The sequence below is a fragment of the Artemia franciscana genome, chromosome 9 (genome assembly GCF_032884065.1).
Source record: "Artemia franciscana chromosome 9, ASM3288406v1, whole genome shotgun sequence".
NCBI lineage: Eukaryota > Metazoa > Arthropoda > Branchiopoda > Anostraca > Artemiidae > Artemia > Artemia franciscana.
Window position 1 is genome coordinate 26687600 of NC_088871.1, and position 71134 is coordinate 26758733.

Sequence of the window (71134 nt, forward strand, 5' to 3'; positions counted from 1 at the left end):
TGTCTGTGTGTCTGTCTGTCTGTCAGGTGACGTCATGTTTCTGTGTTGACTGACGTCATGAAGTTAGTTGTCGTCATTTTTGCTTTGACGGTGATACAACATTAACAGCTTTTTTTCCGCTTTGCAAAAATGATTCTTTTGCAAAAAAACTGCTGTATACTGAAGTGCCTTCGTATTACACGTGGAATACTAAAAATAAAGTATTTGAACGTCGAAAACAGGGTAAGTCAGTCGACGGCCAACCTACCATCTTCAAAGATACCACGATAGGAAGACTCTACACCGTTCACCCCAATCAACATGAATGCTTCTTTCTACGCCTGCTTTGGTGAATGTACCCGGTCCGACATCCTTTGAGTATTTGAGAACTGTAAACGGTACTATACATGACACTTACCGTAGTGCATGCCAAGCTCTGAATTTATTGGAGAATGACCAACACTGGGATAACTGCATCAATGACGCGTGCGAAACGTCAACCCCAAGTCAAATTCGTGCATTGTTTGGCATAATTTTAACAACTTGCTCTCCATCAGCTCCTACAGAGTTATGGGAAAAATATAAGTCAAAAATGTCCGAAGATATACTCCATCGAAAACAGTTAGAGACGTCAGATATGACTTTTGATTTTATATCAGAAATTTATAACTACACTTTAGTTATTATAGAAGATTTGTGCGTACGTATGGCAAACAAACTCTTCAGGATTTGGGAATGCCTTCACCTAACCGTATCGCTGCTGTTTCGACATGTGTAGAATTGGATCGTGAACAAAGTTACAGTACGAGTGATCTATTGTCGTATGTACAAAATAACATTTCCAAGTTATCATTCCGCTTTGAAATTGCCTCTGAATTTGCATTCTACAGAAACTCCCACGTGCAATATTTCCAAATCTTCTGGGATGGACAAAGTATTGCAGCAATGCAAACTTATTATTTGGGATGAGTGACAATGGCACACAAAAAATCGCCCGAGGCTCTGGATCAATGCTTGAAAGATTTGAGGGGGAAGTCGAAACCCTTTGGCAGCACATTAATATTTCTTGCGGGAGATTTCAGGCAAACATACCTATAATACCTAGATCAACTCCTGCAGACGAAATGAATGCTTGCCTGAATAATTCTAATTTATGGGCACACGTAAAAATATTAAAATGAACTACAAATATGCGTGACCGATTGCAAAACGATGACTCTGGTCAAACATTTTCAGATCAATTGCTGACAATTGGAAACAGAAAGCTCCCAGTAGACTCAATTTCAGGACGTATACAACTACCTGCTGATTTCTGTAATTTAGTGACGTCCAAAAATGAATTGATTGAAAAAGTATTTCCGAATATTCTAAAAAATTATAAAAAAATAAATGGCTAAGTGAAAGAGCGATTCTCGCACCCAAAAATATAGACGTTCACGAAATCAACAATATTGTTTTGACCAAGATTCGAGACCAGGCAGTCCTTTACAAGTCAGTCGACACAGTTTTGAACCATATGAAGCGGTTAATTATCCATCTGAATTTTTAAATTCCATAGATCTTTCAGGGTTTCCACCACACGTGCTACAAATAAAAATAGGCGTACCAATAATACTTTTAAGAAATATAAACTCACCAAAGCTTTGCAATGGCACTCGACTTGCCGTAAAAAAAACAATGGAAAACCTAATAGAGGCCACAATCTTGACAGGGCCTTATGAGGGTGAGGCTGTTCTTATTCCTCACATTCCCATGATTCCAACGGATCTGCTTTTTCAATTTAAAAGATTGCAATTTCCAATTCGATTAGTATTTGCAATCACCATTAACAAAGCTCAAGGTCAATCATTAGAAAAATGTGGTATAGATCTTAATACTGATTGTTTTTCCCATGGACAATTGTACGTTGCATGTTCGAGGGTCGGTAAACCTGACAATGTATTTATATGCAGCGACAATTGGACAGCGAAGAATGTTGTATATTCACAAGTTTTACGCAGTTAATTTGTATTGTATCTATCTATCTATCTATCTATATAAAAACGAGTTGTGTGGATGCATGTTTGTTTGTTTGTAAAAAGAGCGTTTGCATATGACGTCATTATTAGTACATACGGCTTTGTATATGCACAGACAATGGGAAAGCCAAGAATGTTGTTTATTCGCAATTTTTACGTAGTTTGAAACACATATATAAATCTATCTATATTCACAGGTGGGACACAGGGACACAACTACAATGGCGCATAATTAATATGGCGCGTAACGACTTACGCGCGCGGGGGGGGCTTGGGGGGCGCGAAGCGCCCCACCAACTAGGTGTTGGGGTGGCGCGAAGCGCCACCCCAACAGCTAGTATATATATATATATATATATATATATAATTATATATATATATATATATATATATATATATATATATATATATATATATATATATATATATATATATATATATATATATATATATATATATATATATATATATATACATATACTGATATATATATATATATATATATATATATATATATATATATATATTATATATATATATATATATATATATATATATATATATATTATATATATATATATATATATATATATATAGATGTTTCGAAATGACCTTGTTTGGTGCCCAAATCGAAAATCAAGATCAATTTATGCCTGCTTTCAAAGTAACAGGGCAAATTTATCATAGAGCAGGGTTCCTTCTACCATTCTCAGGCAAAAATAATAAATTTTTACAACTGTACTTCATCCGTAATAGAAATTCTGAATTGAATACGTTGAAAGGACTATCGTTTCCCAATTGCAACATCTTTTCCACGAAAATAATAATTTAGCGCGTCTGTTCAAAACAGCAATCGATGACGCTACAGACCGAGACACTAATGACGACGGGGACACAGGGAATATAAAACGATGACCGGGACACTCAAAGAGAAATTACAGACCGGGAAACTGGGACACAAATGACGACCGGGACACCGGGACACATGGAATATAAATGATGATCGGGACGCTCGAAGAGAAATTACAGACCGGGACATAAATGACGACCGGGACACAGGGAATATAGATGACGACCGGGACACAGGGACACAACTACAACGGGGACGCCGGGGGCACAGGGGAGATATATAAATAAGGCCGGGACACAGGGAATGCTCGATTAGCAATCACCATCAACAAAGCTCAAGGGCAATTGTTAGAAAATGCGGTATAGATCTGAATACGGATTGTTTTTTCCATGGAAAATTATATGTTGCATGTTCAAGAGTCGGTAAACCTGACAATCTATTTATATGCACAGACAATTGGACCAATGCGCCCCCACCAACTAGGTGTTGGTGTGGCGCGAAGCGCCACACCCACAGCTAGTATATAATATAGATGTATATTGGTCAAAGAATATAATAAAATATGACTCTTACATGATTTACAGACAAACACATAAATAAGCAATACTTGAAATCTGGTCCTTACTAAAAGTACTTTGCCAAAGTGAATTTCAAGAAGCAAGGTAGAGTTTATCTCTTATTTTCCCCAGTCAAACATCTGCGCTATTTCGCTAATTTGTTATCCCGCATCCAATAAAATGTCTGGGAAGTGGGGATTTCAAAATGTCTTGATCTTGCTTTATTTTCCTTATCTGATCTGCATGTTCTGTTTCTCTGTTTCTGAATATCTTAATTTCAAAAGAAAATCTAGCACTTGAACAACTCTTCTTCACCTCAGTCTTGATGTGCAGGGTACCAATTTGCTTGTTGTTATTAGGAGATTTTAACGCCCAGGTCAACAGAAATAGTTATACATGGTATCCTAGTCAAGGTGAATTTGGTGTAAGAAACGAAAACAGTAGTGGCTAAGACTGCTGCAATTTCGTAGGTATAACAATCTAGTTATAATATATACAATACTTGGTCATAAAATGGCCCATAAGTGAAGATTGTATTCACATAATGGTTAGACAGGTAGACAGCTAACCTTATTTATTACGTTATCCGACGACTGACAAGACCAATACAAGATACTAGGGTATAAAAGAGTGCTGTTATAGATGTCACATGTTAAGATCACCATCTATTAGTTTCTAGGGTTAATTTGAAACTGAAACTTCGGAAGGGTAACTATTTCCCAGGAAATTATGACTTTGGTAGACTCCCCAGAATAAAATTTTTAGAGAAACTTTCTAGGAACAGTTGAATACTAAGCTCGAGAGTTTAAGGTTTGGCAATAAAAAAGATGGATGGAATATGATTTTAGGAAAAGGATTTGTGAAGTTGCTTAGATAACTTTTAAATAATTAACAATTATAGATTTTTGTCGTTCTTCTCCGGTCACGCTCGCCAAGTAAAAATAGGTATAATCATATCCTTAACTGACCGCATTTTTACAATTTGCTCTCCAAAATTCATTGAGGAGGAATTACTGTTGTTAAAAGAAATTTTAATAAGTAACCATTATCCAGGTTGGTTAATTGACCAGACTTTTTCGAAAAGAATAAAAAAATTTCTAGAATTTTCTAACGATATCCTGGAAACAACAGAAAAGAAAGATGTTTTTTGTTCTTTACCATATGTTCCAGGGCTGAGTGAAAGACTTAAAAGAATTTTACAAAATAATGGACTAAAGGTAGCTTTAAGAGGTAGTAATACTTTGGCTAGCTTTTAATATTCTGGAAAGGATCAAACTTCCGTAGAGCAACAAAGTGTGGTTTATAACATCCTATGTACTCGTGGAAGCTCTTATGTGGGACGTACTAACGAGAATTTAAAAATGAGGTTACTACAACATCATAATTCTATTTCATCGTCCTTAACCTGAAAATTTCACGGCTCTATCGGAACATATCCAAATCATTTTATTTTGTTCGAGAATGTGTCTTTGATTTCTAGGGACCAAGGTTAAAAGCAAATTTTCAGGGAAACAATCGAAATTTAAGAAAAAATTATTCAAGAACAATGCCATAAATAGAGATACAGATGAATTTGGATTGAATTCAATTTATGATAATTTACTGAGGTCAAATAAAGTAAATTTCATTTCATCCCTCTGTCAGCTTTGACCTCTGTCTACCTGATATTTCAGATAAATCTAATGAAACGGAGCCGAAAAGGTCAAGAAGATTTGCTTCCACTGCTTCACTGAAAAAAATGAGAGCAATGAACTACATGTAATTAGTTTATTGGGTATAAATTTTGTTGTTTTTATTGATGTGTTTTAGTTTTACAGCTGATGATGGACACTGTATATGTGTCCGAAACATTCAGTTAAAATTTTATATTTGTTTCACTGTCTATTAAAAGGCTTCATCCCTGTTTTGAACTGTTATTTTCGTGAAGTTGCTTATGGTGTCTTAGGAAAGAAAGGTAGGAACGCAGCTAGTAATATTAGTGAAAAGACTTTATGTTTAAAAGATAGGAGAATGGACTTGTATAAAAATTATCTGAGTGATAGATCATATGAAAATAAGAGGAATGTAAAGAAAGTGGAGGAAACATTAAAATATGAACTAAGGAGGTGTGAAGTAAGGGCTATTGATTGAGTTGCCAAGGATCTAGAAGGTGCAGGTAAACGGCATAATAGTAAAATATTGTACTGACATGTTAATAAATTGAGAGGGAGCGGTCAACCTGGACTTGTCCCAGTCATAGGCAATGCAATAGCGCTGTTTAATTAAGGAACGATGTTGTCACAACGTACTATTTATTTTTTGGTTTGTTTTAGACCAGGGCACTTCGTATCGAAGGAGTCACAGCAGAAACTTTGAAAGGGACTCATTCAATTGAAAAGAACACGTTCTAGTGCCTTTTTTAAAAGTCGAATTTATTGGAGGACAACAAGCGCCCCCACACCCGTTATTTCCCTGACTACATCCAATCCAAATTCTGAGATAGCCATTTTGTTCAGCGTATTCGAAAAGTCCATTAGTTATGTCTGAGGATGACGACTCCCCCACAACCCTCAGGGCAAGGGCTATAAGTCATATTAGTTGCCCATTGTTAACACATTTATCGTTTTTTATTGAAGGAGTGGTCCTATAAGCATCAGAGATAGCTCATTCAAATGGAAACCAGAAGTCCCAGTATCCTTTGAGGACCCACGCCCTCTTTTTCCCAAATGCATCCGATAGAAATTTCGATAAAGCCATTCTAATCAGAGCAGTTTAAATATCATATAACAAGGCCTTTGTGGTTGAAAAAACCGCTCAGAACCTTGGGGCGAGGGTGGTAAGTTGTGTCTTGAAGACATACAAGGTCTTTAATGAAGGGGTGGTCGTACAAACTTTAGAGGGGGCTCATTTGATTAGAAATAGAATTTCTAGCTCTCCTTCCAGAGTCATAAGTGATGGAGGACAACCAGCCCCCCTCCCCCACGACGCCCTCTTTGCCCTGAACACTTCTGACCGAAATTATGAGACAGTTATTTTGTTAAAAATCGTCCAAAGAACATATAACAAAGCCTCCAGGGTTGACACAACCCAACAGAGCCCTCAGGCAAGGGTTGTAAGTTACGTCCGGAAAAAGTACAAATGAATGTGCATTGTCAGTTTAATATACATATGGTGATATTTATTCCATAAAGTCTTTTATGAACTTATAAACGACTTATAAAAATGTTTTTTTTTTGTAAAGTGCAAATTAAGTTCTAGTCTTGAGAAGGTATGGGGGTCGTCACCCCTGCTCTTGTTAGTTTCGCTAATTCGATTTGAGTTTGACTCGGTTATTTATTTTAGTTTCTGTTCGTCTTAGGTTTCCTTTATTTATTGATGGTAATTTGTGATAGTTTTACGATTGGTGGATTATTCGATTTTATTTCAGCTCACTTTTAGTTTAATGGAATTCTTCACTTTTCTTTGACAAACTTATTTTGTGGAAAAGTTTTTAAATTAATTAAATATAGGGACGGGACCACAATTAGTGATAAGGAAAGACTGAAAGAGAGAGCTAAACCTGGATGGAGTTACAGGAGAAGAAACGGAGGAAAATGAAAAGTTTGTGACTCCTTGGATGCGAAGGAAGATTTTTTTTTGTAGGAAGAATTAGCGACAACACTAAACGGGTTACAAAATAATAAGGCACCGTGTACTGATAGTGTGGTAAATGAGTTTCTTAAATATAGTGGTTATGAGGTAAAAAATAAGCTAGAGGTAGAGAAGATTATGAGTTTGATTTTTTTTAAAGAGGAAGAACCTAACGATTTTAGGAAGGATAAAGGATGTGTCGAACAAATTTCCACTCTTAGGTTAATAATTTAGAAATGCCTGAATCATCCAACAACTTTAGTCCTCGATTTTATAGACTATAATCAGGCGTTGGATTCAGCTGATAAAAAGGCTTTAGCGAAGGTCTTATCCTTGTATGGTATACCAGACAAATACATTAAAGTGACAAGTGTTACATAGCCAAGGCTCAGGGTGTTTTTCACAATTGAAAGAAGTTTTGAAGAATAGGAAGATAAGTCTGCGAACAAAGATTTGAATATTGGAAGCTACAGTGATAACAATGGTTTGCTAGATGTTTTCCATAGAAATTTCCTACGGATTGTTTTGGGTACCCGGCTGACTGACCGTATTTCAAACAGTAGGCTGTACAAAAACTGTGGTTCGATCCGACTTTCTAGGGCTACAATGAGAGAAAAGTTGAGATGGCTAGGGGACATTTTGGGATGAAGGATGACAGATTGGCAAAGATCTTCCGTTCCGGAAAACCGTCTAGGCTAAACGGAAACTCCCTGGGAGGGTGTAAGCAGGAGGCTTGGGATAGATAAGGATGAAGGTGGAGCTTGCGTAGCTGTGTAAATTGTAGCTTACTCTATGCTTGCATTTTTCTTTCTAGTGTGAATTCTGTTTTCAATCGAAATGTTTTTCTTGGGCACCACCGACAGAAATTAATTTAATAGACCATCTAAGAAGAATACACGCCTACTTGTGTCTATGAATGACTCCTACTGAGTTAAGTGGAAACCATATGAGTATAATTCAGTTATGTCTACTGACTTAAGAAAGGGAACAACTGCTGATAGGTGGCACTGTGTCAGAAAGAAGAACATATAGGTTCTGTAATTATTCGATTATGGTATTGTTGGGAGAATAAGAGAAAAACATAGCATCTCTTACGGTAGTGATTTAGATAGCCAAAAGTATACCTGAATATGCTGACACAGCCAATGTCGATGAATTTATATAAAGATTGGAAATTCTTAATGAATTGGCTGAACCATATGGTTTTAAGATAAAAACATAGTGTATAAGGACTAGGCCAAGAGGAAGTACGTTGAAATATTTTGAGTCTTACTTACTTGTACCTGTGGCGGGAATCATGCGTTTCCACCTTGCCCAGAGTCAAGGATCCTCGAGACCTGTTTGAACCACGTAGTGCAGTCTACTGCCAGCTGCTTTGCAAATGGGAGCCATTGAGTTGTCCATCTGTGACCAAACTTTCTGAACCCCCCAACAGGTTCAAAGTCTAATTTAGCCAAGTTGCACCAGCTTTCCCGCTGTCCTCCTTAGGGTCTCTTCCATGAGTTAGGTGCCTCAGCTAGAAGGATTCAGCGAGGCAAGTACTCTGTTGGCCTCTTTAAGACATGGCCCAACCATTTCAGTCAACGCTCCTTGATCGTGATGGCAACACATCTCTTGATACCAGATTCGTCCTATATCCACGTTAAATAAGCGATCATTCAGATTTAACATGAAGATACTACGCACGCAGTTATGCTCTAACACTTCCAGTGCATTTTCATGTAGTCGCTTCACTGACCAAGTTCTGCATCCATAAACAAGGATAGTTCGAACAAAAGCCAGGTAGGCTCGAATTTTAGTTCTTACACTTATTTTACGCCGCCGGTGCTTTCTGTAGTCACTGGTGAATACCGGCATCAAAAAATCCATCAGTACAAAGCTGGGAGCCAAGGTATATGAAGCTGTTGACCTGACCCAACTGTTCTTGATTTACAGTTAACGAAATAGGATCAGTGTGCTTTATTGCCTTAAATTTTGTCGTCCCTGTACTGACTTTCAAGCCAATTCGATCTGCCCAAGTAACTATCTCACCGAGCATAGTTTGAGCTGTCTCTGGGTCCGAGAGGATTGCGATATCATCAGCGTATTCAAGGTCTACAAGTGAAAGGTTCTGTCCAATCTGAACTCCTGGATGAGAAGATAATGCATTTTCAAGCACCCTATCAATACAGTAGTTAAACAGAGTCGGAGACAGGACGCAGCCTTGTTTTACTCCAAACTCAACCTGAAATTCTTCAGTCTCTTCTCCGTAAACTCGAACTCAACTCACAGAACCCTTGTAGTATGTTTTAAGTAGTTCAACAAATTTCAGGGGTATTCCATCATATTCAAGAATTTTCCAAAGTGTTTGGCGAATGATCGAATCGAAGGCGGAGACGAAGTCCAGAAATATCAGAATCAGGGGCAAATTAAACCTTTCAAACTGCTGAATAATGAGGCGGAGTGCCAAAATATTGTCAGTGCAGCATCTACTACAAATATTGTCAGTGCAGGTATTCCGTCATTTTCAAGAATTTTCCCAAGTGTTTGGCGAGTGATTGAATCGAAGGCGGAGACTAAGTCCAGAAATATCAGAATCAGGGGCAAATTAAACCTTTCAAACTGCTGGATAATGAGGCGGAGTGCCAAAATACTGTCAGGACAGCCTCTACCAGGACGGAAACCGGCTTGATTTTCACGAGTTCTTTTCTCCCTTGCCCCCTTGAAGCGGTTAAGGAGGATAGTCTCGAAAAATTTTACTGCAATGTCAATTAGACTTATTCTCCGATAATTTTTGCACTCAGTTTTATCAGCTTTCTTGTAAAAAGGGAGAATAACCACCGTCTTCCAATCATTTGAGAAAGTGTTGGTCCTCCATACTTCCCCAAGGATACCATGGAGCTGCTCTTATGTGATCTCGGGGCACTGTTTGTATATTTCCGGGAGGGGGGTCGTTTTGGCCTGAGGCTTTGTTGTTCTTCAGTGCCTTAATTGCTTTGAGTATTTCCGCTCTTGTTGGGGTGGCCAGCTTGATACTGTAGGGTTCTTTTTAAGACCAAGGAGAAACAACCAGGAATTGATGACGGGGATTGGTTAAGTAGTGTTTGGAAGTGATCTTTCCATGCGATCAAACGTTCCTTTTGACAGCTAATGACTGTTCCTGCTCTGTCTCTGAAAACTTCAGACACAACAGCTTTCTTACCAGTAGATTCCTTAAGAACCTGGTAGAGTTTGTGGGTGTCATGAGCACGCGCTTCTTTTTCTAAAGACAAAGCAGTCTCTTTCCATATTTCACGGCGGTCTAGACGAGCAGAGCGCATGATCTGTCTACGCAAATCTTTCGTGATATATTTAGGGCCACTCATCTTTTTTTCCTACATTCTTCGACTAGTGACAGGGTTCTGGTGGCAATCCAATGCTGTCGTTTCACTTTAATTCAGCCTAGGATCTTTCCAGTGTTCTTTCTCATTATTGTTTTGAAGGTCTCCCATCTTTGGTCAGGGTCGCGGTTTTCCTCTTTATTCAAGTTTAGGTCATCAAAACGGTTTGTTAGCTCCATATTTAGACTTTGCCAAACTTCTTTATCTTGCAGCTTACCAATGTAGATTCGGGTTTTCGGTTTATTTTTTCTTCGAGATGACGGAGGTAGTCTTCGAGAAGACCAGGTAGTATTTTTGCAAGCACTAGCTTTTCATCAGACCCTAATTTTAAGCCTGTGTCTGCACCGTTATAAGAGCGGGAGTCTATTACTGAACTTCTCCAACGTTGGCGGGCGAGAATGAAGTCAATTTGGCCCTTAGTAACACCTCCGTTGATTCATCAAGCATAGTTTACCAGCCTTTGCCCATTTTCGCATCTATGCCCCAATTCAAACTTTCCAAGGACTTGTGTGGCGGTATCAGATAGACCAATTCTCGCGTTGAAGTCTCCTGCAATAATCAGGTAGTCTCGCACAGCAATTGAAGAAGACAGTTGTTGCAATTCCGAATAGAATTCACAACTGTGGCATCACAAGCAGGGGCGTATGCGGAGAGAATGGATACGTTTGCAGTGCTTCCTTTAAACCTAATCCTAGCCAGTCGGGGAGAAACAGGATCCCACTCAAGAAGTGCGTTTCTGGTTCTTTGGTTCATGAAGAAACCAACGCCATAGAATCCAGAATTATCGTTTACTCCAGAGTAGAAAAAGTAGAATTGTTGTAACGTTTCGTGCGCTGCAATTGCTGTAAAGAATGCTGCAAATACTGTACTGCAGCATTCTGTACTTCTCCATCTCGTGGACAAGGAGAGCTTGTGTGGCTTCTTGTTTAACAGATCTGACGTTCCAACAACCAATAGTTATTCTTGGTTTTGCTGGTTTTATGACTGTAGTTGGTTTTCTCAAGGATATGACTTGTAGATTTTTCGATTTTCTCGCCATATTCGAAGTCGGGTCGAATTCCATAAAGGGGAGTAGGCCGTTTTATTCAAGAATTTGTACCAAGAAACCAAGTAGAAAATAATACTAATAGACAAGCTACTGCGACCGTGGAAATGGAAGAACCGAGTAATTTTGGCCTAATAACAAGAAACATTTAAATGGAGAAGGCAGCCAGTGAGGGTCGCTAGAGCTACATCCTCTTCGAGACCTGTATATAGCTTAGAATGTTATGATTCCAAAAATCTTAGCAATTTACTAATTATACGCTGTTTTAAAATACAAAGTTTAGAGAATCTGCCTTGCCTTATTGACACTGGAGCGTCGACTTCACTGATTAAGGAGTGAATTTTCAGGAGATTTCCAAGTAATCTATAAAATTGGTTCAGCAACTGTCGCAATAGCCTCCTTACTTCCGTTACAGACCATAAACTTACCATTTTAGGAGAATACCCAATAAAATTTAGCATAGGGAATACAGATATTGTTGTTAGAACAATTGTATGTAAGCAGCTATCCTTACCGTGTTTTAGGGGTGGTCGCACCCCAAAAATATGGCATTTTATGTAATCGAATAAACAATTAGAATTACCATTGCTAAGCCTAGCTCTGACTCTACATCAGTTTGCGTAGCATCACAATATAGTTATCAAATCCTTGAGTATGATTTACAGTTAAATGATCGAGTAATGCAAGGAACAGGCACTACTGTTCAAGTTTTAGGTGTTTTCAATTCTAGAGATAGTAAATCTAAAACTAGTAAATCTAAATCTAAACTAGTAAAACTAGTTTAGTAAAACTAGTCTTGTTTTAGTAAAAACTAGTCTAGTAAAACTACTAAATCTAAATCTAAAAATAGAGATAGTGATGCTATAATAGAAGGTTATACTCTAAAAGGTCTATCTCTCGGTATTCATAGAAAACCAGATAACAAAATTTTATTTATTTTCTTTATTTCCCTCAAAAAATGAGGAGTACTACAACAATAAAAGAGAGAATAATGAGGACTTTTTTTCCCAAGACAGTGAACCAACAAAACCTATTTGAATATTTCGGCCCTATATCTAAGGGCCGTCTTCAGCAAAGAAAAAATAAAAAACAATAAAACACTTACAATAAAAGTTCTCAGTTAAAAATCCATTTTTTATTTTAAAATAGCCTTGGTATCATTACTTCTTAACGAAAAGTTCAGCCAAGACTGTCTGATAAAAGCTAACATTTTACAAGATAAAAAGGTTCATTCATTTCACTAACTGTATTTATTAAAAATTGGAATGATTTCTTATTGCGATATTTGCCTTCTCTGCAGCTAATCTGATAGTTCTTTTGATATTGGGCTTGTTTTTGTTCGTTCCTATTTTTGTTTTATTTTGAATTAGATTATTTTCTATAATTAATTTTGTGTACATAGGGTTGAGTGTGTATTCACCCAAGTCTCTATTTAGGGATGTATTATTATTTAAGTTTCGTTTGATTTCGATTGTCTCACGGACAGTTTGTTTCATTCCTGGGTCATTGCTAATTAGAATTGTTTCGTCAAATAGAACATAATGGTTTGGATTTTCAAAAATATGATTACTTAAAGCTGAATCGAAAGATATGGAGTTATTTTTAGATTTTAACGCTTTTTCAATACTTTCTTTGTGTTGCTGTAATCTTGTTCCTAAATTTTGGTGGGTTCGAACAATGTAATAATTTCCACAACTACATGGTATTTGATGCACCCCTCGTAGACGAGTAATTGGGGTTTTATCCTTACCAGAATTGACCAGATTCATTATACTTAAATTGCTTGTGAATACAACACGTAAATTGTTCTTTAAACAAACTTTTTTCAGTTTTGAAGTAATTTTCGGAATATATGGCAGGTAAATCGTGTTTGTGGGTTTATTAGAATCATTTACTGGTGTGGGATTTAAGGCTTCAGAAGAATGCATCTTTAATCTTTGAGCAATAACAGTATTTATGAGAGAAATTGGGTACCCGTTGCCAAAAAGTATGTCTGTAATAAAATTTAATTCTTTTTTAACATACGGCTCTGAACAGATATTAAGTACTCTATCCACAAGAGATATTACCACACCTCTTTTAGCCTGTGGAGGATGGTTAGATTTGAAGTGAAGGTATCTATTATTATGCGTAGGTTTTCTGTAAACCGTAAAATCAAGTTTATTCACACTGTGTATTATCAATACATCTAAAAAAAGGTATTCTTCCATCTCTTTCGGTCTCTAGAGTGAATTGCAGGTTTCTATCGTAAGTATTTAAATGTTCTAGAAAACCTTTTAGTTTTCTAGAACATTTCTAGAAACGTACCTAAAACTATCCGGTGAGCAGCGTAAAAATGAAACTGAATAAACTACCATTAAAAACTGCCAAAGCAATTTCAAATACTGATATAAAATCCATATAGTCTGGAATTGAGTATACATTTTGCCAATCAAATATCCCCTGGAAAGAAACAAAAAGTGTATGTAATGACAAAACTTAATTCTAAAGTAATTTGATTTAGCTCATTTGTCAGAAGATATTAGAAATCGAGAGGGAATATTTTGTGGAAGTAAAAATGGATTTTCGTAAGGCATAAAGCTGATTATGGCTTGACTCATCTGATTACGTTCATGGTTTGATGAACAAACAAAAGAAATGGAAGCGCAAGAAGTCATTCAAAAAGGGGCAAGTAAGTGTTGTTTTCCACTATATATAGTAAGAACACATGGAGATGTTATGTGGATTTTAGAGCTTTAAATGCAGTAACGGTAAAAGATGTCATGAAATTACCCACAATAGATTCAATTTTGGAGTCGATAGGAGAGTCAAAAACCCTAATTTTGGTATGACCGCAGGATACTGGAAAATAGCTTTAGATCATGAAACATGCACAAAACAACAGTAATACTGGATGATGATAAAACACTTACTTTTAAACACATAAATTTAGTCCTAAACGATGATAGGCCCAACAAAGGCCGTTCTGCCGGAATGAGAAATAAAACGGACACCTTAAACTACTTAGATGATGTTATTTTATTCATCGAGACTTTACAATACCATTGAGATGGGCTTAAAAGGATATTACGGAAATCTAAAAGAGCAGAGTTGAAATTGAATCCTTAAATGGTTCAAGCAGTTATTCCAAAATTAATATTCCTTAGTGACATAGTAAATCAAGGGATTTTTTGGATTGGTGCACTGGATTTAGGATCCTTTGTTCGAGAGGACGAGGATTCGAATCCTAGTGTACCCAATTATTTGGTTTGGGGTGGGGGCCAATGGCGTGACTCTGTAAGCTCAGCCAGAGTCGACCCAGCTCTGAATGGATACTTGGAGACATCTGGAATAATTCTGTCAATTTCTGCTTGCCAAAAAATTGACTGCATACCAAACAAAATGCTCTGCCTCTAAGTTTTCGACTACCACCCTGTTTATATCAGAGGGCGAAGCAATATTCTACCAGATTTCTTTCAAGAAACTCAGAAGAAAAGGAAAAATAACCCCCTATTGCAAATACGTTTGACAACCATTATGTCCATAGAAACATTTTTTTCGAACGAAAACACATCTTTACAACAGGATAACGATGAGTTCTGCACAGCCATGAAAGCCTTTTTAACAAAGGGGATGGAATTCTTACCAGAGCACTATAAGCTCCATGCAAAGTGCATCGATTATTACGGGATTGACAAAAAACCTTTTTTTTATACTACCTGCCGCCACAGACCTACAGAATAAATGAGCTGAAAATTATACTCGTTATACCAAAAACACTAGACGGAGAAGGATTATACGAGAGGCGGCGTTTACATCCCCCCCCCAGAAAATATCCGGGCCACGACTGGTTGGTGTCTAATCACTTTCGACTTATAAAAAACGGGACCAACTCTTAATTTCTGACGTAAAGGGTACCCTCCAAAGTTTATACAACCATGAGGTAAAGATGGGAATGAGGAAGGGGCAGTCCCCCTCGTACACGGAAAAAGATTACTTATCTTGGAGTTTAATGTTACTCTTTACTTTCAAAATAACAGCGTAGACCACAAATAATATCAGAAATCAGGAGGGATTAAATATCGATTTCACACTTTTGAAGTTTTTTTGTACCCCCCCCCCCCCGAAAAAAATTGCCCCTCCAAACAAAAATCCTGGATACCACCCTGAAGATTATATATCAAACAAAACTACAGAACAATCGAAAAATTCCATTGTAGAGGCTTAAAGCCCTTATATTTAAATATTTGGAATTGTGAAACAATGGGGAATTTACCTAAGACACTGAAATTTATTTAGACCTATAAAATATTTCATCTAGTTAGGGAGCGAGGGAGATAACTCAATGTAGAAATTGATGTATAATCCCCAGGGCTGTATCCAGGACTTTCTGGTCGTATCTAGGGTTATTTTTTTCGGGCGGGAGGAGATAATACAAAAAAACTTTAAAAACACATCAAAAATGTGAAATTGATATTTAATCCCTCTAGATTTTCGGAAGGATATCTGGTCTACGCTGGTCTAGAGGCTGAAAGTTCTGGTCCTTTTTTATAAGTCGAAAGTGATTAGAGACCAACCAGCCATGGAGGGGGGGTATTTTTCGGGAGGGGGCAAACGCCTAGCCCGGTATTAAACAAGTCACATATGATCAATGGATGTCATATAGGAGAAGCAAAACAATAGGTAGTACAAAGGGTGGTTTTTATTTTCCGAACATGTATAGAAAGGTCAAAGCGTTCATTCAAAGCTGCGAAGTATTCGAAACATCAAAACATAAATCACCACCCAAAATTCCAATGGCAGAATTAGGAACTTACATCATCCCTACAAGAGTAGGTGATCTAATATCCGTAGATATTTGGGGATGAGAAGGTGGTTTGCAAGTTTCAGAAACAGGAAATGGTTATGTTCTAAGGACAGTTGACCTTTTCCAACTAAAGATGAAAGAGTATATTGCAAAAACTCTAGTAAATCGTCTATTTTTAAAGCACGAAATTTTCCCCAAAACCATCTTTTCAGATAACTGGTCCTATTTTAGAGCCAAGTTGCTAGGATAAATAACATGCTATCTAAAAAAGAAATAGTATATTTCAGCTTACATGGGTATTTGTAATGGCCAAATTGAAAGCAAATATAGAGAAATTGCATACATGTTACGAATTCACACTAAACAAGAACCCAACAATTGGTGCTATCATTTACCGAATGATGCCTATTCAAACACCCTTAAAGCCACTACAATTGAGGAGGAACGTCCAGAGCTGTGTTGGCCTCAGGCGGCAGGATGTCTTCCTGCAGCATTTTAGAAACCCTAGAATATGTGTTTATAAAATATGGGATGAACTCGCTTACTATAATCTTGAAGAATGCAAACAGGAAACGATTATGAGCATGAAAAAAGCAATGGAGGAAGTAATTTGACAGGAGCTAGTTTAGGCTGCAATTTCCACTCCGTTCTTTGCTTTCTCTCGAAAACCGAACTTGCTCATTTAGAGAGAGAGAGTATTTATACTAAAGTTAAAATTTTTAGATGAAATAAAAAAAAGAATCATCTTTTCAAGCGAAAGTCCAACAGTTTTTCACAGAAAAAAAAAGATAAGTATTCTCGTTAAGTCACATTAGAGTATATTCCAATTGTGCTGATTTCCCTCATCCCCCCTAGCAGGAGTTTCTCTTGAAGACCTCTGGGTTGGATCCTTTACTTTTTAAATTGAGAAATGAACGTCCTTATTATTTCAATACTAAATTAAAACAATAAAATGAATTTTATTTTTTTTAAAGAAAAAAATGACTAGTACCAGAATGTTGGCTTTGGTACTCTTTCTTCCTTTATATTATATTCTTCCATGAGATCCATTTCAAAAGTTGCCAATTTGGGTTTGAAGGTTAGTTTTTCAACTGCACTGGAGGGAGTATCTTTGGGTTGCTCTGAAAAAAAAGGGGTTAATAGTCCATTTAGCGCAATTCTGTAAAATAAAGCCTCTTGGTTACAATGGTTTATCACAGTTTGTTAAGAGTGTCATTTAGTAAATGTATCAATTGTTATGTCTATTCGCAAACACTCGTTCGGTTTCAATGAAGATATCTATATGTCAACTCCGTCGTGCAACCAAATAAAAATTTAAGGACCAGAGAAGCTTCGGCCGCCTAAAATCAAAATAGATTATAGACACTGTAATTTTTTTTTGGCAAGTCGCATAATACCTTATGCTATTGGTCCTGCTGCTTCGAGCGATATAACTTAGGAACTTGGAACCGCGGTAAACCCTTTCCACTAATTTTAATTTTTAACTGAAACTGACGATGATCTTCAAAAAGAAGTATAAATTGATGTAAAAAGAACGTTCTACAAAGAACATAATTTTTGAAGAAAAACGCAGAATTCGCAAGTGCCAAGTTTAAAAGGAACATGCCAGTAATGAAATACGGTTATATACCAAACGTCGTTTTTCTAAGTGTCTTGCCAATCACAAAGCTGAGGTTATTGACTGCAGGATCGAGCGTCTCGCAACTAACCCAAATGAAATCTAGAGATTCATCGGGGAAAAAAAAGTCAAAAGGTTTCGCTTCAGAGCTTCCAAGTGAGAGTGACTGGATCAACTATTTCACCAGCAAATTTTCTCCACCAGACCCAGTGTTAGGATCCCGCTATGAATCACCACTAGTGGATCACCACTGAATCAGATATTGGTTTTGCAGTCTCGGCCTCTAATATTTACAATGCTATCTTTCACCTTCGAAAAAAGTTCTCGCGTGGTTATGATCAATTATGTGGTTTTTCATTTATTACATGTAAGCGATAAGCCGCTGCAACATTTACATTTGTTTTACCAAATCATTTTTAATTCTGGTTTTGTTCCCGATTCTTTTTATGCTGGTACATTGACTCCAGTTCCGAAAAAAGATAAAGCTAACCGCCAATGTTGCTGCTATGGACCTATAACAGTTTCTTCTGTTCTATATAAATGGCTGGTGTTAGTAGTGAATAAGGACGTAAATAAGGCCGGTTCAACTCAGACAAACCAGTTTGGATTTAAGGAAGACTATATAGTCGGGAACACGTGCATTATATACTTGCCAATGTTATGATTGATATAGAGAATAATTGTGAGTTTCTCGTCTTTGCGGCTCATGATGTCTCTCGTCCTTTCGATTCTAGTGTGCTTTCCCATTTGCTGTATAGTGTGCAACAGCGAGGTCTCAATAGTTCAGTTGTGCGGGTGTTTAAAAATATGTATGCAATATTGTGTGTTGTAGTGAAAGTACCTACTCGTCATGGTTACTTAATGAGTAAAGCCGTAATTCAAGTTTGGAAAGGAATCCGTAGGGTGGATATTGGTAGGGTGGTAGATATTGTTTTTGTTATTGTTATTTTATGAAAATAAATAGAACTTGAACTTGAATTACGCTGACAACATACTGAATTTAAGCAGAACTGTATAGTCTGTGGAGGAAAATTTTTCTGTGCTTGGTTGGGAATATACCGAAATTGGTTTCAATTTTATCGCTTCGAAGAGCGAGGTTCTTGGTTTCAGCAAATCTGTCGGTGATGTTGGATGCGTACAGTTAGGAAATCAGAGTGTTCAGTTTATCTGCTTGTATTAAGTATCTCGGTCTCAAGATAGGGGATAGTGTAAAAACGACAAAGGCTCTCCTTATCTCTCATCGAAGTGAGAAACTTAGAAAAGCGTTTGGCTTTCCGTTTATCCCGACCATCTAGGGACAAATGGAAAGCAAGTCGTCCTCGCCTGGGGTGGGATGATGTCATAAAGAAAGATTTAAAGGAAATGGGAACTTCCTGGGAGGATGTGAAGAGACGCTTTGAATAGATAGGGATGGAGGGGGCATGCGTAGCTGTGTTGGTCTCAGGTGGCTTGATGCAGCAGTGAATTATTATTGGTAGTAGTAGTTTGTTTCAAGGAACAAATTAAGACAAACTTTGCTGACAAGAGACTACTACTGCAAAGAGAAAAAGTCAAAGGATCCCCAAAACCTCCCTTTCCGGTGCTGATGTTCCTCTATCTGAGTGGTATTCTTTCAATGAAACCGAATTCTCTCCACTAGACCCCCAACTCGAATACAAATATGCTGAAGAGCTTGATAAATTTTTGCATGTATTCTCTGACTCTGATTTTACAGTATCCGTAACGTCTGTAGCTGATGCTATTATGCACCTTAAGCCAAAGCTGTCACAAGCATATATGGAATTCACGCTCGACATATAAGAAATGATAGTCCTGCGCTTTTAGATAAACTCTCCTACTGTTACAGATGATTTTTGCACAAGACTCAGTTCCGTCAACATTCTGGGTGGGAGATCTTTCTCAATCCAAATGTTTCAGGCCCGTAACTGTACCAACCAGTTTATACAAGCTTTATGAACTACTGTTCATTAAAGAGCTTGAAGTAAAATGTTACACGCCTCCACATCCATTTGGCTTTTAACATGGCACTGGATGTGCAGATGCCTTGCAGTTGTTGCTAATGCTCTGCTTGATGCTTCTTGTACAGACAGTCGCCATGGCGAGTCATGATGTTTTCCAAGCCTCTTACTCTTTGATCCACCATCTTATGCTTTTAAGGGCTGTCAAAAGAGAAGTAAATCCGACTATCATCAAATCTCAAAGGACATGTATGCTAAGCTACGAGTCCGTCTGAAAATTCCTCCTAAGCAAGGCGAAATAGCAAGGCCACTAGATAGAACTGTACCAGTTAAGAAAGGAGCTAGGCAAGGTACAATTGCCTCACCTTGTTATTTCAATGATTTTGTCCTCGAAGATCAGGACCAATGTGAGATGTCTTGCGTTCTTTCTGGTCTCAATATCTCCTTAGTTACTTATGCTGATGACATTTTCAATATCAGCCGAACTTTGGACAAAATTTCTGAAACTTTCCAAAAACTGCAAGCACAATACTAAAAATCTGGTCTTGAATTTAACACTGAAAAAACCGACGTAGTACTTTTTAACTGGAAAGGCCCACTTCCTCATGAAATTGGACTTGAGAATTCAAAGATCTGCCATTCTGACCAAATCGTATATCTTGTTATTCCCATTGGAAATATCATTTCTCACGCTCGTCATCTCCTAACAAAAGGCATCAAACGCCGCATATCAGCTTCACATCTTTCATAGTCTCCAGTAAGCTTCATAGTCTCCATAGTCGCTTCAATCGCCGTTATCTTCAACGCTGTACAACACTGTTGCCTCCCCCACATCCTCTACATTGCACCCTTCTGGAAGATTCTTACAAATGCTGACAAACTGAAAAACCGTTCCACTCTGTTCCGTTTAGTAAAATACCTAATGATATATCCAATTTGAACGCGCAATTCAAACCTCATCCATAGTTTTCCCATAGCAGATCTTACTATAGCCGTAGCTAAACTTATGGAAAAACGCAACCAAAAGATTTCAGGACATGCTTGGAGCAGGCTTCTTCATCTTTAGTTACGTTGTCATAGTTGTTTTGTGATATTTCACTTTTGTTGTTTTTTTTCTATTTGTAGTGCCCCGTCATTTTCTTTTTGTATGAAGACGAGTTTTCAATAAATATAAATAATAAGACATGTTGCAAAAGTTTCCTTCAGGCATGTTTTAAAATATTTAAAAAACAAATTTAAGCTTCCCCCTGTGCTGGTCTATTCAGAATGATCACCTCCTCAAGTTCCCATAGCCACGGTGTTGTTGTGACTGGAAAACAGAAAATGCTCACGTACACAGGATTCGACGGCCTAGGAGCCCAGCCCATTCCTCCAAAATGACATTATCATTACGATTATCCCAATATTCTTCTATAACATTCAAATAATTTGTTTTGCTGTTTTCCCATAGTTTCAAGATATTCTGTTTCGTGTTATTGGTGATTTTTATATCCTTCCCCTCTCCTACCCACGAATTCCTTCACCTGTACCAGAAAGATACCATCAACTGATAAGGTTGATAAATTTGCAGAAAAAGAGATTTATATCAGCTAAAAAATTCTATCAGCTAGAATTTCAGTAGATCATCCGAATATACCATTGTCAAAATTACTATATAATAAAAGTCACAAACTTTTCAAGATTTCACCTCACCTTTATATGTAGCTTTAGTTTTATAGTCGATAGTTTCTTCATTCTGCAAAGGGATAGGGATTTCCCGACCAGTTCTAGTTGATATACGAATTTTACTACCATCTTCTAAGAATCTCCATTCTACATCGGTAGGCTTGCTGGAAATACAGAGATGATAATCGGACAAAAAGTTTTGATATAACATAGTATAACAACTTGAAATAAAAAACCCATACAGGTGCGGTAAGTTTTGTCCATAAAGTTCGAAAATCAGGATTACTTTGTACGATATGCTGCTATTATTGTGGATTAGGTATTATTAGTACGTCAAAAAGGCTGAACTATTGACTATTCTTATGTGCCTGAAAAAAAAAGACGAAGACAATCATATCTAGAGGGATTTGGTATTTCACAGAAGTTGCCAATCGTACCTAATCTAGATAAAAGTTTAGACTAAACATTTATAAATCGGCTATATCGGGTCAGATGACCCTAGGCCCCCTAACAAAAGCATATCTTACTGAGCCCATGAATTAAATAGATAAGGGACTCAAAATTCAGCGACTTTACCGAGTATGTGGGAATCCGGATTGAGGGCTCTTATCCTCTAATAATGTTTCTTTAATAAAGGGAGAAAATTATAGGCATCTTTTTGTGGAATTTCCTATTTTTTGTTTCGTCAAGAAATAAATTTTTATAGTCGCATAAAATAGTTACCTTCGTCAAGGAGCGTGAACAGATATAATGACGCTTTGAATGAATTTGAACAAAACCGGTTTATTCTTGAAGGCCAAGCTCGTGACACACTTGCGGGGGATGATGAATGCATCGATAATTTTTCGTTGAATTGTCGCCCAAGTAATTATGTGAATCCGAATAATCTTTATGAATATTCAAAGCCTGTGAGTGCAGATGAAAGAGCGACCGTTTTCAGGAATTGTCAAGGTCTAAGAACGGCATATTCTTCTTTATGTGAGATTTTAAATTTACCTGATAAGAAGCCGTCATTGTAGGCCTATGTGAGACATTTGTTTCTAGCAAGTCACTACCCTGGGATTTTTCTTTTCCGGGATATTTTTGCGAGCGAAGACAACGGACAACCATGGAGCGGGCGTTCTATGGATTTTGATTATTGAAGGTACCCAGTATTGGGTTAGGGATGACCTCTCCCTGTGGCTGGAAGGTAGGATCGAAACCCTTTTCATCGAAATAAAAAATGAAGGAGAGAAAAAATTTGATTTTTGGATTGATTTACAAAAATCCGTCATATGATATTAGTTTTTTATCGATGAATTTGAATTGTTATTAGATAAAATTAACAATGAAAATAAAAATAAATTTATGATGGGAGACTTCAATATTGATTTACTAAAAAGAGCGAATAGCCATATGATAATGTCACATGATAGTTTTCATCTTGTAACTATTCCAACTTAGATTTCGCATCTTTCGGCGTCCTTACTTGATAATTTTTTCGTTAATGGTGGATTACTTGAAAGATCTCAAGCAGATGTGATTGTGTCCGACGGGTTGGATCTCCTTCTTTTAATAAGTAAAATAAAGCTGAATCAGTCAAAGGAAATAAACGATATGAAAGGGCTCCGTTTTACCGTGAAATGAAAAGTAAAAACCTAAACAGTTTTGCAAATAAGATGGAAGAAACAACTTTGTCGCTTGTAATAGAGGAAAAGTGTCCAAAGTACAGCATGTGACCTCTTCAGTGAGATAGTGACTAATGTAATGAATGAAACATGACCCTTACGAAGAATAAACCCTAATAGAAATTTTCCTAAGAAACCACTGATAACAAAAGCTATTCTAGTTTCAATAAAGCAGAAAAACCAACTTTATGTGAATTATTTAAGGGATCGTTCAGATGATAATTTTATAAAATTCAAAACATTTCGGAATATTTTAAATTCAGTAAAACGGAAAGCTCAGACACTTCCTTTTCAAAATGAATTTCATGAAAATCAGGGGTTAGAAAAAAAAAGGAAAACAATAAATAAATAATTGGGTAATTTTCACAGTGGGGAGGAGGTGAGAGCCATGGAGACGACAGAAGGTCGTCTTACTGATTCTCAACATATGGCTGAATTTCTGTTTGGTTATTTTGTAAATGAAGGAAAAAGACTTTGCGATCAAGCGCGGGGTAACCTACGCACATCTGTGAGTTTTGGATCTGTTTTTGAAAGACAGCCTACAAGTGAGAATTCCATTGAATTTGCAAGATATTTGGAATGGGAAGTGGTACAATTTCTAGTTACGATGAAGTCGAGTTCTAGCGGGATGGATGAGTTTTCGCTGAAAATCATAAAAGCCGCAAAAACGAGTGTCTTACCTATCTTGATGCACCTCATCAACCTTTCTCTGTATCATGGACTCTTCCTAGAAGCACTAAAGATCGCAAGAGTGATTCCTCTTCATAAAGGAGGGAAAAAAGATGACCCATCGAATCGAAGACCTATATATATTCTCCCGTTTTTCTCTAAGTTATATGAGAAAGCTGTACATTCCCAGTTACGTTATTACATTGAAAAGAATAAAATTCTAATGGAGAACCAATTTGGGTTCAGAAAAGGGCTATCTACAGATATGACAGTTCTGAAATTGGTTGACTGGGTTAATGATGCATTTGAAGCTGGTCTTATACCTGCAGCTGTGTTTTTGGATATGAGAAAGCGTTCGATACGGTGGACCACTCAGGGCTTATTCAAGTTCTTGATTCGATTGGGGAGAAGGGTTCAAGCCTTGAGTGGTTTTCATCATATCTACACGATCGGTATCAGATAGTACAGGATAGATCATTTTTATCTTCAAAAAAGAAAATAGAGTGCGGGGTCCCACAAGGCTCAATCCTGGGACCACTCCTTTTCATAATTTTATTGATCGAGTGAAGCATTACTTGTCGAACACTGGTATCATCCTGTTTGCAGATGACGCTTTGCTCTTTCTAGCTGCGCCTTTGCTTGATGTTTTGTATAATAAAATTCATAATGCTGTATCTGAATTTCTAACTTTTTTTCAATAAAATTTGTTATCCCTAAACTTTTCTAAAACTTTTTCATGATAATCTCTAGACTTTCGTCAAGTATTGGAAATGATCAAATCATGGTTCGAGAAAATGTGATAAAAGGAGTAGCAACAACGAAATATTTAGGGTTTTTAATTGATGAAAAACTGTCGTAGAAAAACCATTCAAATGCGATAGCTGAAAAATTAAGCAGAGGTCTTGGGGTGATGCGAAAGAAGCCTCTAAATATATAGCGAAAATCAGTTCTTGGCACAAGTTTTCATCTTTAGTACTTCGAACATCAAAACGTGCCTAAAACAATTGTACGCTCGAAATGAATATCTTGCACGAACTTTTCTCCCCTAAATGACTTGCCAAGTTTTTTATCTTGTACGAACTTGTGTACGCTGGTCGACTTGTTAATTTTTAAAAAATATGGCAATTATACTTCTAAAATATTACTAAAATTTATATTAGTAAAATAATAGTCATTCTTGTAACAAGTTGGTAAACGTAATACAACTCATACCGTATCTTGGAAGTTTCAAGGGATCGAGTTTTAGACCTCACCGACCCAAAAATCAGTTTTCATTATCTCAGGTCCCTGGGAAACCCAGTATTTACGCTAAAGGATCGGTATCGACCGCCTTATGAATCCCTCCTCTAAATAAAAGGAGGCAAAGGAGTGCGTCTATTGGTTCAAAGATACAGCTCTCTAAAAACGTGGACAATTTTGCCCCTAAAAGAGCACCTTTTGAAACTTCAGGCAATACCTGCCCACAAAAACAACACTAACCCCCCTTCCCTTTAAAGTTGGTATACTACTTTTTAAAAGAACACGGGTCATCGTGCGGCAGTAAGGCCTTCCTGCCACACAGTAGTCCTCTCACCTCTGAAGCTGGCAGGCAAGGTAAACAGCTTTTTGATAGTCACATAGTTTCATTTTGATAGTAATTTGATTGTTAAATTAGTTTTGATTAAACTAGTTGGTTACCTCAGAATTATTTACTAGCATTTTGGCAATAGTTCGACTCACTTGTCGTTTTGCAGCAAAAACGACACATCCATGACCTTCCTCCATTAGAACAAAAAAAATTAAAATTTCGTATTTATAAGGTTTTTGGAAAATATCTGATTATGCATTTGAACTCAGCGTAAGAAAGGTACATTAGGAAAACAGCTAGTTTTCCAGCTGCATTTCTGAAAAAAAAAAAAAAAAATCAAAATCTGAAAAAAAAGACAAAGATCCTGAGTCACGGTCTTACATTTTTTTTTCTAGATTAATTTTGATGACGGGTACTATTAGTTTTTCAAGTGCATTATTTTTCCATAATTTGAATACAGCCTTTAGCATCAGTCGTTTTTTATTCGTTTCTTTGTCTTGCTTAGCTACCAATGTAAACATTTAATAGAAAATATGGATGCTTGTTCTTGAAGTTCCCTGTAAAGATTGACATCCATGTATATTCGAAATACAGGGGATACCTACGCGCAGAAAAGATAAAGAGAACTATACCCTTCATCTTGAGACTAGTATGAAGATTTTCATTCTAGTCTACCAAAAAATTGAAAAATAATGGGCTAAATATGCACTTGATGTTTAACCCCCCTCTCCACAAAAGTAAATCTTACCTCTCCTCCCGACAAGGATCAGACCGGTTTGCACCTATAAAGATGCACCAGAAAAGTAGCACCACGAGGGTAGCATGTTCGGGGTAAACAAAAATATATAGTGTATTTAATACCGGACTTGTGGTTACCGTACCTACAGATCAGCAAGCCTTAAGGTTTTAATCACCGAATATGAATAGGTAGACACAATAGAAACTCCTGATCGTATTTTCTCACCCATGTATAAAAAAAAAGTGTTCGAGTTTTGAATCGATATACAACCTACTTGTCGGAAGGATCAACAAGCTTGACTTCATTTGTCACCAGAAGGGGCTTTTCTTCTTTCACCATCATACCAGGGTAATCTTTCTCCTTTCCAACTGTTGAATATTTACAATTTAGTCCTTCAACACAGATCCAATTTCGTTCTTCAACGATGTAATTCACATGACCCTGCTTTCCCTTGTCGGGTCCAACCATTATTTCCACCTTGAATTGGTTTGAAATAATACAAAATTAGAATAAATAGTGAAATGCATGAGAAAGGACAGACTAGTCTTTATGTAGAATTATTGACATATTTATTTACCTCTTTTTACTTAGAAGTAAAATAAATATCCTAATTCAAAACAATTACTGTAAACGTATTTTTCCTACTTTTTACAATCATGAATGGCATTTTAGGTTCAAATATGATGGATCAGACAAATAAATTACATATTTGGTTTCTATATTTTTAGTTGAGTGGCATTACCATTCTGATCAATTAGTTTGATTGATCAGATCATTCTGATCTGATCAGATATTCCATACTCTAGGGAATGTAAGGATACGTCTTGGATTTCTTATAATACTTTTTTCTCCGTCAAACCTTTATGAGCCAAGCAAAGTTTAAAAAGTGACTATAAAAAGTCATAGACTTTTCCAAATTGACAGCTAACTTTTACACTTCTTTTAACATTACTGTTAATACTTGTTACTTTAGATCCAAACTGGACTTGGTGAGTATATTGTTCTAGCCGAAGAAAAGATAGTACTTTATCGACAGTTGCATATCAACATGCCTGCACACATGGGGAATCCTCATTAAATCAGTTTTTAATAGACACTGACTGTTCAAGAAAAAAAAGCCTGAAAATAGATTTTGCACGTCTTTAGCTCCAGGGGAAGTGCTATACATGCGTGCATCTATGACACATGCAAACAGAGAAAGGAGAGGGAGATCCATTGAAGGACACTGGCCATTCAAAAAATATTTGAGGGATTTTTTTTTTTTTAGCAAAATATCTTTTGAAGAAAACAGACCAAAATGAAGGGTGTTTCTGACATTTGAGCTGAGTAAACGACTTTTAATGATTACTCCCTTCTCAAATACAACCTTCGGATAATCTTTTCTAAAAGGTTGGTTGCATGTATTAATGTTGATTATGGTGACAAAGTATACTTTTCGTTTTCCTTAATATGACTGATGACTTTCACCAAAATGTGAGCTTCAAAAAAGGCAAAGAGTTGGTAGATTTTCTTTGATAAACTTTGATCCTGGGATGCCTGAGATATTGCCGCTGTTCGATCTAACTATATTATACTAGCTGTTGGGGTGGCGCTTCGCGCCACCCCAACACCTAGTTGGTGGGGGCGCTTCGCGCCCCCCCCCCAAGCCCCCCCGCGCGCGTAAGTCGTTACGCGCCATATTAGTTACGCGCCATTGTAGTTGTGTCCCTATGTCCCACCTGTGAATATAGATAGATATATTATATATATGTTTTTAACTACGTAAAACTTGCGAATATACAACATTCTTTGCTGTCCCATTGTCTGTGCATATAAATAGATTGTCAGGTTTACCGACTCTTGAACATGCAACATATAATGGTCCATGGGAAAACAATCCGTATTCAGATCTATACCTCATGATTCTAATGATTGCCCTTGAGCTTTGTTGATGGTGATTGCTAATCGACCATTCCCTGTCCCGGTGTCCTGATCGTCATTTATATCCCCCTGTGCCCCCCGGCGTCCCCGTTGTAGTTGTGTCCCTGTGTCCCGGTCGTCATTTATATTTTTTACTTATGTCCTGGTCATTATGGCTTATGTATGGTCATTTATATTCCCTGTGTCCCGGTCGTCATTTGTATCCCGGTGTCTCGGTCTGTATATACATTCGTTTTTTAGTTTTGTTTTTCTCCTTTATTTTTTTCCTTTTTTATTTTTTCTTTTCTTAGTTTTTTTTTTATTTCTTTTTTAGTTTATTTAGATTTTTAGATTTTTAGTTTTTTTATTAGTTTTTGTTTTTTTTTCTTTTTAGTTTTTTCGTAGTTTTTACCTTCTTTTTAGTTTTTTTAGTTTTTTTTTTACTTATGTCCTGTCATTTATACTCCCTGTGTCCCGGTGCTTTGTTGATTGCTAATCGAACATTCCTTTTGTCCCGGTCGCTTTCTCTTTGAGTGTCGTCATTTATTTTTTTCTTTTTTAGTTCTTACCTTTTTTTAGTTTTTTTTAGTTTTTTAGATGAAATTTTTTTTTAGTTTTTTTCCTTTTTTTCTTTTTAGTTTTTTATTGGTTTTTACCTTTTTTTTTAGCTTTTTTAGTTTTTTTTCGTTTTTTCTTTTTACTTTTTTTTTAGTTTTTATCTTTTTTATTTTTTTTTGTTTTTATTCTTAATTTTATTAGTTTTCTTTTTCTCTTCTATTTTTCAGTTTTTTCCTTTTTTTTAGTTTTTTTTTTAGTTTTTATTTTTTTTATTTTTTTACCTTTTTTCAGTTTTTTAGCTTTTTTATTTTTTTTTATTAGTTTTTAGTTTTTTTGTAGTTTTTGCCTTTTTTTAGTTTTTTCAGTTTTTTGTTTAGTTTTTTACCTTTTTTAGCCTAACCAGGATTTGAACCTGGGACCTTCATTCTCCGTTCTGACACCCTCTCTCACCGAGTGACTACTCCAGCATGTTCATTTTGGTGTTTTAAATGGTATATTATTAACCAAATTAATGTGTTTTACAATATACTAAGCATCATCATAACAAAAATGATGGCAACTAATTTCATGACGTCAGCCGAAACATGACGTCACCTGATCCATCCACAGATCCACACACAGACAACTTATTTATATATATATATATATATATATATATATATATATATATATATATATATATATATATATATATATATATATATATATATATATATACTAGCTGTTGGGGTGGCGCTTCGCGCCACCCCAACACCTAGTTGGTGGGGGCGCTTCGCGCCCCCCAAGCCCCCCCGCGCGCGTAAGTCGTTACGCGCCATATTAGTTACGCGCCATTGTAGTTGTGTCCCTATGTCCCACCTGTGAATATAGATAGATAGATATATATATATATATATATATATATATATATATATATATATATATATATATATATATATATATATATATATATATATATATATATATATATATATATATGTTTTTAACTACGTAAAACTTGCGAATATACAACATTCTTTGCTGTCCCATTGTCTGTGCATATAAATAGATTGTCAGGTTTACCGACTCTTGAACATGCAACATATAATGGTCCATGGGAAAACAATCCGTATTCAGATCTATACCTCATGATTCTAATGATTGCCCTTGAGCTTTGTTGATGGTGATTGCTAATCGACCATTCCCTGAGTCGCCATCGTCATTTATATATCCCCCTGTGCACCCCGGCGTCCCCTTTGTAGTTATGTCCCTGTGTCCCGGGCGTCATTTATATTCCTTGTGTCCCGGTGTCCCGGTCGTCATTTATATCCCCCTGTGCCCCCCGGCGTCCCCATTGTAGTTGTGTCCCTGTGTCCCGGTCGTCATTTATATTCCCTGTGTCCCGGTCGTCATTTGTATCCCGGTGTCCCGGTCTGTATATACATTCGTTTTTTAGTTTTGTTTTTCTCCTTTATTTTTTTCCTTCTTTCTTTTTTTTCTTTTTTAGTTTATTTAGATTTTTAGATTTTTTAGTTTTTTTATTAGTTTTTAGTTTTTTTGTAGTTTTTACCATTTTTTTAGTTTTTTTAGTTTTTTTTTTTTACTTATGTCCTGGTCGTCATTTATACTCCCTGTGTCCCGGTCGTCATTTGTGTCTCCGTGCTTTGTTGATTGCTAATTTATATTATATTTATATTTATATTTTTTATATTTATTAATATTTTTTTAGTTTTCTTTTTCTCTTATTTTTCAGTTTTTTCCTTTTTTTTAGTTTTTTCTTTTTTAGTTTTTAGTTTTTTTTGTTTTTTACCTTTTTCTAGTTTTCTTAGTTTTTTTAGTTTTTTAGCTTTTTTAGTTTTTAATTCAGACGTCATATGCGGACAAACACGACGTCACTCGACAGACAGACAGACAGACATAACCCACAAACAACTTATTTTTATATATATTTATTCATATTTTTTTAGTTTTCTTTTTCTCTTTTATTTTTCAGTTTTTTCCTTTTTTTTAGTTTTTTTCTTTTTTAGTTTTTAGTTTTTTTTAGTTTTTTAGCTTTTTTAGTTTTTTTTTCTTTTTAGTTTTTTTTGTAGTTTTTACCTTTTTTAGTTTTTTTCTTCTTTTGTATTAGTGTGAAATAATTCAGACGTCATATGCGAACAAACATGACGTCACCTGATCCATCCACACACAGACAACTTATTTTTATATATATAGAAGATATTAATCTGCAAAGCGAACTTAAACTGACGAAAGGAGGAGAAGCTTAATAACACATAAAACGCAAGATCAACCTGGAGTTTTCACAGCTTATGATGAAAATGGCTTGATTCTTACCATTTTCAAATAAATCAGAAAATTATTGTTTTAAGACAACTATTGAGTTGTATTTTGTTTCACACAAAAAGACAAACACATCTTGGACAAAAAAAAAGAGAAAAAAAGAAAAAAACGAAAACAGAAAAACTCACAAGATCTCCTCTAAAAAATGACCACTCTAATAGAGGCTGAATTGGGATGTCATAGTGAACATTATTGTCTCTCTGAAATTCTTCTGTCCAAGGCCGGTTCATGGTAAACCAGAAGTTTTTTTTCTTGTGATCTATCTCTCTAAATTGTGGGAATCCTCTTGGTGATCTAAAATAGACCTGAAATAATTAAGTAGTTTTAACAAACATGATCTTTCAAACCAAATTAATGTATTTGTTGACACCCCCCCCCACCAAAAACTATGGCTCGGCAAGGTGTAGTACAACAATCCAAGCAGCGCCTGATAAGCAAAAAACGTACCAACACATCATATGACAATACTGGAGAAGAAATGGGGACGGGGAATTTTCCAGGAAATGTTTTAAAGTTTTGAACAAAGTAATGGCAGATTCATACTCCTTGAAAGCAAAAAAGAAGAAAAAAAAACTTCTCACGAATTTAAATTTATAATTTGGTCATAACAGAACATAAAATCACAAGACCCAAACAAAAAAAAGAAAAACGACAAGTGACGGAAATATCTATATTATTCTAATTAAATAAAAAAAAAAAAGTTTTTTTAACTGAAAGTAGAGAGCGACATTAAAACTTAAAAAGAACAGAAATTACTCCTTGTATGAAAGGGGCTGTTCCCTCCTCAACGTCCCGCTCTTTACGCTAAAGTTTGACTCTTTCTCTTAATTCTACTTTATAAAACAGTAAATAACGGAAAAAAACTGGCAAAGATGACATTTTACCAATTAAGAGCTAGCAAATCCAGCTTTTATGCTGATTTTGGCTGCCAAGAGCCATGCTCAGGCCTGAGACAAAAGAGTTCCCCACCCGGCCAATGAAATAATGCAATAGTATAAGGCATCTTCATATTGAAAAAACTGTTGCAAAATTTTTTTGTACTAATATTCATTATTATCTGTTGTATCTTAAAAAAAAAAAAAAAAAACTGCGGTTGATCGTCCCTTCCGAACTAAACTCTACAATAGCAAAATTGTTACTTAATTGCATCAGAAAATTCACTTTTAATGAATAGCTCTTAAAACTCAATTAACAAGAAATTTACAAACGTAACAAAAGTAAATTTTTTATATTTTGGCAACCAAAAATATTCCTTTACCATGGCATTGGGATTGGCATAACTAGTTTACATAATAATCAGTTTTCGGAGAGCAAAATTAGGTTAAATTTCTTACCAAGACATTGTATATAAGGAAGAACATTTTGCCATGCAAAAAACAAGGGGGTACACCTTGTAAGTACGAGGTATGTTTGTAAAGTAAGTTAAGTTTATAGAATTTCAAGCAGCTTTGCTGGGATTGCACATTTGCAGTTCTGTACATAAATAGAGGTGATTTTGTCTCAAGCAGAACGAGATGGAACCCTTTTGAGTTCATTGTTGATTCTGTACATGTCATAGCATTTGTTTGTAGTAACTGAGCTCTTAAAAATCCCACTGCTTTTGAAATTCGATAGTTATCGGTTCTGAATGTAAGAAATGTTCTTCATTGACATTGACCAAATGAAAAACTTTTTTCAACGAAATAAGTTTTTAAAACAAAGTAAAGAGCTACATTAAACCAAATATGAGAAGAAATAAAGTCAGATAGTTTTCCAAGCTTAAAATTACCACATAACAAACATCAATAAATAAATGAAACCCAAAACAAACAGGTATTATAATTAATAACCGAATCAAAATAAAAAAAGAGCAGAAACTAAGATGAAACGAACTGACGCCCCGCGTGCCTTCTGTAGACCAGAAGAGAATTTTTACTTTACTGAAAACGATCCTTATTTCAAGCTGAATGTTTGTATTTCTCATAGTATCAAAAAAATCTTAATCAAGATTATTGAACAAAAAAACAAAGGAATGTGGATTGACAGTTTAATAATCACATCCCCATACTTATTCCTTAAAGCCTTGATAAGTTTGAAACTTTTACGGTTAGAAAAGTGGAAACACTAAAATACATTTTGCTTTAAGTGAAGCGTAAATAACGTTCTGATCTTCAGAGAGCATGGTAGGGGTAGGATAAATACAGTATCTTTTGTTTGGTTTGACATTCCCCTTAACATGCACTGAAAGTTTCAAATTAATACTCTAAGCTGTACGTAAGATATAGCTGTTATGACCTTTTAATAGCCTACATCCACAGAGTGGATTCAAATTAGTTCACTATTCTCTTTAATATTCCCTGAAAGATTCTTTGTCCATAGCTTCAGTAGTACAAATACTAATCGTCATAGTAGCAGTAGTAGCGTTAATAACTCAACACTCTAGACCATTCCTGGGATACTGCTGATATGCCCATTTGATAACCTGGTTATATGTAAAGTATTTTAATTCGTTCAAGATCCCCCTAAAAATTTTCGTGAAAGTTTCAACTTCCTACCCTTAGTCTCAGCAATAGTAGTCATAGCAAGAATAATAGTAGCATAAGAAGTAGCGGCAGTAGTAGTACTAGTAGTAGCAGTATACACAGAGTTTCCCTGAAAGTGTCCTAATAATTTGGAGAGAAAAAAATTATTATATAGTCCATGCCCCTTGACTATCCAGATATTAGCCCCTCTTGCAACCCCAATAAAACAAAGCTAAGAGCTCATATGGCACTTGTGACGAGGTCGGAAGAGCCAAGAGCCAAGAGCTCATATGGTATGAGCTCTAGCAAAAGTCTAAGAATCAATAGATTGCTTTAAAAGGAAAATAAGAGGCTTAATGCTGGTCGGGATTTAAAATAAGAGCTCTGAGTCACGAGGTCCTTCTAAATATCAAAATTCATTAAGATCCGATCACCCACTCGTAAGTTAAAAATACCTAAGTTTTTCCTCACCCTTCAGCCCCAACAGATGGTCGAATGGCGGAAAACAACTTTATCAATTCAATTTGTGCAGCTCCCTCACACGCCTACCAATTTTCATCGTCCTAGTACGTCCAGAAGCACCAAACTCGCCAAAGCACTGAACCCCACCTCCTAACTCCCCCAAAAAGAGCGGATCCCGGTTACGTCAATCACGTATCTACATTTGTAAGCGTTTTCCAAGATATCCGGTTTCCCCCTCCAGCTCTCCCCAATGTCAACAGATCTGGTTGGGATTTGAAATAAGAGCTCTGAGACATGATTTCCTTCTAAATATCAAATTTCATTAAGATCCGGTCACCCGTTCTTAAGTTAAAAATACCTCAATTTTTCTAATTTTTCCAAATTAATAACCACCAGCTCCTCCAAAGAGAACGAATCCGTACCAATTATGTCAATCTCTTATCTATAACTTGTGCTTATTTTTTCGATCAAGTTTCATCCCGATCTCTCCACTCTAAGCGTTTTCCGAGATTTCCGGTTTCCAAGATTTCTGTTTCCCCCCTCCAACCCTCCATGTCCCCGGATCCGATTCGAATTCAAAATGGAGCATCTGAGTTCTGAGACATAATATTCTTCTATAAATCAAGTTTCATTAAGATCCTATCACCCATTCGTAAGATAGTTCGATTTTCAAGTTTCCAAGAATTCTGGTTTCCCCCTCCAGCTCCCTTCAATGTCACCGGATCTGGTTGGGATTTAAAACAAGAGTTCTAAAGCACAAGATCCTTCTAGATATCAAATTTCATTAAGATCTGATCACCCGTTCGTAAGTTACAAATACCACATTTTTCCCATTTTTTCCGAATTACCCCCCCCCCCCAACTCCCCCAAAGAGAGCAGATCCAGTCCGGTTATGTCAGTCACCTATCTTGGACTTGTGCTTATTCTTTCCACCAAGTTCCATCCTGATCTCTCCGCTTTAAGCGTTTTCCAAGATTCCACCCCCCCCCCTAATGACACTGGATCCAGTCGGAATTCAAAAAAAGAGATCTGAGTTGCGAGGTCCTTCTAAATATGAAATTTCATTAAGATACGATCACTCTTTTGTAAGTTAAAAATACCTCATTTTGTCTATTTTTTTAGAATTAACCCCCCCCCACCAACTCCCCAAAAGACAGCAGATCACTTCCGGTTATGTCAATCCCGTATCTAGGACTTGTGCTTATTTTTCCCATCAAGTTTCATCCCGATACCTCCACTCTAAGCGTTTTCCAAGATTTTAGGTTCGGCCCCCCAAATGTCCCTTCACCGGATCCGGTCGGGATTTAAAATTATAGCTCTGAGGCATGATATCCTTCCAAACATCAAATTTCATTAAGATCCGATTACTCCTTCGTAAACTAAAAATACCTGTTTTTCTAGTTTATCAGAATTACCCCTCCCCCCAACTCCCCCAAAGAGAGCGGATCCATTCCAGTTATGTTAATCACGTATCTAGGACTTATGATTATATTTCCCATCAAGTTTCATTCCAATCCCTCCACTCTAAGCGTTTTCCAAGATTTTAGGCCTCCACGACAGCCCCCAATGTCACCGGATCCGGTCGGGATTTAAAATAAGAGCTCTGAGACAGGATATCCTTCCAAATATCGAATTTCATTAATATCCGATCACTCCTTCGTAAGTCAAAAATACCTCATTTTTTTAAATTTTTCAGAATCAACCCTCCTCCTCCCAACTCCCTCGAAGAGAGCAGATCCGTTTCGGTTATGTCAATCACGTATCTAGGACTTATGATTATTTTTACCACCAAGTTTCATCCCGATCCCTCCACTCTAAGCGTTTTCCAAGATTTTAGGTTCTCCCGCAACTCCCCCCAATGTCACCAGATCTTGTCGGGATTTAAAATAAAAGCTCTGAGACATGATAACCTTCCAAACATCAAAATTCATCAAGATCCAATCACTCCTTCGTAAGTTAATAATACCTCATTTTTCAGAAATAACCCCCCCAACTTCCCCAAAGAGAGCGAATCCGTTCCGGTTGTGTCAATCACGTATCAAGGACTTATGATTATTTTTACCACCAAGTTTCATCCCGATCCCTCCACTCTAAGCGTTTTCCAAGATTTTAGGTTCCCCCCAACTCCCCCCAATGTCACCAGATCCGGTCGGGATTTAAAATAAAAGCTCTGAGACACGATAACCTTCCAAACATCAAAATTCATCAAGATCCAATCACTCCTTCGTAAGTTAAAAATACCTCATTTTTCAGAAATAACCTTCCCCCCCCCCAACTTCCCCAAAGAGAGCGAATCCGTTCCGGTTGTGTCAATCACGTATCTATGACTTGTGCTTATTTTTACCACCAAGTTTCATCCCGATCCCTCCACTCTAAGCGTTTTCCAAGATTTTAGGTCCCCCTCAATTCCCCCCCCCAATGTCACCGGATCCAGTCGGGATTTAAATAAGAGCTCTGAGACACAATATCCTTCCAAACTTCAAATTTCATTAAGATCCAATAATTCCTTCGTATATTAAAAATACCTCATTTTTTTAATTTTTCAGAATTAACCCTCCCCCCCCCAACTCCCCAAAACAGAGCAAATCCGTTCCGGTTATGTCAATCACGTATCTAGGACTACTGCTTATTTTTCCCACCAAGTTTCATACCGATCCCTCCACTCTAAGCGTTTTCCGAGATTTTAATATCCCTTCTCCACCACCCCCCCCAATGCCGCCAGATATGGACAGGATTTACAATAAGAGCTCTGAGACACGATATCCTTCCAAACATCAAATTTTATTAAGATCCCATCACCCATTCGTAAGTAAAAAGTACTTCATTTTTCTATTTTTTCCAAATAAACAGGCCCCCCCCCCCAGATGGTCAAATTGGGAAAAAGACTATTTCTAATTTAATCTGGTCCGGTCCCTGATACGCCTGCCAAATTTCATCGTCTTAGCTTACCTGGAAGTGCCTAAAGTAGCAAAACCAGGACAGACCAACAGACCGACAGACCAACAGAATTTGCGACTGCTATATGTCACTTGGTTAATACCAATTGCCATAAACACTGGAGCTACGGCCCTCCAGTCCTTGCTCTAAGGACTTTGTGGGGGGGGGGGAGAATGACATCCAAAACATCCTCAGACATGTAGTAACTGGACCTTTCAAGTATGATGAACAAATTTACTATCTTAAAATTTCAATCGGATGTGTTTAGAGAGTAATGGGCTAGGAAGGGAGAGTGCTTCACCTCCAATTTCTTTTGAGTTTTAAAAAGAGCACTAGAAATGTCCAATTGAATGAGCTCCTTTGAATGATTCTATGATCGCGAGTGCTGCCTATGATATTGCTTATATGACCTTTTACAAACCTGCATGCACATTGTTTTTTTTTTATTAATTGAATCCCCTCTTTCCAAAACGTTCCCTAAAAGTTTCACCTTAATACGCTTCACCTCATTAGTTACAGCAAACCAGTGTCTTCTTTCCAACTCAAGAAACAAATCCTGAAAGAATCATTTGATAGAAAAGAGGATATCCAGTTCCACCATGACTGCTCGAAGCAGGACTATGAACAGCTTGTTGAACTGTTTAAGGAACAAACTGCAGCTGGTGAACAAAACCTTGCCATACGTGATTTCAAGATCATTAAAAAAAACAGGCGACCAAATTTGGATTACTTAAATAGTGTAAATAATAGTGTTGCATCTCTTCAACTAAGTCAGGTGCAGATTTAATTCAATGTGAAACAGAATTGGAAAATTTTGGACTGCAAGCTCCACTATAGATAAACAAACATTCGCCTCACTACAGGACAATGTAGATGAACCCAACTGCCAGACAAACCACCAAAGTAATAAAGACCAAAAACGAGTAAGTATAGATTTGTCTGCTCTTATTACTGACATCGACAAGCTTCCTAATAATCTAAAAGAGTTTAAATCAGTTGCTTACTCAAAAATTATGATCTGGTTCTACAAACTGAAATCTGTCCGAACTCTACATTAGTAACAAGTTGGATGATTCCCATGTTTAAAGTCCCTGGTTATTTTGTCATCTCAAACCAAAATTTGCCGGGATGTAGGCGTTGTACTTTGGCGCTCGTCAAGGCATGCTATAGTATCTGATGGTTTAGTTTGCCCTGTGATTCCTATTATGTTGAGCCAATATGCTTTGACATTCATGATAATGAAAATATGGTTATAACTGGAGTAGGCTGTGTGTACAGAAGTCCATCTGCCCCAGATATTAAAGTCCCGTTTATTAAATGCGTACACAATCTGTCTTTATCCCAGGTAGTTGAAAAGCCTGCTAGACTCCAGAAACCCACCCTCCTTGATTTTGTTTTCTTAGAAATAAAGAGCCTTTATTTCCAATCTAGCCTTTCACAAGGTCACTAACGACTACACAAAAAGCACTTACACTGACTATGTAGCAATCAGAGAAAGGTCGAGCAACATGGACTGGGGACCTCTGGTACAAGGGAGTGTATATCAGCAATGGGTTGATTTCCAGATAAGTTGACTAAGCTTCAGGCAATATACACATCAACAAAAATCATACCAAACCCCAAGACACTCCCTTATTTGACTCCTCAGATACACAAAGAAGGAAACTGGAAAAGCCAATACTGGAGAACCTAGGCTCCAAAAGGGAAAATACGATGATTATAATAAATTTGCAAAGACTCGAAACAAACTTCCCAGTCTTACTAAGCAACCCCTATAATTAATTTGAGTCAAAGCTTGCAGAAGATAGTAAGAAAAATCCGAAGAGGTTCTGGAACTACATATCTAGCAAATACCATGTTGGATGTTCAGTGAAGACCTTTGAAGAAAACTGATGGGACTGAAACTATTGAACTGCAAGAGTTTGCTGAGTCACTCAATGTACAATTCATGTCACTTTTTACTAAAGAGCCAGATACCCCCTCCCTCTCAGTGCAACTTCTGCTATACCCAACCCTATGCTGCCTACTATCATTCTCCTAGAGTCTGTCAAGAAAAGACTTGAGGCACTAGATTCCAATAAGTCAACAGGACCAGACACCATTCACCCAAAACTTCTGAAGGAATTGGCAAATGAAATATGTACACCACTGTCAAATATTTCACTAGTCCCTTGAATCAAAGACAGTAACTACAGATTGGGAGAAGGCACATATCACCAGAATATTTAAAAAAAAGGAGACAGGACCAAGGCAGAAAATTATTGACCTATGAGCTTGACTTCAGCTGCAGCCCAAACAGTACTTGTGTATTATTCAGAATACACTCAATAAGTGAAGTTAGGTTCTTACGATGAAACAAACTACGACGCAGGTACATTTTAATTAAATATTTGGTACTTGTTCATTATTCAATTGATTGAACTAAATTCCAAACACACTCAAGAATTTTGGTGAGAAAATCTGGTTTTCTCTGATGCAGGTAAATCTTAATTAAATATTTTATGCATAGAGGTGGTTAGGTTAGGTATTTGATATAATGCCCCCCCCCCCCTAATGTGCAAATACATAGCCCAAACTTTTAATAAAGCTAATGAAATAAAACAAAATATAATGAAAATATAACACTTTATTAGCAAAATTGTAAAATTACAACTTAGAATTATGTACCCAGAACACAGCAATGTCGTTAAGAATCGCGTTAAAAGGAGGTCTTCCTTCTGCCTTTACTACCACCCGCCATTACTACATACCTTTACATTACATACCTAACTTAACCTATTCTAACCACCTCTATGCATAAAACATTTAATTAAAATGTACCTGCCTCGTAGTTGTTTCACGAAAGAACCTAACTTCACTTAATGAGTGTGTTTTGAATAATACACAAGTACTGCCAAAACATTAGAGTGTATGGTCAAGCATTCTGTCCTCAGACCAGCATGACCTCCTCTTGGGAAAGTCAGTAGAGACTAATTTGCTTACACTTAAAAACATCGGAATTCCTTAGTGATTTCAAATGTACAACAAATAAGTTGTGGATGACAGAAAGAAGGTACATAGATTTTTGAACGTTTTCAATAAACTGTGAGGCAGTTTGAAGCTGCATTTTTGTAGCCAGTTTCCTTGGCAAAAGCAGAAATCTTCCATTTTCCCTTTTAGCACCATCTAATGCAAAAAAAGGTATTTCTGATAGACGGCGCTGTTTTTAAATGACTAAGAGAGAAAAGAAACAAATGAAGTTCTAAATTAATGAAGGGTGATCAGGACAATGATTTATTGTAACGAATGATGTCGGCTGCGACACAAGTAAGTTCTGGTACCTGTACAGAAAGTCTGAATTTAAAGCTGGAATCAATTCCAGTTCCAGTTCCAAAAATTGTAGGGAGGTATATGGACTAACAACAAGTCCTTTCACCTCTTTGACTTCTTCTTCAGAAAAACTAGCTACTGGAAGCGTTATTCTGCTCCAGTCTGCGAACAATGGATATATACGATTATGAACAATAATAAACTGTTATTGATTGTGGGAAGTGCGAGTACCTGAGCTACCTGTCCCCAGCAGTTTAAGGCACTAGGCCGGCCGGTACCAATACGGCTCTTCCTACTCATTCCCGCTCTCTTCTGCACAATCAAAAACTATGGATAAATTGCGTCCCATTAAAAATTGACTTCTTCAAGCTTTAATCCTTATTAAACAATATTTCTCTTCTTTAAGGTATCAATTGCTGCCTTAAATATCTTACGATCAATTTCCCATGGCAGGTTAGAATCCAGGATAGCTGTATAAGTATTTGGAATCTTAGCCAAGGAGCAGAAACGCTTAAGAGCAACAGTCTCCTCACTCTGAGCCTGGCAATCAAATAAAATATGCTGGATTGTTTCCTCTGTTGAAAAGCAGATTCGGCATAAAGGGGAATGATGTAGCTTCCAATTAAATAACAAGCTATTTAGAAGTAGGGCACCTGATTTCAGTCGGTAATATAGCACTGTATTTAATCTTGTATGAAATGGAGATAACATTAATGTACTGTGATTAACTTTGGATCTTTGCCTGATAATATCTCGTGAATTGAGGTCAGAGGAAGGACTAGGAGATAACATGGAAGCCTTTGCTGCTAGAGAATCAGCCATATCATTATATTTTATACCTTTATGACTAGGAACATGTTGAAAATAAACTTCATTTTCCTTGATCTTAAGATTAAGAAGCTGTCTTCTAATATTATATAAATCTTTGTCATTAGCAATTCTATTAATATTTTGGATCAGTAGTAATGCTGATTTAGAGTCAGAGAGACAGAGTATATTTTCAGATTCAATGTTATAATTTATAAGAGCATCCAAGGCCAGGCGGATGGCACATAATTCAGCAGACAGGATAGAAGATCCCAATGGGAGAGGAGAATAAATATTCAAGTTCAGGGATGGGATACATGCTCCTGCTCCAGCTCTTTCCCTCTGGACGGATCCATCAGTATATATTTTTCTATAGTTGGGGTAAGCCTTTGAGATGTGTTCAGCCAAAATAGTCTGGATCTCATAATTAGGAATCAAATCTTTACTAATAGAGATAAGTTCTACTTGACAGCTTGGAGGACTCATTTCCCATGGGGGGGACTCAGTAAAGGGATATGCATGAAGCGAATGTTGATTCCAGTTTGGGACCTCCAGTTGAAACTGATTCCATGATGAATGGGCATTGGGACAGGCTGACTTCTCAGCAAAGGTATGTGCATATACAGCATGCTTGGCTCCATAAGCCTGGATTTGCGAGAAATACTTTATCCTTAGACTAGATGCTCTTTCACTTAGGGACACCAATCCCGACAGTGTTCTTAACTTTGACAGAGGAGTATGCTTATGCACACCCAAAGCTATTCGAATAGCAGAATTTTGTAAAGATTCAAGGATTTTGAATGAGGATGGGGGACGAGCTGAAAATATTTGAATCCCATATTCTATATTTGAACGAATATATAATTTGTAAAAATCCAAAATAATCTTTGGGTGACATCCCCACTTACTTCCAGCAAGTCTTTTTAGAATACAAAGTCTCTGAATAATCAGAGATTTCAAAGAATTAATATGTTCATGCCACTGCATTTTAGAATCCATTAATAAACCAAGTAACTTCACTGAATTGCAATATGGGATCTCCCTTGAGAAAATTGTCAGTGGATTAGGAGGATCTAGAGTACCATTAGTAAATATAATGGCTTTAGTTTTACTGATTGATATTGGAAAGCCAAATGCTAAAGAGAATCTCTGGACTAGACTTATATCATGTTGAATAAGGCTTTGAAGAAGGCTAATATCCCTTCCTGACTTCCAAATGATCAAATCATCTGCATAAAGGCCAAATGATGCATGAGATACTTGAAATTCAGAAACATACAAGTTGAATAGAAGAGGACTCAATATTGCACCTTGAGGAAGTCCTCTCGTAATGGGGCATTGCTCACTTCTAGACTGATTTACTTGAACGTAAAAATATCTATCAGTTAGAAAAGACTTTATAAAACTTATAAAAGGATACGGGAAGTCAAGATTTATTAGGATTTCCAATAATTTATTGTGGACTACATTTCCATAGGCATTCGACCAGTCAAACAGAACAGCCATTGTGACATGTCTTTTTTTGAGGGAGTTACAAACATCAGTTTCTAGCCGGGTAATGTTATCTAAAGAGCTATGTCCTTTTCTGAAACCTGTTTGTTCACTAGGAAAGAGATTGTTGACTTCAGAAAACCACTCAATTCTTGATAAGACAAGCCTTTCCAGAACTTTACTAAAGGAAGGTAATACTGATATAGGACGGTAAGACTTGAGATCATTAGATGAATAAGAAGGTTTTAAAGCTGGGAATAACTGAGCAATCTTCCAGGCATCTGGGAACTTTTGACTTGACCAAATAAGATTATAAAGACTTAAGAGGGCTGTATGAAACACCTTTGGGGACTCAAGAATCCACTTCATATAAATACCGTCATAACCTGGGGAAGACTTGATGTTAAGAGAATTAATTGCTACACAAAATTCATCTTGGGAAAAAGGTTTCATCAGAGTACCCTTATAAGAACAGGTAAGAGGGAGATTACAAAAGGGAGGTCGGCTGGGATGAAAGTCTGAGCAATCATTTTTAAAAACATTGGTAAACAGATCTGCCTTCTTTTTATCTGATACAATTGGATATCCATCCTGAATGATATCATATCTACGGTCATCATTAGGCTGCTTTCCACTATTTAGTTGGCTAATGAAATTATGGACCTTTGAAATTGGGGTTCTAAAACTGATACTTGAGCTGAAATTCAGCCATGTACTCTGTTTAGCTCTCCTACAAATTAGTTTCACCTTAGCACATGACTGCTTATAAAAGATTGCTGTTGACTGAGATGGGTGCTTTTGAAACATTTTACGAGCCTTTCTTTTTGCCAGAACTGCAACCCTACACTCATCATTCCACCAATTCTTGGGTCTTTTGGAGCCATTGTAAAAACGTACCCTAGTCATTGGAATTGCCGATTTAGCTGACTCCAGCAGGATTGATCTCAAATTAGACTCAATGGCATTAATATCATAATTAGGAGAAACAAAGGAAAAATCTACTTCATTTAATATCTCACGAAAAAGGGACCAATTACCTTTGGAGTTGATAAATGTAGGGACGTAGGGTTTGGGAGTGTAGCATAAATCTTGAAATGATGTAAGAATTGCACAATGATCAGATTGGAGAGACGACACCTTTACCATCTGAACTAAATCATAATATGAAGAAGGACCTAGAAGCAAATCTATAGTTGAGAAAGAGTTAGAAGAAATATTATACCTGGTCTGAAAGTCAAATGGAGTGAAAATCAAGGTGTCAGGAAAATTAGACAATATGTACTCTATTCCTCTTCCTGCTTTGTTGCTACCTGCTGATTGTTCCCAGAGAGGACTGTGGGCATTAAAATCACCAAAAATAAAGGTATTATTACCTGATAATTCTGTTTCCAAGATACTTTGGATGTCCTTACTCCCACATGGATTATAAAAGGATTTTATGGCAAGATGGTTACCATTAGCTAAGGTAATTAATATGCCTACAACATCTATTTCATCCCTGTAGATAGTTAAGGGTTGAGGGGAGTGTTGGATTGAATCATGAACAAAAATTGCCACACCCCCTCCCTTTCTGTTAGTTGATCTATCCTTCCTGTAGCACTTGTACCCAGGCATTTTGATTTTCTTGTACTGATGAAGATTAGTCTCTTGTAGACAAATAATTCCTATTCTCTTATCATTTGCACATTGGATAAGATCAGCAAGTTTATTTGAATTTAAAGAGACGCAATTCCATTGTAGGATCTGCAGCTTAGTTAACATAGGAAGGGTTGAATAGGTGACATGCATGATATTTTGAGAGAATGGATGATAATTCTGTTCCTATTTCATTGAAAATAGAATTGGAAAAGTAGTATTCTGCAATTTCTTTTGTTATACTGGCTATTTTATCTTTAGCCATATTTGATTGTAATATTAGGTCCACTGATGCAACATATTTAATTAAATTGGTAATATGAGGTCCAACTCTATCTTGCATAGTTATGGCTTGAGTAGAAATATTAGGAAAAGCTGCCACTCTTTCAGACCAAGATTTAGGCTTAGTTTTAGGATTGTTGAGGGATGGGCTAGCTTCAGCCACCTTGGGATGCTCCTTAGCCAATGGAGGGTAAGAAGTCTCAGTAGGAGGTATGAGTGCCTGATTTGGGTGGTTCTTGTGGACCTGTAGCCAGGGTTTTTGAGGAAGAGCTAAATTCCCTTCTTTGGCCTCATTACCTCTTGGACCTGATGGTACTTTGGACCGCTTGGCCAGCTCCATTGCAGCTATTGAGAAAGGAACATTTTCTTGAAGAGCAATCTTTAAAACTTTAGCTCGTTGAACATATTTAGGACATGAATTGTGATCTGTTGATTGATGTCTACCATCACAGTTTGTACATTTAGGCACTTCAGTGCATCTACTTTCTGTAGACAGGGAGTGATTACCAAGGCAATTAGGGCACCCTGGCACAGAAGAAGAACAATACTTAGATGAGTGACCAAGCTTAAAACATTTTGAGCATTGAAGAGGTTTTTCTTGGTATATTTTATGAGCTTTTTGCTGACCAAAAAGGAATACTGAGTCAAATTGGGAACTAGCAGGTAAGATAAAGAGGACACTCTTACTACTTCTTGTTCCCTTAGAATCTAGTTTGCCCGTACGATGAACATCCAGAACCTCCAGCATTTCCCCCTTATTGTTCATAAGGCCATCTTTCAAGTCGTCATTTGACAGTTCCAATGGTATGTTGTACAGTACTATTTTCTGAGAATTTTTCAGGGTTGGTTTCCACCATTCAGGTGTAACAGGGATATTGCCAATTTTATTTAGGCTAAGGGCTTTGTAGGCTTCATTTCTGTCTAGAAACATAACCATTAGTGAACCATCTCTGTTCACATTCACAGTGAAGCTGCATCTAAAAGTTTTGAAAAGATTCATTCTAATGTTAGTAATATTTTTGATAGAGAAGGATTGATCTTTTACTGTTGGAGCAAAAAGGATAATGGATTTGTCCTTTATCTCCACAGCTGGATTTGGGTTTGAGAGTCCCATTATTTCAGGAGGACTCATAGAAGGTTTTTTTCGTTTCTGTTTTCTGCCTACTGTCTGAAAATCCTCATTTAGCAGGTTGTCAGTTTCAGAGATTGGTGGCTCAGAGACAGTAATCATGGTTTCATTCAGGCTATCATCATTGGATATTGGAGATACAACAATAGGAATATCAGCTTCTGATATCCAATTAGATGCTTGGCCCCCTTCCCTGAGGGGGCTAGAAGTGTTAGGAAACATTGGGTTCAGGAAAGGGAAATTCCAGAAACTCTAACCACGCAATAAATTTATATGAAAAGGCAAAATAATACTTCTCAAACAAAAGGAGTAGCAAGAGCTTTAGTTCCTTTCACTCAGAAAATAAATGAAATCAATAATATAAATTTTTCATCAATTGATTTCTTCTTTTCTTTTATCTTTTTTTTTTTTTTTTTTTTTTTTTTTTTTTTTTTTTTTTTTCTGGTCCCAGTCTGAATTTTCAAAGAAACTTGACTGCATGAATGCTGAGATTACAAAGCTGAAAACTCAACCTTCCTTGCACGACAGTAAAATTGCATCTCTTGAGAAAGATTCTATCTTCAAAAGGCTCACTTGAATGAGCTTGAAAAAAAGTTACTGGACTTTGAAGTAAAAAAGAGACAAATAAATGTAATCATTCATGGTTTACTGTTTGAATGCCGAAGTCAAAACACCAAGTCTAATGTTGAGAATCTTTTTGAAAAAACACTTGGCTTAGCAGCTGATAGTATTCATATGACAAAATGTTACCGTCTACCTGATAAACCCGCAAGCAGGATTGCTTTGAGTAAAAGGTCCAAAGCAATACCTGTCCTAATCTCATTATGTAATGAGCTTGAGATCCAAAGCGTTTTTAAATCTGTTTCTAAAATCAAAAGATCCAGAATATGTATTACGACAGACCTACCATCAGTGCTAAACAACCTTTGCAGCAGTCTTCTAATTAAAGGGAAAGAGTGAGGTGATGTGTTAATGACTCGTGTTAGACAAAGGGGCACTAATATCTGGCTAGAAGTTAAAAAGGACGCCAATCTCAACTGAGAGAAACATGAATAGTGTTTAAATATTCTTTTTGAATCAATTAGTGTGGTGTTTATTTAACTGTTCATATAGGTCTGATATCATGATCTATCTTAGTCCAACAATTAAATAATGTATGTATATTTGCCATGTACGATTCTGTCATCTCTACCGTTTCGTATTGAGTACATGTCACCCTGACCTAATTGTCAGCAAATAGAGTTCAAGACATCAGGTATAAAAAGGTTATTTGACTTTTAATGAGTATTAGTGAGCCATTGGTGGGGAGACTGAGAGACTCAAGTTTGGAATCTATTACCTCGCTTTTACAAGATGATAAACTTGCCATTTTGGGTCTATGTGAAACTTTTCTTATTCTTGGTAGTGAAAAGTTTGTAAAGTGTGTTGGTTATGATTTTACTTACAGCAATGAAATAACATGATCAGGTGGAGGGGGGTCGAATTTTCCGTTGAAAATGGAATTCCATGGATAATTAAGTATGGGTTGTCTAATTTAAATAAGGAAATGATTTTTGAAGTCTATTGATTGAGACTATGGTAAATACGAAAGGATTATTTGTTCCATAATATACCAGCCTCCCTCTGCATCAGTCCTGAAATTTTTCGGACATTTTTTAGATAAGATTGATGAAAATGGAGATCAGGTCGTGATTATGGGAGATTTTAATCTTGATATCCTGTCTAGTGACGATACAAATTACGAGCTGCGTTATCAATACACTCAAAAAAAGTTGCATGATTTTCTGTGTTTAAATTTTGTGAAATTGTAACTCAGTTGAATACAACTACTACAAGAATAGCAGAGCAAACTGCAACATTATTAGATAATATTTTTATTTCAATTAATCCTTACGAGCTCTTCTAAAGGATGAGTGATCATCGTAGTCTAATGCCTGATTTGTGCATAAATTATCGCCCTAAAAATTTGACAAATATTAGAAAGAGAAATTTCAGTAAAGATAATATTTTTAATCTTAAAAATAAGTTGTCAGGAATGGATTGGAATTATATTCTGGAATCAAAAGTGCCAGAAAAGGCTACAGTGATGTTCCTCGAAAAAATTCAAAATGCTTTAAACAAAGTATGTCCATTTGTGTCTTGTAAGTATATAAAAAAAATAATATGATATGCCTACTAAGCCATGGATTTTGCCAGGTATTTTGAGATCCAGATAAAATATTTTCTATTTAAAAAATATGTTTCAGAACCAAATCAGAATAAAAAACCAAATTTTGTAAATTATAAAAAACACACTGTCAAAATTGCTTTGTAATACAAAACAGCTATATTTTGAGGCTTAGTTTTTGCAACCACATAATAATGACATAGAGGTTTATTAATTTTTTAGTTGGGAAACATAAGAAGTCTTCACAACTGAGTGAACTAATTGGCCAAGATGGGATTATGGTATTTGATAAAAATGAAATTGCCAATGTCTTAAATAATCATTTCGTTAGTATAGGTGAGAAAACAGAAAACTTATCATCACCATTGTCGGATTATGATTCCCGCCATAAGTACCTAACACCATCTTTAAATAAATCAATGTTCCTGTCTCCAGTCACTGAATCAGAGGTGATTGACATTGTTACACTTGTGAAACGTGAAAATTCTAAAGCGTTATACGGTTCTTTTTCTAACCTTGTGAAAGTAGTTATGCCTGGTATTACAACTATATTTAAACCAATAACAAATTCAATATTTCAGTCTAGAGCTTTCCCCACTCCTTTTAAGATTTCAAAAGTAATTACTCTACATAAAGAGGATGACTGTAATAATCCATCTAATTATCACCCAATTTCAATACTGTCTGTGTTTTTCTAAAATTGTAGAGACAGCATTAAACAATCAGATGTAGGGCCTATAGTTTTTTTGAAAAATCAGATTTTTTTTTTTAATGCTTCGATTTGGTTTTCAAAAGAGACATGGGACTGAGCATCCTATAATCATTATTAACCAGATTGTGAGTGATAGTCTTGACAAAGGAGAAATTCCTGCAAGCCTGTTCCTGAACATTCAAAATTATTTAACTCAATTTCTCATTTGATTTTGTTTTCTAAGCTTAATAATTTGGGAGTTCATTGAAAGGCATTGGACTTAGTAAAATCTTATCATCCTGAGAGAACACAAGTTACAGGAATTAATAATTATGCTTCTTCTTTCTTTCCAGTATCATCATTGGTTGGTGTCCCATAGGGTTCAATTATGGGCCCTCTTTTCTTTCTTCTTTATATTAACGATCTGTTTTGCTACAGACTCAGCTTCTCTAGATACACAGTTTACTGATGATATAGCTGCTTCTGTGTGTGGTAAATGTTAAATGGGCTTCAAATGAATATTTCCCATACATTCAGTCGTATTTTGAAATGGATTGATGATATTAAACTTGTGCTTAGTAACAAAAAAACTAAACTTACTATTTATTGCAGAGTTGGGTGCATGTTTCCAAAATTAATTAAAATTTGAGTTAAACTGAAGATGGTTTATTGTCTATTGACGGAATGAGAAGTATTTGTTATTTAGCAGTGGTTATCAACAAGAATCTTTCAGGAAAGGATCACATCAATGTTGTTTATGGAAAAGTAGCATGAGGTGTTGGTATAATAAATCCATTAAAACATTGTATTCCTTACTCTGCAAATAGTTCATATTTATTTTCAATAGTTCATATAATAGTTCACTTTATTTTACTTTAGTACTATCTCATTTTTATTATGTAGATTGATTCACCAAAATACGTTTCAGTCTAATCTTATTCCACTTCAAAAGATGCAGAATAAGGCTACTCGTGTCCTCAAAATATTTATACCATCTCCTTCCCTTTTGTCAAATACATAAATTACAGAATTGCTATTTAGTATTGCAAATATTCTCCTGGTGAGTCTTAGTGTCCAGTCTTCTATATGTTTGTTTAAAGTTAAATTTGACCATGGAGATCTTCCTAAATATTTTTACCAAATGAACTTACGTCCCAAAATATCCATTTCTACTCAAGCAGGGCCTTGTCTTTTAATCCCTAAGCCAAAATATGAGAGGTCAAGATTTACAGTGCAGCATATGGTTTCTTTGATTTGGTGTAAATTTGTTGCATCTATAGATGTAACATTGTCACTTAATGCCATTAGATCTTGGCTCCAGACATTGCAAATTCAATGCTTAGAAAATTAAAAACTTATTTTTGGTGTAGGATGGTGTCTTGTATTTATTATTTTGAAATTTTTGGATGATTATTTTGTTATTGCCCACTATAAGCCTGATAATTGGTATTATTAAATTAGTATTGTCTCAAATGAACGTGTGTTTGGCAGCAAGTTGGATTGGCATCTCAATGTTATTTCATTAATAAGAAAAATAAAAGGCAAGAATAGTTGTGTTTATTTCGGTAATATTACATACTGTTTTTGTTTTCCTTGTTGGTATATGAGCTCTGCTCACTGCCAATGGAAAAAATGTGTAAAATTGTGTCTTTTATTGCTATTGTAATAAAGAACCCTGAACCTTGTTGGTATTCATACTGATGTGGTCAAATGGGTTATGAACTCATTGACATATTAGAAGCAGCATGTCCAACTTTTTTTTTTTACAAAAAATGGTGGCAAAGTGAAGTTGTTAGAGGAGTCCCTCAGATTACAGTTTTTACCCTCTTTCTCAATTATATCAATGATACAGCAAAAGAAGTCACAAAAACATCCCACTTTACAATGATGATTCCAAGTTCTTTGGGCCAGCAGTCCAACAAAACCTACAGTCCAATCTCCTGAAAAATCCAAATCTGGGCAAATGATTAGCTGTTGGAGTTTAACACTACAAGGTGCAGCATCCTCCACTTTGGCCACAACAATATATATCATAAATATACATGATGCTCAACAAGATGTCATAGTCTTACATCCAGCTGCAGACTAACTGTGATGAAAGAGATTTGGGTGTTATAGTAGATGATCAACTTAAATTCCATGAACAATGGCTATCAGCTGTATCAAGAGCTACTTCTAATCTTGGTTTGCTCAAAGGGACAATCACCAGTTGAGCTTGGTCTGTCTTCCTTAGATTGTATAGGATTGTTGTTAAACCCATTCTGGATTTTGGGATGTAGCTTACCTATCCCATCCTATAAGAGTGATTCTAGCCTAGTTGAGAGTGTTCAAAAAAGTCCTGTGAAATTCATAAATGGTCTGCAAAATATGCCATACAATAAGAGGCTACAGCACCTACAACTCCTAACACTTGTCTTCAGATGTTGGCATGGTGACATGATGCTGACCTACAAATATAATAGCCAACCAAACAATACTCTCTTCACAAAACATGCAAGTTAGCACCAAACAAGAGGCCATTTGCAAGAAGTTTCTAAATATACTGTGAAGAAACATATATGGCTAAACCATTTTGCTGAATGTGTTATTAATGATTGGAATAGCCTCCAAGACAAAACAGTGATTACAACCACAACTGCATCCTTCAAGTCTATGCTTGATGAAGAATAGAGCAACAACCCAAAAAGAAACAAGTGGGACTGTTTGTCCTATTCAGCTGCCCACTGATTATTCATATGATTTTTTCACAAGAGTGTTTTGCTAGGAGGTTGATGCTGCTTGTCATTCCCAACCATCTTGGATACCAGCCAAAGTTGCTGTTGTGCAGTGGTGTCAACTTTAAGCTACCTGAGAATTGTTCTTATGGATCATACCTACCTTCTGGTCAATGTTACCAAGTGGACTTAAATTGCATCTCTCTCTAACAACATGTCACTGGAGCCTTAACACAGTAACATTACATTATAGTGCCATCATTAGCACAGAGCAAAAAAGATTCCATATGGACTTTAATATTGCTACAAAGTGCATATTCAGGTAATTAAGGTAAGCAAAGGCAGGCTCAAAATCTATAAAAGGAAAGAGATCAGCCCTATTAAAAGTCTCCTGGCTTCAGTAACTACATAACATTCTCTTTGATGTTTTTTTTTTTCTAAATTTGACATAGAAACAAGCTACAGTAGCCAAAGATGATGGTTTGGAACTTTCAGGAGACCATATTACAATACCTTCAATGAAAATAAAAGAGAATAGCACATGTGCTATCATTAAAGGGAAAACAAGTTAAGTAGTGTATTGCCAGAATGGTTCATCTGCTCTATCAAAAAAAAAAAAAAAAAAAGACTAAAATATCCTCCCTTTGAACTTTTAACACCACAGAAGCTTGCAGGCCACAATTTCTGGGGAAAATAGGGTTGCAATGATGAAACATCATGACCATAACAAACAAGAAGCACTTAACCAATCAGCAAAAAATATATCATAAACATCAAGTAACAAGTCAACCTATCAGCAATAAAAGTGATGTCAAAATTAACCAGTCATAGACAACATAAGCTTGACATTAGTGTAAACAAGGTTATGCTAGGTTAGGTTTAAAAAGCCTCTATTCTACTCTTTGAGGCTCCAGGCCAAATAATTATTATAGAATACAGACTTTGCCCTGCTGCCTGCAGGACTAATGGACTAATATGCTTTGCTCTATAGGTAATATTACCTGTAAACAAAACTGGACACTCTACTGCCTACCCTTTGTAATATTTAACTAATCACTCTGATCTGCTGGTTCAAATTTCATCACAGGTCAGTGTCACAACAGTTAGCCTATTATTGCAATTGTTTAGAAGCAGTTGGTTATTTAAACTCAAAAGTGAATGTGAACCATCTTGGATACTAGCATTAATGGTTTCACAAATTTTTAATTATCTTTCAACTTTCTACTATACAGAAATTGGCAGTGGTGACTGGAATTAGTATTTAAAATATAATTTCATTCATGTTGTACAACCCCAACTTTTCCCTTGGCTTCAAAACCCTACCTACTTTATGCATTTTTAGTTTGCCCTATGGAGGAGGAGGGTCAACCAGAAATGGATACACTTCTAGAATTAGCATTTCTAAGTGCTAGGCTATAGTATGGAAACTATGCATAGTTTCCAGTTTAGACAGCTTGTGATGAAAGTAAAGTTTTACTGCAAATAGCCTCTTCAGGAGCTATGCATCCCTTGAAGGGCTCAAAATAAAAATTTTAAAGACAGCAAATAGTATATATAGACAGAGCAAAAAAAAGACACATCAAGTTGTTCATATTCTAAAGAGCTAAGTAATGAAAACAGTGCTCTATTCACCAGAAGGACAAAAGAGAGTATTGAATGGAAAACTGAATGATGTAGCCTATTTCTTTGTTCTCTTCAGATTTCTTCCATACAATTGACCTAAATTCAATTTCATTTAATTTTTAAACTAGCCCTAGGCTATTTTAAAATCACACTTTCATTCAATAAGCCAATTTTGAAGAGATGTCAATTATCAAAATAATTTTGAATTTATACCTTGTCCATGGCTCTTTGAATATACCTTTCGGGTAAATTAGCATATTTGTAGGAATTGGGCTTCAGTCTTCTCAGCAAACAGTAAGTTAACTTCATTTCGAAAATTATGGGTTTAAGGGACAGAGTTGCCTTAAACACATTTTTGTCAAATATTAAGCATGTACGTCAACTGATGTAATATAAATTATATAAGCGGTGATATGAATATAAGTTTTCAAAGATTTTATGATATACTGATCTCTATTTTGTTTAAAACTTGTAAAACAAGTCAGACAAGGTCAAAGAAAAAGATAACCAAAAAGCCGTGGTTGTCACTTAGTCTACTGCGGTGCATAAATAAGAAAGACCAGTTTGCACTAGAATTTACAAAAATTATAGAAATGCTCTTAAAAAACTTTTGAGAAACGAGAAGAAAAAATATTTTGAGTGTAAATTTAAAGATGTTTGTGGTAACCCAGCTAAAACATGAAAAATTATTAAAAGTGTTATATCTTCAAAAGGTCCGGTTCTGCCTTATGAAGTTACTAGAAGTGATGGGTTAAAATCGACTGAGCCTGAAGTAATATGTAATGCCTTTTCAGAACATTTTGCAACTGTTGGGGCTCGATTTTCTTGTCGTACGGTAGCTTCTGATAATGATCCTTCGCTTCAAACTTTTATAGTTACTTCTGTTGATGTGTCAGTGTATCTTCTTGTTTTAAAAACCGCGTTTCCAAGCATTTCACATATATTTACGTCCCTTATATTTGCTTGTTTTCAGCAAGGGAAGTTTCCCAATTGTCCTAAAATCGCAGGAATAAGGCCTGTGTTTAAAAGTGGTAACAAGAATGATTTGGGGATTTACAGACCAGTTTCATTATTACCTGTTGTTTCACGAGTTTTAGAAAAATGTATTAAAATTAGAATTTATGTGCATTTGGAACGTCATAAACTTCTACATCCAAATCAGTGTGGTTTCGGGAAGGGTAGAACAACAGGAATGGCCATTTCATTTATTACTAATATAATTAATAATGCTCTTGATAATAAGCTTAGGGTTGCTGGTATTTTTTTGGACTTAATTAAGGCGTCTGACACTTTTGACCCCCGATTATCATTAAAAATATGAATTTTATGGATTAAGGGGTGCTACATTGGGTTTGCATTGTAGTTATCTTCAAAATAGATAGCAGTGTGTCAATTTACAAGGTTTTTCGTCTAGTGAAAATGTTGTGAAATGGAGGGTTCCCCAAGGATCCGTACTGGGTCTGACTCTGTTTTTAATTTTTGTTAATGATCTGCCGTATGTTGTGAAAGCTCTGCCCAGAATTGACGACTTTGTTGACAACGGTCAGAGTAAGACCCAGGTTACTATGCCCTTATTTGCTGATGATACAAACTTGGTGTGTGTTGCCCCTACGGAACAACTTCTCATGCCAACAATAAATGCAGTAATGAGCAAGATATGTACATGGCTTAAATTAAACCACCTTTACTTGAATATAGATAAGTCAAATTTTGTTATTTTCTCTCGATATCCGAAATTTACCTTTGGTTTACGGAAATGATTTCGGAGCGGCGATTTATTAAACAAACTAGGTTCACCAAATACCTCGGAATTAATGTTGATGAAACCTTATCATTTAAAGATCATGTGAAGTCAGTTTCGAAAATATTGTCACGTAACTTATGCGAGAGGTCTGTAATTTTGCGAGAGGTCTGATGTTCACAACCTCGTTACTCGGATACGACGAAATATTAAGGTTCCTCAGTTAGTTTCAAGTAGGTCTTCTTTTTCTCTTAGTAACAGAGCTTCAAAACTTTGGAATAAAATGAATATAGATATTAAGGAAATAAGTGGCTTTGGCCAGTTTAAGTCTGATTTAGGTATGGAGTTGCTCAGTAGGTATACTTTTTGAAACAAATTAAATAAAATAAATTTTCCATAGGTTATTCATTTGTAGTATTTATGTAATTTTTTGTTTGTTATTTTTGTTGTCTTGGGGTCATGCAAAGTAATGTAGTGTTTATGTTTTTTCATTCTCCACATTCTCCATATTCATTTTATTTTCTCCTTAAGTTTAGCAAAGCCTCGCGAGCTTCGCTTATCTTGTGCCATTGATTAAGAAATTTTTATTTCTAATAAAATTGTTCCACTACTACTACTACTACATGATCATTTGCTGTTTAGTATTTTCAATTCTGATGCAGCTCTTTTCTCGAGCAAACCGGTAGCTGCTACGCCCAAGGGGCACGAGTCTAATCTGCAAATCTTTAGTGTATAATTTATATAAAATAAATGTATTTTTTTTTCAAATCCTCGTCCAAATCATTATCTATTGAAACGATTAGAATAGAAGTAAATGATATTTCACATTCATCATCAATTCTTTTGTTTAATGGCATTAGTTTAAAGGACCCCGTATCTTAAGTTGTCATCAGTTTGAATGTCAATATGATAGGGTGTAGGGTGGCTTTCTCCTCCAAGTAAAACAATCTAATTGAATTGCAACTTCTACAGTCGTGTCTTTAAAACCTACTGAATTATTCCAGGTAGTAGAAAACTTCTCATGAGAAATTTTCTTTAGACTTCTCTGCTCTGCTCTCCTCTCACTTCAGAGCACCGTGCTTGGTGCTAGCCAGAGAGAAAAATCCTTTAGGTATGACTAAACCGGTAATGTTATCATAGGCTGCGCAATAGCGATGATTGAGATGGGCGATGTTAGCAAAATGTATTATAATATACACATAATAATACTGCTAAGACTATAACTACAACATTTCCTAAGGGTATAAAGGTGAAATTTTCAGGGATTTTTAAAAGGGAAAGATGAACTGAATCATACACACCGTCTGTATGGAAGATGTTAAAAAATCATAATAACAAAACCTTAGGGACAATTATATTTGAATATGAAATTAAAAGGGCTTACTGTGGAGAATCTTGAACTAAACAAGTGAAAATGCTTGTATCCTAACGCTACTGTTACTATTATAAGCATTTCTATTACTACAATTGCAACTAAAGCTAAGGCTACTGCTGTTAACTCTACTGTTATTACTATTACTGCTGGTACTGCTGCTGCTAAAACTAAAGGTATTATAGCGATATATCTTGGAAATATTGAAACTGCATGATGAAAATAAAACAAAATACACTTTACCCACACAGGTTGTCAAGAGGACGTATCAGCAATGCTTCAGGAACGGTTGATGGTTCAACGTTCAAATGGTTCAAAGTTCAACGGCTTACATTATTGAGTTAGACCTTTCATGGTAATCTGCTGCGGATTTTGAAATAGCCAGAAGGCACTATATGTATACAATAATAAATAATTAATAAAAGTAACCACTACAGTTGCTGTAATAGTGAAGCTAAGGGTATTGAGGTGAAACTTCTAAGGAGCGTTTAGGGGGATTTCAATCAAACGAAAAAATCATATGCCTGCAGCTTTTTAAAAGAACACTTAAATAATATCATAGGTAGCGCTACTTTGTAATAGCTAAAAGAGATTCCTAGTCCATCAATTATCTAAACACATTCAGTCAAAATTATAATACAGCCATTTTGTTTAGAATGGTATTGTAGTTTTACGCCTGGAAGATTATTGACTTAATTTCTGCTCGTTTTTCGTTTACAGGAGCTCTTTACTTTTCTTTGAAAAACTTTCTTGTGGAAACAGTATTTTGAATTTATCTATAATCAAGATCTGGCTTAATCTTCAGAGCCGCGCTTCTAAATCTTTTCTATCATAGAAGATATCTCAATAATAACACAGCCATTTTGTTTACAATAGTAGAACAGTCCAGTAACCTTGTCTCTAGGGATATTGGGTATGTCAACTCCTCATTATTATGCAATTGAACCATTTTGCTTTAAATTTGAGTTTTGCTTTCAAATTAAACCAAAAGACACTGTGAATGGTCGCAAGTAAAACCCGTCAGCAGTATATCGAGAACAACAGAGGGCATTAAGTTGAAACTGTTAGGGCCACTACTATTACAACTTCCACTCTTATAATTGAAATAGATCAAAAGCGTGTAAGTATATAAGGGTTGTCAACGAGCATAGGTAGAGTTTTTGAGTATGGAATTCAGTTTTATTTTTCTGGTCAACTTGAGGAGGTATGAAATTAAATTAAACAATACCGTTAGTGTCAGAATTAAAAATATTTGAAAAGGTTTCCTCGACATACAAATAGCAAGCCAAACTATCGAATCTTTCATTAAAAAATTAAAAGATGTAAAAAAAAATTCCATGAAAAAGACTATGTCAATAAAAAACGAACAGAAATTAATTTAAAAAACTTTTCCCGCAAAACCAGTGTTTCAAAGAAAAGTAAACAGCTCTGTTTTACCAAAAACGAGCAGAAATTAAGTCAAGTAATCTTCCAAGCGTAAAACTACCACAAATCGCCATCAATAAATAAATAAAACCTAAAACAAACAGAAATCACTATAAAAAAACCAATCAAACACAAAACGAGCAATAATTAATATGAGTAGGGCTGTAAATCCCCATGCCTTCTCAAGACCAGAAGAGAGGAGTAAAACTACCACAAATCACCATCAATAAATAAATAAAACCTAAAACAAACAGAAATCACTATAACAAACCCAATCAAACACAAAACGAGCAATAATTAATATGAGTAGGGCTGTAAATACCCATACCTTCTCAAGACCAGAGCATAATTTGCACTTCAAAAAAAGTGAATGACCGTGGATTGTCAGCGTAATGTACATATACTAATATTTATTCCTTAATATTTGAAAAGTTTTATATTTGTTAAAATAATTAAAGGGAAAAAATCTAAGATGTATTTTGTTTTCAGCATAATGCAAATTATGTTCTGGTCTTGAGAAGGTAGGGGATTGTCAGCCCTACTTATGTTAATTTTGTTGGTTTTGAGTTTGATTCGGCTAATTATTTTAACTTCTATTTGTTTTTGGGTTTCATTTATTAAATCATGGTCATTTTGTGGCAGTACTACGCTTGGAAGATTATATGACATAATTTTTGTTCATTTTTGGCCTAATGAAGCTCTTTACTTTTCTTTTCAATTTTTTTTTTGGCGAAAAAGTTTTTAAATTTATCTACAACCAAGAACTGGCTCAATCTTTAAAACCACGCCTCCAAATGTTTTCTTTCATAGAAGATGTCTCAATAGCAATACAGGGAAGTATCCCTTCTATAATAAAACTGCATAAACTTCCATAAACGTATGGAAAAATATGTAAAAAACGTAAAATAATAAACTATACTTAAAATAGTAAAATAATAATAATATGTATAAATAAATAATAAACGTAAAATATGGAATGAACCTGAAAACGCAAATTTTGAGCAAACATCTATAAATAAGACCGACCTATAATGCTCAGACCAAATGGGGATGCAGATTTTGTACACAAAAATAATCTGCCAATGGAACCAAATATTGTTTGCTATTGTTATCCTACCACATCCAATAGTTGAAATTTATTGTCTAGCCAGCCAGATCACTCATAACCAGCGTGGATTTTTCAGACGCTAGATTAATTGGTCTGCAAAGACGGAAACATTTTCAGAAAAAAAAAGGAAAAATGAGATAAAATGGACTTTAATAAGGAACAAAAAGGGATATTCAACTAATTAATTAAAAAAAAATTTCAAAAAAGAAGTTTTCTCAAGAAAAGTAAAATATTATAATGTCATATTAAACTTAAGATCAGAAGAAATAGATGTTTTGTAGATGTTTTTTTCTTTTCAAACTGGATTTGTGTATTCAATTTAAGTTCACTCGTTTTAAGATTTATATACTCATTTATATTAGTAGCTCTTGTTTGTTTGTTTGCTATGACTGTTTACTTAATCTATGTTTATTTTGGGTTTCATTTATGCTTCAATAGAAAAACATTTGTTTGTTTTAAGCTTGATTTAAATGTTTAACTTAAGGCATACACATTTTGAGATTTACTAATTCATTTACATTAGTACCTGTTGTATGTTTTTTTCTTGCTATGATTGTTTATTTAATGTCTGTTCGTTTTGGGTTTTTATTTATCCCTTAATATTAATATATGTTTTTTTTCTAGTTTGAGTTATTGTAGGTTTCAATTTCTTCTGATCTTAAGTTTATTACGGCCTTTCATCCCTTCCATAATGACCTTATTTGCCCCAAGGGCATACTGTAAGAAACTTGCCCGGGGTTCTGGGGGGGTAGCTGTTTTATCCTTAGGTTCTTTGTTATATTATCTTTAGTCTATTTTGAACAAAATAGCTATATACAAAATTCAATTGGACGCATTTAGGGAAAAGAAGGTTGAGAGGGATTGGATCACTTTTGACTCTGAAAACGTGAATTAGAACTTTCAATTTCTGATCATTTGAGTCCATTCCAAAGTCTATACGACCACATCTTCCATAAGAACCTTGTATGTCCCCGCGACATAAGATAAAACCCTTCTCTAGGGCTTTCAACCTTGGCTCTTGGGGGGGGGGGAGTATGTTGACAACGAAGCTTTGGTTATATTACAATTGGACAATTTCAAATAAACTTGCTATCTCAAAATTTTCATTTGATACATTTGGAGAAAAGAGAGTAGTTGTGTCACAGGGGAGTAGATGCCATCCGTTAACTTTTGACTCATTAAAAGGTAAATGGAACTTTCAAATGATCCACCTTCGAAATTTATGCGACTATCCCTTACATAAAATCTTATACGCCTTTGGGGAATAACTTAAAACACTTACCCCAGGGCCCTGGGGGGTTGTTTCGGCCCCGGAGTTTTTGTTATCTGATGTTTGAACTGTTTTTAAAAATGGCTATCTGAAAACTTGTATCGCAAGGGTTTGGAGGAAAAAGGGATAGAGGGGGCTATTTGCCTTCAGTTTATCTTTGATTCTTAAAATTTGAACTAAAACTTTCAGTTTTAATGTCAAATGAGCCCTCTCCGAAGTTTATACGAGCATCTCTTTTATAATAAGTATATATGCCCCCCGAACATAACTTACAACACCCGCCCCCAGGCCCTGGGGGGTTGCATCGACACCAAAGTTTTTCTCATCTAACCTTCGAACTATTTTTAACAAAATGGCTGTTTCGAAATTTGTATCGGATCGTTTTAGGGAAAAAATAACGTGGAGGGTCTAATTGCCCTTGGATCTCTTTTGACTCTTAAAAAGTAAACCAGAACTTTCAGTTTCCAATCAAATGAGCCCTATCTGAAGTTCACAACACCTGCCTCCAGACCCTGGGGGGCTGTGTCAACACTGGAGGGTTTTCTATCTGACCTCTGAACTATTTTTACAAAAATGGCTATCTCAAATTCTGTATCAGATGGGTTTGCGAAAAAAGAGCGTGGCGGTGCTAGTTACCCTCCGATCTCTTTTGACTCTTAAAAAATAAACTAGAACTGTCAATTTCAAATCAAATGAGTCCTATTTGAAGCTTATAAGAGTATCCTTTCCATAAAAACCATATATGCCCACAGAGTGTAATTTGGAGCGCCTTTCCCCGGGCCGTGGGGGATGATATTGACACTGGAGTTTTTCCTATCTCACCTTTGCACTAATTTTAACTAATGGCTATCTGAAAATTTTTATGAGCTGGGTTTTGGATTTTTCTTTACAGACCACACTGCCTTTCTTTGACAAAACGAATAAGAGTTTGAGCAGTGATAAGCCCTTCATTAGACAGTGAAAAACAGATATTTCTGCTGATGACAAAGATTGAATATTTCTTCGAAACATTCAGAACTTTTGTATTTGTTTTTCACTTTCTAATAAAGGACTTATTCCTATTCAAACTCTTATTCGTTTAAATGGGCTTTGGGAAAAAGGCATGAGGGCGCTATTTGCCCTCAGATCTCTATTGACTATTAAAAGTGAACTAGAACTTTCAGTTTCCAATCAAATGAGCCCTCTCTAAAGTTTTTACGATTATGCCTTTCATTAGAACCATATATGCCACCAGGGCATAACTGAAAACGCCTGTCCCCAGGCCCTGGGGTTGTTTTGATGCCTGAGTTTTTGTTATCTGAACTTTAAAATATTTTTTAACAAAACGGTTATCTCAAAATTTTTACCGGATACATTTGGGGAAAAGGAGCATGGAGGGGGCTAGTTACCCTCCAATATCTTTTGACTCTTAAAAAGTTAACTAGAACTTTTCGTTTTTAGTCAAATGAGTCCTCTCTGAAGTTACGAGTATCCCTTCCATAACAACCATATACGCCCCCAGGGCATAACTTATAAAGCCTGCTCCCAGGCCCTGAGGGGTCATATTGACGCCTGAGTTTCATTATCTGACCTTTGAGGTATTTGTAACAAAATGGCTATATCAATATTTTTATCGGATACATTTGGAGGAAAGTGGCATGTGGGGGGGGGGGGCTAGTTGCCCTCCAATCTATTTTGTCTCTCAAAAACTGAATTAGAACTCTCTATTTCAAATCAAATGAACCCTCTCTACAGTTTATACGAATACCACTTCCTTACGAAACATATATGCCCCCAGGCTATAACTTGCAATGCTTGCCCCCAGGCCCTGGGGGGTTGTGTAAACCGCGGTGTTTACACAACCTCAAAATTCGTATCGGATGGGTTTGAGAAAAAAGGCGTGGAAGGGGGGGGGGGCTAGTTGCACAACGATCTCTTTGATTCTTAAAAAAAATGAACTAGGAATTTCAATTTCCAGTCAAATGAGCCCTCTCTGAAGTTTATAAGAACATCCGTTCCCTAAGAACCACATATGCCCCAGGCATAAATTACAACGTCTGCTCCTGGGCGCTGGGGGGTTGTTTCGAGGCCGGAGTTTTTGTTATATGGTCTTTGATCTTTTTTTTAACAAAATGGCTATCTCAAAAATTATATCGGATGCATTTGGGAAAAAAGGGTTGAGGGGGGGTTGGTTACCCTCGAATCATTTCTGGCTCTTAAAAATGACACTAGAAGTTCAGATGTCCAATTGAATGAGCTCCTTTCGAAGTTTATGTGACGACCACTTCCATATAAAGTGCCTATGGAAAAAAAAATACATAATAAAACATTGGAGCCGTATGGTCTTACTATAGGCAACGCTATAGCGCTGCCTCTGATAATTTGGGCCAGGGTCAATAATGAATTTAATTGGGAATTTATCTTGTAATTAGGACCAGGAGACCAATATCCACTAATTTTAAATTCATTCCTAAATCGAAGAGTACTCCTCTCCCACGGAAGAGAGAAACCCCCCTAAAATACTTTCTACACTCATATCCCATCAGACATGTACATAGAGGGTCTTAGAATTTCCCTTAAATGTTAAAAACTATATGATTTCGTATGATTTCTGGTATTTTTCATATAATTGACCTATATTTTCGTTGATTTTTTGTTTATACCCCTTCTTCTTCCCTGAACCAAATCAGAGCTCTCTACACAAAATGCCCTCCATACGTTATTAATTCACACATCACTTTTAATACAGTTTTAGTAGAAAAATTTTGACACAGTTTTTTGATATAAATTTTAATATGATATAAACTATGATACGATATAATCTGGAAAAATACGATTAATTTTCTTCTTGTCCCTAATTTATGATTTAAGATTCTTCAAGTTTTGATAATTTTCTTTAACAAATTTTCTATTATTTCCACAAACTAAGTTATGCAAAGTCAAGTTCTGTAAAATGATTTGAAACTATATGTGAGTAGATAAGTTGATATTACGTCTGTCACTTCTCACGACATCAGCTATATTTAATGATCACTCCTCGCAACATCGGATATAGGACATTATTAACTTAAAATAGGACATTAGCAACCACGAAATTCTATTTCGCTGGTTTCTTAAGCGCAACAAACGTTTGAAAACCCATCTGACACCTGCACTAAAATCACTAATTACCTACAACAAAAGCACGTGTTGTTAACTCTACATATGAGTTTCTATGATATGAGGTTGTCTTTTTAACCCATAGTATGAAGTCTGAGCTTGCTTAGAGAAATAAAGGATTATTTTACCACATAAAAGCTCGTACAGAGGCCGTACCCACTAAATACCTTTTATGTTTCACCATCGATGTTCTGGTTTGACTTGTATATATATATTTAATTTATCATACTAAGAACCCTAACATAATTAAACCCTCCCACCTCTCAAAAAGGCTGATTGTTTGCTATTTCTTTTCACTTTAATTTTAAATAATATGTATACCCAAAATGTTTAATTTCTCAGATTATTTTTCTTTTGAGTTCTAGCAGATTTTTTTCTTGTATTTCTTTTAGTCCTAGCCAATTACAGCTTTGCTGATGATATTGCTCTGATACGCACTTCTGCAGCTGAACTAGAGATAGCCCTCAATACTTTGTCGGAAGAAGCCCTGAAAGTGGAACTACATATTAGCTGGTAGAAAACAAAAATAATGATCATCAACCCGGCAGGTAACTCCGTCAACTCACCAGCTTTTAACATATTAGGGCACACCGTTGAAGTGGTCAAGTGTTTTAAGTACCTTGAATCTGCCGTTTCAGATAACGGCTAAGTTGAAATGGAAATGCAGATAGACATCGATAAACGTGTCTATTATGGTCTAATAGTCTAATATGGTCTATATAAGTCTAATATGGCTCGATTATCCCATTCCGTGTGGTCAAAGCCCAACATCAGCCGAAAAACAAAAATACAGGTCTACAACACTACCGTAACACAAGTCTTTCACTATGGTACTGAAACTTGACCGGCTGCTGCTTCTTTTCATGATGTCGTAGATCGGGCTCCAGCAAAATTCTTAAGAAGAATCGAAGAGATTAAGGGGTACGACTTCGTCTCAAATACTTGATTGCTGACACTAATGGATTAGACCCCCAAATCTCGTCAGAACGCCATAAAAACCCTATAGAGGCTCGAACACTTAATTCATGTCCCAGCAGAAGCACCCGTCAGCACACTTTTCAATTATGATCTCCTGAACATTTCTCGAAGTCTCCCTCCCTATGAAAGACCCCGCTTTAGATGGAGGGACAGCCTTACCCAGTAACTCTCTATGATCGGTACTTGTCTCCAAGTAGCAGTCATGCTTGCACAGGACCGTTCAGAATCGAGGCAAGAAGTCACATCTGTCTCTACACTGGACCACCAGTAGGAGCTTTAAGTCAAAGTACGTCAAGGTAATTTTTCTTTTGATATTATTCAAATATTAAACGATAATTAGCCCCACATTCTGGACAAAAACAAAGAAAATTGTGCTTTTTGAAGCATTAATACTAACCTTTTGTTATTATTTAATCTTTTTTTTTAGCTGAAATTGTGTGCTAAACTCCCTCCCTCGAAATATCCTTTACCCCCTATTTTATTTTACGTGAAATTCTTTTTTTTTTCTTTGGACACGATTCTTTATTTATTTATTCTACTAAGAAATCTGATACGCCTGAGAAGAAACCAAGGATAATTACGATTAATCATACCATCATGGCTGACACAGCTAACCATACTCCTTCAAAATAAATATTTTATTTCCTTAGATGATTTTTCTGTGCTCATTTTTAACTAAAAATTTATTTAATGTGAACAATATTTTTTGATTGCAAATCCAAACTTAGCATTCGGTAGTAAAATTCCAGTTGACGGAGGTGATATCTCTCAGTGCTTACCTATTCAAATCGTAAGCAACCACAGCGAAACGCTTGAATTATCAATAAGAAAGTCATATCTGAAAGTATTTCACATTTTTTCTTGGAAAAGATAGGTGTGTCGATCATGAACAGGATACACTCCCAAAGTACATCCTGGACCTGGGAATGGAAATCTTCCCAAAATGACTTCAATGAAATCGAATTGCCTGAAGACATGATTCCTAATGGTAATTTAATTGTGGAAGTATTTGGAGATTACCTTGCAAATCAGAATTATAACGGAGTGAAGAAAAGCGTTATTTTAGCTTCGATCAACAAAGAAGCAAGTAAAATTTAATGTGAAAATTGCCAATCACCTCCCAGGAGAATACAAATCTTGTAAAACTTTTGATTCTATAAAGGATAAACAGGGAGGGGGAATTGAGCTCTATCCGGAATCTCTCAATTTAATGGACACTGCAGATTTGTAGCCCCAAAACTGAAAATAAAGAAAACACGATATTTATGCTTTTGCATAAATTGGACGTTCCAAAGGGTATGTGTATTGGAATAACCTGGTTGTTTCAGAATTATGTAATATCGTAATTAAAGTGAAATTAATGCTGGGGAATAATTTGGGAAAGAAGTTCACAGTTCTCAAGTTACACTCGACTCCAGTAAAGGCCAGCTTGGATTTATAGTACAACGAAATCAATTTCTGCTTCAACAGGCATTTGCGATGTCAATACATAAATCGCAAGGGAAAACTTCTGATTTTTTTTTTCTTAGGCTTGATCTCAGTACAGCTGTTTTTAACAACGATATATTACGCGTCGCATTTTCTTGTTAACGTTAACGTTGTGACCTATCTAAATCGGGTTTTGGGCCAGAAATATCATTATGCCTGCTATAAGAAAAAAAGCAATGTAGCCGATTTTGAGGAAAAATAAACACATATATATATTTACACAAGTACTTTTTCGTTTAATTAACAAAAAGGGGATTTAATATTAACAAAGAGGGCATATAATATATACTGGCTCACCCTTAAAAAAGCCGGGTAAAGGGCTAAAAAGGGTCAAACTTATGACTCTGGACAGCTTTTAACTTAAATTGTAAGTCCATGAGCTAAGAGGGCAACATGTACAAAAATAATTTTATTTTCGAGGCATGGGTACACCAGAATGGGGCCCAAAACGGTCCACTTTTTCCTAATCAGTCCAAAACTTAGATTCTTAAGTTAGGGACCTCGGGAGCGCCAATGTACAAAAACAAATCGGACAAAGAATTCGGTTTCCACAAAAAGGGGATCCAAAAAGGGCAAAACAGTTTTTGCTCGGGCAAGGATCTCCAATGTATGGCCCAAAAATTATACAAGGAACTTTTTTCTTTTCACGATTGGTTTGGAACTTCAAAGGATAGTTACATAAACTGAAAAGGCCAATTTTTTTCCGGCAGTGACGCACATGGGACAAAAAATCTTCTCTCCTTGACCAGTTTGAAACTTAAAGCAGTGAGAATCTGGACTAGGGGGAACTGAATATAATAGATGTTCTTCGTCATGGTTCCTAAGATAATGTTCTAATATAATAGATGTTCTTCGTCATGGTTCCTAAGATAATAGGGCCCAAATAAGGCAAAATCATTTTGTCGGATCACGTCATTACTTATATCCTTATTGCATTGAATCACTATGAAACATTGGCTCCCCCTGTTACCCGTTTTCTGGGCATGAACTTACACGTGAAATCCTGCGGCAAGGCATTCACAGAAAAAATAATTTTTATTGCGATTACGGGCTTCCAGAAACTGGGGTTAGAATTTAATGTAAATTTTTTTTTAATTTTACCTGAAAGTCCTTGGGTCAAGGAGACATAAATTCACAAGAAAGGGTTCATCTGAAAACAGGGCACTAAAAAGGACCAACAAACCATTTATTTCTTAATGTCTTTAAAATTAAAATTGTAGTCTCTTGCTAAGTGAATTCTTGCTAAGTGAAGTTACAAAACAAATCGAAGCTTGGGGGCAAGGTCCTTCCTAGAAATTTTTGCTAAAAACGGAAAAGAGATTTTTTTTTAGATCGTCTTGAAACCTTCAAGGATTTTTGTCTGGGCTCAGAGAGACCAGAAATTCTTTTAAAAGAGAAAGGGTATTAGCAGGCCTGGAAACGGTTAAAACACCTTGCTATTCATAGTAGCTTTGAAGATTATTGTCGCAAGTTCGATTAATTTGTACAGGCAAAGATGAAAAGATCTCGTGGAAGATCCTTAGGTGGTCTAGAAGCTAATTTGTGAGCTGATCCCAGGTCAAATCTGTTTCGTGTGTCTGATTATTTTCTTGCCGTTTGAACTTAAGGTTTTTTGTAATAAATGTGTTTTAACCACTAATAATCAAGATGACTATTCGAAGCAGTTATTTTCAATAGCATGCGGAAAGTTAAGTGGATGCCTTGCCAGTCCTAGTTCACTGTCTTTGCCATGTGTTGTTTTGGGTGATTTAAATTGTCATCTGTTAATGGTTGATTCAAACCCTTTTGTTCGTAATGCTTCGGTTTCGGAGTTTTTTGAGGATGGTCAGACTGTAAAACAAAAACTGATTTTAAATATCTTCATTCCACATTTCAACTTCAAACATTGACCATGTCTTTGCATCGCCATCGCCAAGTTTGCTTCTGTTTGTGTCCTATTTGACTATCATCTGCCTGATCATCTGCTTCTTATGACTTTTTCTCCCTGGTTTCAGGGAGAAAAAACTGCAGTGCCTAATAGATGAGCTCAAAGGGAGATTCATTACAAAATGGAGTGATAACATGTCATTTGTGCAAGCTTGTACTTCTGCAAAGTTCTTACTGAGCTTGCGGAGTCAATGTGGCCACCTTCGTAGTGGCGCCATTAATTCTGTTCACTTATATAATAAAGGAAGTTCGTTCCAGAATTGGGAAGCTATTGTAGGTATTTCATTTCAAAATTTTCATCTAAGGTTAGTTGGAGCAGGAATTTCTTCTGGAAGTTGATCTGTAAACCCGACTGCTTTCCATCAGTTTCTGCTTCTGATGTATCTGGAGAAGAATGTTACAATTATTATAAAGCTGAGCTCTCTTTGCCAGATTCCCTACTTGAGTCAAATTTTGAGTGATCTCAAATAGTTTTTCAGTAGGCCTCAGGGTCTATAGCATCTGTTGCTTATAATGCCTGTAGTTGAATAAGCAACTAACAGTCTGAAACTAAAGTCGTCTTTTGGTATTGATGGGGTTTACTGTTTGCTCAAAAAGCATGGTGGCCCTTTTCTCATGGAACATCCAACCTTGTGCATACAGACAATCCTCACCCTAGGTATTGCTTGTCGTCATTCTGTACTAGTGGTGTTAAACCTGTTCACAAGAAGTATAAAACCACCCCCAATGCATTCATTTTAGCCCATTAACTTTTCTACAACTCTATGCAAGATTTTCAAATTAGCTGTTATAGATAAGCTTCAGAGTAAGTGTCATGCTCTATCTCATCAGTTAGGCGCCAACCCCTCAAACCATTAGTCTCTTCTAGGGGCAAATAAGGTATGATAAGCACGAGTGCTCTAAGCTAAGGTTAGGACCTCGTAGCTATGATTCAAGCTCCCGTCTCTAGTGAGACTAGAGGAGAGCTCTACTACAGCTGAAAGACTTGCTAGCTGAGGTATAGATGGCAAAGAAATTACCCGACATTGGAAACTCTCAGTACTTATACCGGGATATAAAAAGGGAGACAACGCAGTCTGTTCGAACTAATGAGGTATATAACTAATGGACCACGCCGTGAATGTCTTTTGCATAATCGTCCTCAACCGTTTCAAGGACACCCGAAACAATTTGACAAGACTAGAACAATCAGGTTTCAGACCTGGCAGGGGCTGTCAAGAACACAATCTTACCATCTACGTCATCATACAACAGAGGGAGAGATTTCACCTTCATGGCGAGACAACGGAATTTGATGTTGAGTCAGGGGTCAAACAGGGTTGCCCCTTTCACCAGCTCTGTTCAGTTTATTATTAGAGTGGATAATGGCGAACTCGCTTTGAACCCACAAAGGCCTTGTTGGTGCTTAGAGAGAAGACAATTCGATCGCCCTGACAGAACTTGACTTCACACACATTGTGGTTCTCCTGAGTAGCTCACCGGATGAGCTGCAATAGAGATCGCGGATGTCATCTGTACGTCAAAGTAAGCTGGACTCATGATCAACAAATCTAAGACATGTCATGAAAGCGAATACACCAAACCATCCTGATATCCAACTAGAGAGCGAAGCCATCGATACTGTTAAAGAAGTTCCGCTATCTTTGGTCTATTCTTACACCAACCGGAGGTGCAGAAGTTGATGTTAGAGCTCGAATCAGAGAAGCATATAGTGTTTACACAAGTATGAAGAAATCACTTTGGAATAGACATAAAATGAGAATCAAAACTATGATGAACTTCTACAAGGCAACTGTTAGATCAATCCTGCTGTATGCCTGTGAAACTTGGCCTTTGAAGGCCAAAGAAACACATTCCTTGGAATAATTCGACCGTCGATGCATGAGGCACATATAACGCATCAGCTGAATGTCTCATATCTCAAACACTGAGGTTCGAAGGTGTTGCACCCAGAAGGCCGCCCTCTCGATAATCATAAAACAACGACGACTTCGTGGGACAAACACTACGACGATCACCTGGAGCCATATCCCGCGGCGTTCTCACCTATGATCCCTTTCCAACTTTGAAAGGGAGACCAGGCAGTGAAAGAAAGAATCTCTGGCACACATCCAAGAATAAACTGGATCCTTGGGGTGGCCTTCGCCGGCTCGGACGTCGTTGGGATAAGGACAGGCTGAAGATTGCACAAGCGGCTGCTGCTGAAAGATCGTGTTGGACTATGTTGTCAGCCCATCGTCCATGGGCGCTGGGCAGGATTGATCATTGTTTGGTCCCCGCTGAAAGCAAATTAAAGTAAGCATAAGTTCGGCTTCAAGCGTGGAATTGGCTGTCTTGAAACACTTTCTAATCTTGCCATTTTTCTCATTGAATCCAAGGCTTCTAGTTTATCCCTGCTTCTTGGAGGTATTGATGTCAATCATGGCTCTGACTCCATCATTCTTGTGGCAATGCCCCTTGTTGCTGCTAAAAGGGGTGTAAATTATTGCATCGTTAAGGCTTTTCGTGATATATGGTCTCATATTCAACTAAGCTTGAAGGTCGTTTTAATCAAAATCTCCAATGCGTTGATTCTCCAAGCTAAGAGAATCGTTGTCCTAAAAATCCCACCAAGGTTCTCCCGCTCTATTTAATAACAATGTTGTCATGCCTCAAGAAAATATGTATCTTACGACATTTCTTGTGGTGTCAAATGCTTCCCTTGTGTCATATGCTGAAGATATTCTTAATATTCGCCGAACTCCTGAACGTATTTCTGATTTTAATTTTAAATCTGCAAGATGAGTACCTAAACTTTGGTCTTGAAAATAACACTAGGAAGTGCGAATTTCTTTTTTTCAACTCGCATGAAGGCGGTCCCATTGGATCTGCGGCTATTGGTTGTTTTATGATGGTTCAGCCAGTATAATGTATTACACATCTTGGCCTCCCAATCAATTCAACTATCTCTCACATCCGACAACTTCTAATAAGCCATATCTTTCATATAATTACCGCTTCTTATCCATCAATATTTTCTGCAAAATTGTGCTTCAAAGGACACATTCTTGCATCTACTTTTAAATTCACTTACTCTTCCCCACGTTCTGTATGTTGTCCCCTTTTGGGATATTATTTCCAAATCTGATAAAAGGAAAAATTCGTTCCTGTTTCTTCAAGTTCGCTAAATACCTGCTTCAATTCCTTGCCTAAGTTCGGAGTAGCTGGCAAAGAGGAAGCTGTGTATCAGATGAATAAAAAAACCTACGCAAAGATAGCTAATCATCCTTGGTACCAGCTACTAATTTGTCGTGTGTAGTTGAGGGTTGTGTATTTGGATTAATTTATTATTCAGTTATTACTTGTTTTTGATGTTAATGCAGTGTACAGGTATTTGATTCTTGTTATTTTGATTTCTGTGGTATCCGCTACAAACACGTCATGTCTAGTTGAGAGTTTTAAGTTCGTATATAATGACTTTATCATTTTGTTATCCTATGTTGCTTATGATTGCACGGTGCATAATTATTTGATTGTTTTTGTATTAATTCTTTTATTTGTTAATCTTTTCCTCTGTTGTTTGCGGTGTTTACTATATGACAGATTTTCCAATAAATAATAAAAATAATAATGATAACAACAACAATAACAATAATAGTAATAATAATAATAATAATGATAATAATAATAACAATTTAATGATAGCATTAATAATAACACTAATAAAAATAATAATAACAAGAATTCAAAATCCCGTGGACTCAATTGAAAAACAAAATTGAAATTAACAAAGACACTCATTCTTTGTATAGTATGTTATATATGGTATAATATATTAGCGTTTGATATCTCATTACTTAAAAGGATGTTAAGGCAAGTATTAATGAGTCTACAAATAGCTAACTTTATCGTAAAGCGTAAGAAAGAAGGGAGGGAGGATGAACAGAGTGTCATTTCCCTCGCACTTACGGTAACTTCAGTTTAAAACATGTTTTAACATTACCTTCTAATTTAATTTAGAAAAGATGTTTTCTGATGATTCATTTAAAAGAAATGAGGACTCGTTACACATTAGTGAACCCAGATTTATTTCAGAATA

General features: G+C 36.2%; 1 protein-coding gene across 1 annotated transcript; it reads right to left on the reverse strand.

Moving 5' to 3' along the window:
- Nucleotides 1-17142: 17142 nt before the first annotated feature.
- On the reverse strand, nucleotides 17143-52998 carry LOC136031211 (large ribosomal subunit protein uL24m-like). Its single transcript, XM_065710583.1, has 5 exons — nucleotides 52824-52998; nucleotides 30991-31167; nucleotides 26361-26563; nucleotides 21472-21608; nucleotides 17143-17324 (listed from the first exon to the last, which is right to left on the reverse strand). Exons 1-5 carry the CDS (start codon nucleotides 52917-52919, stop codon nucleotides 17188-17190), a joined length of 750 nt encoding a protein of 249 aa, XP_065566655.1. The 5' UTR covers nucleotides 52920-52998; the 3' UTR covers nucleotides 17143-17187.
- Between the last annotated feature and the right edge of the window lie 18136 nt (nucleotides 52999-71134).

Excerpts from the sequence above, each read along its gene's own strand:
- LOC136031211 (XM_065710583.1), bottom strand. The coding sequence starts at position 52,919 with ATGAAGTTAACTTACTGTTTGCTGAGAAGACTGAAGCCCAATTCCTAC. Across the intron at positions 31,168-52,823 it reads TTCAAAGAGCCATGGACAAG|GTCTATTTTAGATCACCAAG; the intron begins GTATAAATTCAA and ends TAATTATTTCAG. Across the intron at positions 21,609-26,360 it reads CTTGTTGATCCTTCCGACAA|CAAGCCTACCGATGTAGAAT; the intron begins GTAGGTTGTATA and ends CTGTATTTCCAG.